General features: G+C 35.2%; 1 protein-coding gene across 1 annotated transcript; it reads right to left on the bottom strand.

Moving 5' to 3' along the window:
* Positions 1–31764: 31764 nt before the first annotated feature.
* On the bottom strand, positions 31765–70196 carry LOC142342752 (RUN domain-containing protein 1-like). Its single transcript, XM_075394288.1, has 7 exons — positions 69219–70196; positions 60334–60450; positions 59690–59885; positions 49621–49843; positions 37089–37164; positions 36478–36742; positions 31765–32642 (listed from the first exon to the last, which is right to left on the bottom strand). Exons 1-7 carry the CDS (start codon positions 69730–69732, stop codon positions 31907–31909), a joined length of 2127 nt encoding a protein of 708 aa, XP_075250403.1. The 5' UTR covers positions 69733–70196; the 3' UTR covers positions 31765–31906.
* Positions 70197–72089: the final 1893 nt, after the last annotated feature.

The raw sequence follows: 72089 nt of genomic DNA, 5'->3' as shown, positions 1-72089 counted from the left end.
TTTAGCGCTAGATGTCAAGAAACCTCCTATAGGGTTCGATAAAGGGTTTTGTGATAGATTACTGCTTAGTTTCTAGTTTTAATGTAATGGTTTTCAACTTTTTGTCATCAAGAACTTTAGCATTTTTTGACAGATTTTACAATTTTTTTCATTTTTTTTACATTTATTGTTCAAGTTGTTTGAGTCCCAGGGGCCAGAAAACCTCATCAGGGGTTAAACAATAAGTTACTGAAAAATTTTTAGTTGCCATGGAATAGGCTTCAACTTTTGAACATCACAAATTTTAGCAATTTTTTTGCAAAAATTGGCATTTTTTCAGGTTTTTGAAATTGTTCGTCAGTTTTTCCGTTTTTACAGCTTCAGGGACCAGGCAATCACCTTTGAGGTTTGTTAATAGTGCACTGCATGGTTGCTAGTAACCATCGAAAGGTATTTAACATATTGATGTCGTGAATTTTAGCTTTTTTTTGAAAAAATCTGCAATTTTTTCAAGGTTTCCTAAAGTTTTTGTCAGTTTTCGACATTCGTCCGTTCTCAAGTGCGAGAAAACATACTCCATGTTCTGATAATAGGTTACTGCATGGTTTTTAGTTTCAATGGATTTGTTTTAAACAAATTAATCTTCGACTTTTAGAAGTTTTTTTGATAAAATTTGCAATTTTTTCAAAACATTGGTTTTATTTATTTTTTCTTGTCTCAGTATCCAGGTAACCTCATCCAGGGTTTGATAGTATGTTTGTAAATAGTTGCTAGGGGGCAATTGAATGGCTTTCAACATTTCAATAGAACGAATTTCTTTTTTGCAGTTTGAAATTTTTTCTAAAATTTTTTGCCTATCGATCTATGAGCCAATGAGTTTTTTAAAGCTTGAAATTGGGTTACTGGATAGCCTCTAGAGACACAGAAATGATTCTGTAGATATTTATATCACAAGTGTCAGCAACATTTCCTTAAAATTTGCAATTGATTTTTTTTCTTAAACTTTTTGGTCACTTTCGAGTTAATCGATCTTCAAGGGCCATTGAATATTTTTCAGGTCTTGCAGATATAAAACTGGACCGATTTCAGAAACAAAAATTGGTTTTTAACTTATTTTTGAAATAGGTATAACTAAAGGAAAAAAAAATTTTGCCTTAGGTTTAAAAGCGTAAAGAGTTTTAGCAATGAGCATATTTTTGTTTAGTTTTGATTCTTCTAGTTTCTCAATTTTTTGATGATTTTGTTTGTGTTCTGGCTGGCATTGTTCAATTGATCTGCTGTCCACGTAGAGTACGTCTGAGTTTTTCATTGAATTCTTTGAACTATTCTTTGACTTGTCCTGCTATGTTTTTTTAATTTTAATAGAAAGCGTATAGGACCCGTCATCAAAAAGACCAAGTTTAGTTTCAACAAAATGGGCAACAATAAGAACGCAAAAATCAGAAGTCTTTGGAAACATTTAAAAGGATCAGCTAAATGTTCGTAGAATTTTATAAGACTAAGTGACAAGACAATGAAAGTTAACAAATAGCTGCAAAAGCCTCAAAATCAAATAGCGTAAATTTCAAAACTGTTTAGCTGTCACTTGATTGACTCAAGCATTGGCATCTCTACCCCCTTTAGTACATTTTTCTTTTTCCGATGCACTGGAGATAATGTGAAGAGAAAAACAGCCGAAGCGGTGCTCACACTACTGCACATAAGAATAAACTCTGTCATAAAATGGAAACTTGTTCGTACACAAACTTCTCACTACACTTAAAAACCCGTAAACAAGTATCGAACACATTAGGTTCACTAATTTATGTTTTTTCTACTCTAGTGCAACTATAGTGGCAACAGAAATTGAGAAAATATTAGCAGGCCAGGTCTTGTAGCACAACCCAAAGGAGACCATGAAAATCCTTGACTTCGAGTAGCACAATAGAACATTATTTTTTTAAATTTGAAACATGTAAATTAAAATAACCACTTGGTTAATGTTACATGTTATAAATTTATTAATCAAATATTATTATTTTCTAATTCATAACAAACTAAGGTTCTGTTTTCTTAAAATAGTTTAATAAAAATATGTTTGAATCCTGAACCCTTCTGTCTATTGGAACTCTTTCGTGTCGTTTAAGCATTTCCGCTGTAATTTTTTGTTTAATTTTGGTCTTCGGCGTTTCTTTTCTATTTGTAATTGGAACTGCGTTCCGTTTTCGAAAAAAATTAGGAACAACTGAACCATTACTCCATTTTGACTTACAATTTTGTTCTAAGAAAAGGTTATGGGTTCGTTTGTTTGCAATAATTGGCACGTTTTCCAAAACTCTGAAATGTTTATTAGAGCGATTTCTAGTTTGTTGGAGAAAATTGAAAGACCTATTTAACGACACCCGTGTTATTTGGAGCTCTGCTGGAAGAATTTCAGTCTCCAGAAGTAGATCTCTGGCAGTATCGTATTTTGTTTTCACAAAACAAACTTTATGCCCCAGTTTATCTGTTTGCTACTTCTGCCAAAAGAGTAAAATGGTAAATTTTGAAAAAAAATCGCACTAAAATCTAAATGAGATAAAATTAAAGATTTAAAAAGATTTATTTTTGCTTGTAACGGTACTGATAACGAACCAAATATAATGAGCTGATTGCTGAAGCCACTTTACTGATAACCTTATCTAATTGATTTTGGTATGTCAGTTCCCTATCAATTATTACACCTAAATATCTACATTTTTCAGATGCTTCCAATCGGTGTCCCTTGAAATCGACAGTTTCAATGATTGGCAATTTTTCATTCATGAAGACCATTAACTCCGTTTTTTCCTCATTCAAGGTTAACCTGCTTTGTTTCATATATTGATCTATCCTGTTTAATGTATCTTTAGCTATTAGCTGCAAATTTGCTTCCTTCTTTGCATGACATAGAATTGCTGTATCATTGGCAAACTGTAATACATCTCAATTCGCTGATACAGCTTCAGTGAAGTCGTTGACATAACATCCAAACATTGAAATCCAAACAATTTAAATCCAAACAATTGAAATTTAAGCATTGAAATCCAAACAATTGAAAAATTCTCTATTCAACTTAGAAGCAAATATCAAAAAACATGCATTTTTAATAATTACCATTTTATATTAGCAAAAAACCGGCAAGATTTCAATTTGAAAAATTGAAATCTTGCCGGTTTCAATTTGTCAAATTTGGCAAGATTTCTCTTTGGAAAAAGAAGTTAAAAAATCCTGATTTGTGTTGGCGAATGTCAGCTATGCTTAGGTCTGTTTATCTAGGAAATGAGGACAAAATGGTCTAAACTAGGCTGATTTGTGACAAACATGATTAAAAAAGACTGCTTTTTGAAAAATTTTAGCCATATTTTAGCCGAAAAGGTCAGATCAAACTATTTAGCAACCCTCTTCCATCTTGAAAAGTAAAACCAAAACACAACTTCGAAAAACAAACATCGATAAATCGTATAAAACAAAATTCGAAAAAAAATCATTAACATGAATTACTTTAGGCTGGAAACGAGCTTTCTAATGATACTCATGTGATTGTACATCAAGTATATTGATCGTGCAAGTTTGACGGAACTAAAAAGTCTTGTTTTAGCATATAGTTCCTCCCACTAGGTGAGTTCGGAAAAAAACAAGGAAGAATATACCAATAGAATAAAAACCCAACGGAAAGAGAAGACCACTTGACTGCGCAATTAGCGTATTTGACAACGCCTCGTGATCCATGACCATGCCTTAGTGGCTCGTGGGACTTGATAAAAAACTATCACAGCCGAACAATTCATCACAATTGGAACTCAATGTTGCATGTGCGTTTGCACAGATTGGTTCGCACATTAAAAGGATGCAATTTAATTTTTTTGTCTTCTTCTTCAGAAAAAAGTACCATTTTCACTGAATACATAACCACTTATTCCGTTTCCGATGATGTTCCAACCCTTCAAATTTATTGGGGTCTTAATTTTTTTTGCCACCCATGTTTTTTGGGGGATTAATATTGGGGGCTCCGCATTTTTTCTTTTAGAGAAACAAAACTGGTGGTATTATTGAAATACTCCCCAGTAACCGAATCGGAACAACACTTCCATCATTGTCGAAACTTTTGTTTGACGAAAAAAGGGGCAGATAAGAAATTTTGTCACAGTTTGGACTTATGCGTCTGAAACATATAGTAGATATATAATCTAATTCAAAATCCGAAATTTGTGATACAAGGTTCTATCGAAAAGAAATAAAGTAAAGAACATAAAGTAAAATTAATAAACATAAGCTGTAGCTCAATTCAGTTCTACTAAAAAATACGCTTTTCCGCTATATCTGCGACTTCTATTTTGTAAATGATATAGCTGTATTTGTCTTTATAAGGTTTTTGCTATATTGTGAACATCAAACGTATACAATTTGATCTTCAATGGATCTTCAATTTGATTTAAATATATGATAGACTATTGTTCCGACCTACTTTAGTGGGGGGGGGGGGGGAGGAACTATATACTCAAAAGGTTTTTTTTGTTCAGTCAATTTTGGATGATAGATATAATCATCCTAGAGTTGTGAGCGGTGTCATTAGAAAGCCCGTCCAAACGTAGAATATAGAACTACTTTTTTGAAAAAAATTGCGTTTTACAGGGAGTAATAAAAGCTTAAAATTTTGTAAAAATTGGACGATATTCCGTTGTTTTTCTTCATACTTTCCGTATTTTTGACTAAATTTTTGTCAATTTTGCTGAAATATGTTAAAATTGTTAAGTGTAGTATTATTGAGTTCATCGTTAAAAAGAGGGTTGCTGTTCTGTTCGAGCCTGGATTTTTGGCCGGAATATGCTAAATTTTTCAAAGATCAGACTTTTTTCGTCAAGCATAGAAAGAAATATGGTTTTTCAGCCCACTTTCATTAAATTTGCTGGAATTAGACACCTTAAATCTGCGGTCACATTCTTCGTAAGCTCGAAAAAGCTGGTTGTACTCCCGTTGGCTTTAATGGTCCTCTGGAAGCAAAATTTTGCCAGTCTCTTGCAAGTATCAACTCCATAATCAAATAAAACGCATTTTCTTCTCGATATAGTGAATCTTTTTTTAAATAAAAACTTGTCAAATTGGCATTTTTCTGAGCAATTGAGTCTTTTATTAGCTAGACAGCAAAATCATGGACTGATTTTGATCTCATTCTGGGTCCTTACTTAAAAAAAAAAGATTTTAATGGGGTACGGCCTTTTTAAAATACTTCCGCATTGATAGTTCTTTATCTGATTTACTGACGAGAATTTCAAATCGGGGCGAAATTATTGAAACAAAAAATAAACGGAAAATGAAGCACAAAAACCAGTATTTTGGTTTCAGAGTTAAGCTCCTGATTTTTATGGCTCTGAACAATTCTTTTCCTAAAAGTCTATGGAGTTCTTATGTTGTGCTTTCATTCGTTATACTTTTTGGAGACCAACATTTTAATCTCACCAATCAAAAATTCTATTGGCTTTTGAGGAAGCAAAAATGAACCTGAAGAATGCTTTTAGTTGCAATCTAATATTTGTTATGATCTTAAACTTAATTTTTGAAAGTGTTTGAATTGTTTGAATTTAAATGTAAGTGAAGATTTGAACTTTGGCAAAATTTTTGATCTTATTTTGCACGATTACATTTTGCACGTAGTCTGAGTAAGAACAGGCAGAAAACTATTTCCTGTGAATCCTAAATTATTGTCTATAACAATTTGTTAATCAACTAATGGTTTCTTGGTTTTGATACCATTTCTTTTCATTTTCTTTTTCATTTTTTTCATTTCTTTTTGTTTTCATTTTTTTGTTTTCCAACAAATATGCATATTTTATGAGTTCAATTTTGTTTCTTGTCGAATCCTTGTCACATCCTTGACAGGTTCATTTGAAAACATGAATGGTTGGGAAATTGTGAGACAAATTTCTCTCGCAAAATTTAGTGTTTTCTTTGTTTTTTGTCAATGTTCGTCTGTCTTTTTGTTGTTGTTGTACGGCACACACCTGTTAATGATAGAACTCATTTGCTTCTCCAGGACTCCTTACAACTGGATCCATATAATGGTTTCAGTTTATAGCTATTTATTTTAATGACTTTCAAAAATAACTTTTTTTAAAGAAAAAAGACATTTTCAACTGTCTCCTTTGTGCTATCACTTTGTCACCATGTATGTCAAGCTCACTAATAATAAGTCACGTTTACTTCTGGTGATTCAACCATTTTTTTCTCACTTGGTTATATGTTTTGACTGATGGCTTCGACCACATAGTTTCAATAAAAAAATGTTTCGAGAATTCGGTACTGATCAATTTTTGGGTTTCTTTGTTGTCAATTCTACGTATTCCTTTTTTAAGGAAGACCCGTTGATATTCAGCTAAGAATCAAGCGACGATTTATCGTTCTTGCAGATAAAATTTGATATCTATAGTGCCTTGAACAACGTGGTGTCGTAAAATTGTTTGTGAAGTTTTGGCTTCTGCCTGTATTCTTGTTATTTTGTAGTCTCGTGACAGAGTCTCATTAATAAAAGACTCAATTGGCTTCCTGAGGTGTTGCAACATATTCCATCTTTTTTGTTGAAATTTGACGTCTGTTGTGACTTTTGAAAATGTTTGATTTCAAAAACATATTTGAATTTTTGAGCTTGGTCTTTTCATTAAATCGTTCTTCGGTCAATTTTTAGCTTAGACTCTGTAAAGGCAGGTCTCAACCCAATTCCAATGAGCTAAAATTTAATCTTTATAACGGTTTTATTTTTCAGATTTTGTTTTTTGGCTTTGTTTCTACAGTTACTACGAGATTTCAAAAATTATTTGAGATTTTTTATTTTAGTTTATTTTTAAAGAATTTTGTTTTCTTTTTAAATTACAACACTAATGATAGGTATAAATGGCTTTGAAATAATGTGCTATTGAAAACTTTTAAAGCTTTTTGCTGCTGTTTTCGCCCGAAGTTTAATTGAACTTCTAATTTTACGGTTTTGTCCTACTTTTTGTAGTCGTATGACATACACTGCATAAAAACAGGTTTCAATCACCTCCTACGGAGAGATGAATGATGAATTTAGAGGTTTCAGTTAACATTTAACCATAATAATCACTTTTAATCTAATTGTTTTAAAAAATAGAAACTTATTTTTGGGCTTTACATCTCTCTTTTGTGACGACCTGTTACCCAGTCGCATTGAGGACAGGTCCCATGTATAATCTAAAGAAGCATAGGTTAAATTGTTTTATTTACTTTTTTTTGGAGGCCAGTTTGTTTTTGCTATGATTTATTTAATATAGGCATCGGGTTTTGGTCGTAATTAATGTTTGTTATTTGATTTTTATTATTGTCTTTTCTAGTAGTCCTATTAACAACAAGATTCATCGGCCCGAGCATCATCATTATCGAGCCATCTTGTTTGATTTTATTGTGTACGTTTGATGTTCAGATATTCATGTAATCCTTATAATTTTTTTTAAGTTTATTATTTAAAAAATAGATTGCGCAAACATAGAGGCAAATGTGATCTGTTACTCCAATCTTCATGTGATCTGTTACTTCATGTGTCTTCATGTGATCTGCTACTTCAGATCTGTTAGTCTTCCTGTGATCTGTTACTCCAAATCTTCATGTGATCTGTTACTCCAAATTATACAAAAAATCTTTAGATTTAGAATCCATTTGAATTTACAGTAGCGTAGAACAGAATAAAGCAGTGAAATGTTGGTCGATTTTTTTGGTTAGAATAAGAAAAATCAGTTTCGGCGCTGCTGTACCCGTCAGAACGACTTCTACAAATGTCCTAACATAACCTTTTCAAATCAAATTTGTCGATTTTTCCTTTTTGTCAGAAACAACCGACAACTTTATTTTTTAACGGCCAAATTTTCAACAATGTTGTTTCATATAAAAAAACAACAGTCCTGTTTTTTTCCACTTAAGTTTTTTGAATTTTGAAGCAATTTGTCAAATTTTTTTGTTAGAATCAATCAACATTTTTCATATTTTATTGTCCAGGTTTTCCACAATGTTTTCAGATTAAAAACAACTGTCCTATTTTTTTTCATTTTCAGTTTGTCGAATTTCGAAGCAGATTTGTCGATTTTTTTAATTAGAATCAATCAAACTTTTTTATAATTTATTGACCAGGTTTTCAAAAATGTCGTTAAAAAACAATCATATTAATATTTTCAAAAATCAGCTTGTTTCATATTTTATTGTCCCGGTTTTCAACAATGTGGTTTTCAGATTGTAAACAACTGTCCTATTTTTTTTCATATAAGTTCTTCGAAGCAAATTTGACGATTCTCTCTTGTTAAAATCAATAATCATTTTTATATTTTAATGTCCAGATTTTCAACAATGTCGTTTTCAGATTAAAAAAAACTGTCCTATTTTTTTCATTTGAGCACTTCGGATTCACTTTTTTGTTTTTTTTTGTCCACTGTTGAGGAGTTTCCAAATAGCATATAGAGATTACAAAAGTTTTAATTGACGTTTAAATGAAGGCACCCGGACCTATCTGTCATAGCATTTCAGAGCTGAACCATGAAAAAAACATGCTGGATTTTTGCGCTGAGCATGAATCTGTACAGGTCACATTTTTCTATTTACTGGGTGTAAAACTATTTATTGGCTGTAAAACTTAAAATGACTCATCCGTCTGGGCAGTCTGCACTTATTTTCTGCCTTTCATCTGAGCAGCTATAATTACCGCATGTCCTCTATATGCGCAGCTTTAATTACCACATGTCCTCTATCTGAGCAGTTTGTTTACAAGCCGCAACTATCTCTCTCTCTCTCTCTCAAAACGCGCGGGGAAATGAAAGATAAAATGAAAGCTAAATTGAAAGTTGAAATGGATGCTCAATAAATACATGAATTTATTTAAAATGGTATTTAATTTAAAATCGTACTAATGGTATTAAAATGGCATCAATTTAAAACGGTTTAATTTAGTTCAAGTTAATTTAGTTTCAAGCTGTCACCCTCCGGAAGTTATAAATACGCTCTCTCATGAACTCTGGCAATGTGGCGCGTTAGAAGATACTTTTCCTTTGAAGAGTAATTGCACGAATCGCAAAAGAATTTTGCCCTCCTGCTACCGGCAACCACTGTGACTCGTCTTCTCTTAAAAAAACTATTCCTCCTCTTTAACTATATCTGAAATTCCATGACAAAACCCAGTCGAGGGGCCTACAAGAGCGAGTAGGAGTGGCGCCCTTTCAACTGCTTGCACAACCGACCCATGAATTAACAATTTTACATTTAGGTTTCCGCTTAATGATTCATTCTCCAAATTCACTGACACATTCAACAACTTCACTGACACATTTTCCGATTTCACTGACACATTTTCCGCCTTCACTGACACATTTTCGGACTTCACTTTCACATCCATGATAAACAACAAACTACTAACTTTCCACGCACACAATTCACAAGAGTAAAAAAAGCAGCTTTCAATCAATCTGAAAAACACAACATATGATAAGCATTGAGTCTACTATTCTGACACTGGAAAAAAATAAACTGAAATAGACTGATAAACAAACACTGGGATTGACACCCCACGGGCGAAGCCCGAAGCTTGTACTACTACTACTACTAATACACCACAACTAATTCTGACTCGCACATCAAACTCCGCCTCCGCCTCCACCTCCGACCCCCGCCTCCGCCTCCGACCCCCGCCTCCGCCTCCGACCCTCCGCCTCCGCCTCCGACCACCGCCTCCGCCTCCGAACCCCCGCCTCCGCCTCCGACCCCCGCCTCCACCTCCGACCCCCGCCTCCGCCTCCGAACCCCGCCTCCGCCTCCGACCCCCGCCTCCGCCTCCGCCTCCGAACCCCGCCTCCACCTCCGACCCCCGCCTCCTCCTCCGACTCCACCTCCGAACTCCGCTTCCACCGCACAGATGTAAATGCACCAATATATGGTTTAATTCGAGCTAGAATAGCTTTTGTGGGTATCGCCATATTAAAAGTTTTAAGCATGATATCAGCTATTCGAAATTTTCAAAACTTGCTATGTTCGTTGTAGGTACAGTCTGATGATGTGAAACGTTCTGTGCAGTGTTCAACAATAATGTAAATTAGACTGCGAAGAAAAGAGACAGACTGGGATGTTTCTTAATCGACTCTGGGCAGACTGGCAGAAGTATTTATACTTCTATTTGACTGGTTCAGTAATGGTTACAATTGAGAGTCAATGGTACGGCGCTGAAACTCACTGTGAGCAAGGTCCGGGCACTGATTAAACTTATGGCTCTTGACAAACAAAATCGAATAAACTTTCTGATTTGTTAAATCTGAAGTCAGTTTCTGCTTGGTTCTGCATTACAAATTTCAATGCATCTGTTGCATATTTGTTGGCTCAGAGGCTTTTGGGATTAGTTTTCAACTGTTACTAATGATTGAATTACTATGGAAAAACATTCTAGAAACATCTTTTGGGACTTTGATTTGTGACTGATGAAAACTCAAGCCTTATCCATTGTAATTTATCACATCGAGGCTATAACGTAGATTGCTAACTCTTGGATTAAGTTGCTTTTCTTTAATTTTTGCTCAAGGGAATATGTGAATATGTTATTTTTTGGAACTTTTTGAGATACTCCAAGTCTGTTTTTTTGCATTCAGTCGTTCAGTATTTTTGCAAACATTTATTGTGAAGACAACTAGTACAAAAATAATGAAAATTTTTGTGTTTTGTGTTTCAAGCCAAACGGACGTATTGTACCTCATTGTTGTCATCTTCTATTCAGCTTTAGACGCAATTGTTAGATTTCTTCATGTCGAAGAGTTTTCAGTGGTATCAACTAAAAAGTTCGTTAAGCGATAGTATAGAATTAAAGCTCTTTTCCTTCAAATTTTGTATTTTTCAAGCGGTTATCGAGGTTCAAAATTTTGTGAACTTTTGACATTTCAGTGGTTTTGTTCATATTTTTTATCCTTTTTGATCAATTTCTGTTAATTTTCCCCCAACTATGCAAATATTTGGACAAACCAACGCCAGCCTCTAAAAGGGTTTTACTTAGGCGCTTTGAATCGGTGCTCTGCCTCTTTTATTGTAAGATATAATCACACAATTTCCGTGACTTTTGTGGTCTAAACACGGGATTAGCAAATTTCAAGGTAAAAATGTTTTTTTTTTAGCTTTTCTAGTCCAAAATTGTTGATTTTTTCAGGTCAAATAAAAAAAAATTTGTTAAATGTTTCTTGAATTGACGGTTGTTACCGTTCATAAAAACATTATGCAAGATCAAATTTCTTTGACGTCTGTTTCTGTGGTGTTCTCATTGATAACGTCAGCTTAAATGAACATAATTTTACAAAAATTTCTGGCAAACTGTTTTAAAACATTTTATTTTTTTGGTAGTTTTTTCAAAGCTTTTTCCTGTTATTAAATTGATTTTAGCTCCTCTTTCTGATGTTTTTCTCTAATGGTTCTCTAGGAAAACGTTTTAAAATAGGCGTTTTAAATAAAAAAGGCGTATTCTAACAACCCATAGTATTTTTTTGAAATTATCAAAGGGCAGTCAATGGTTTATATTACCTGGACATGGTTTGTTTTAGAAAAGTATCAGTGTCTTTTAATATTTAAAACGATAATCCTGTTGTTCTTCTGTTACTTACTTCAATTGATACAAGTCTAATTGGCTGTCTTATAGGGAATAATAGAAACTGTTTAATGATTTCAATTGAATTCTAATATCTAACTTTTTTTCCAAAAATATGTCATTTTTAAAAAAAATGTTACCCATTTTTGTTCTTTTTGTTGACTTGTCCTTTTGTCTTAATAATGGAAGGTTTCACTAGGCTCTCAAACGTGGCCTGGCCTTGTTGGGGTTATTTACTGGCTGAATTTAATATCAAACAACTTACCGATTGACACCCTATTTCCTTCCAAAATTTATACTGTGACTTTTCGGGTGTCGCCCCTTTTCGTTTCTTTTTGTTCAGCTGTTAGCTAGTCAAGTTAGTGAACGTTTTTCTTTGTACTCTAATGAAGTGTAAGGAGAAGCTTTATTAATAGTTTTATTTGGTATTGAAATGTTCTAACCACACTATCAAAAATTGTTTTTAGAAAATATCAGCAGTATTGTACTCCTTATTGTCATGCTGTCACTTAGTCTCATTAATGGTCCTAAATCTATTATCCTTTTCAAATCTAAATTGAAAATTAGAAATCCATTCGAAATTAAATTGCGACCACATAAGTTTGAGAAAAATTAAAGTTATTACTTCAAATGACATTTTTTTGAAAATTAGTTTGAAAAAGATTAGTGACTGATTTCTAGGTTTTTTTTCTTTTAAAATCAATCACTGCTTTGTAATTAATGATAAAATGTCTTTTCTAATTGAAGAGATTCTATTAGGGTTGATTTCACGTCGGTTGTTTGTTTGTACTAATGTTTTCTGTAGGGAAAAAAGTACGATTTCACTTATCTTATGATAAACATTTTTGTATCGACGTTTTTCTTTTTTAAGGATTCTGTGAAAAGTTAAATAAGAAAAATCTAACTACTTTTTTGAAGGTAGTCTATCTCTGCTTCAATTGGTAGAAAGTTACGCCACGAATGTGGATATGCGCGTTCGTAATATGTGCCAGTGCACATGAACAAGCCGCCTTGTTACACCAATACTTAAACACATACTTGAAAAGACAATGAACATTTACTTTATTTTACGAAGTTTCTTTGGGGTTTTCTTGCAATCTACACACATTATCTATTCAAAGTTAAAGGCCAAAAATTGCCGATTTGTAAAAAAAAATTGACAAAAGAAAAAATTCAAAGTTGATTTGCTCACCTTTTTTTGCAAAAGCAGGTTATTCGATTTCTGGTAACCCTGCTCATGTGATTGGCGCATGAACGCTTAACTTAGGATAAGATAACATTGTTACATTTTGATAACTACGGTTACATTTTGTCAACATTTGAATTTTTGCGATAAAAACTAATTAAGAAAGATCGGAAGGTTAGGATAGGGACACAGAGTCGCCAAAGCTGTACTACAAAAATTGCGTTTTAACAGCTTTAAGAAGCAGGATAAGCTGAGAATCAATTAAAAACTCTCAACCTCTACATAAATGCAGCCAATATTGAATAAGTGTAAATGGGAGAGGGTTTGTTGCGCCATTGGATTCATTTGGAAAGTTATAAAGCATATTTATTTTCTGACAGAGAGTTAGAGCAATCTTATTTCTTCACCTGTCTCTGAATCATGGATTCCATTCAATTTGCTCCGTCAAGTCAGTGAATAATTTACTCTCTTAAATAATGTGACAATTATCGTTTTCAATGAGTATCTTTGCACTAAGCAAAATCCTTTGGTTTATTGACGGCTGGCATAAACTTTCCGATAATTGAACATGTGTGATAGAATACAAAACGATAAACAATACAGAATCCACTTTATTTGCGGAGTGCCCAAGATTCTCAGTGCCTCTCCAATCTACTTTCCGTCTATGGAGGAAAGTATATCATTTTGAAACTCACTTCGATTGACGTTCGAACGCCGACGCAGGTCTCAGAGAACTTTGCTTCTGAATCAGTAAAATTTATTCAAACTTTATATTAAAGTAATTGAATATAACATTTGAATAAAAATGTGATATGGCTACCTGTTCACCAGATCAAGTGTAAATCAAGTGTAATCAAAATTGCAACTAGAAAAGAGACGGAAAAAAAAGCCATTTTCACTATTCAAATAATCTGTTTTCTATTTCAACAAACATCAATAACTTCTGAGCAAAGCCAAGAAAAAACCAAACTATATAAGTCAACAAAATGATTATTTTTTTAAAACAATCTAATAACAAAAGTAGATATTCAGAACAGATAGAAACAGATAGAACAGATAGAAAGAGAAAAAATTAATTCAAAAAATATATGTCATTTTTTGCGTTAAAAACGCCTGTCTTTTCTAGCCATAAGCATGAAGATACCGCAAGTGCATTCTTTCTCAACCAAATTCCGGAGCCAACATACTTTTGTTAAGTTGAATAAAAAATTTCAGAAAAATTTTAATAGTAATTAATTACGGTGTTTTAAGGTATCGGATGTCAAGGTTTCCTATCCCAAATGCTAAAAAAGAGAAAGTTTGGCAACTAAGGGATAACTTCGTTAGATGTTTAGGAAAAACAGAAATCAAAAACAATGCAAAACAAAATGATAAAATTGTCTACTTCTTGAACGACTAGCAACTCTAAAAACTAACAGATACAACTTATGACGAATAAAAGACACAAAGTCGAAGTGGTCAAAAGATGTCCTAAATTTTGAAAAGTACCATAGACATAGTAAAAAAATACCATGCAAAATGCTCTTATGACTACGTTTTGCTGTTCAAGAAAAATTCAACTTTCAACATTTCAATTTTCTGATCTTCAAAAAAATTAGAGCATCAATTGCATCTGTATTTCTTAAAAAAAATCAAGTATTAGAAATTATAGTATTTAAATGAACGTAAATGAATAAATATGATCAAATATTCGAGCTCTTAATATACAATTTGTGGTTAAGACTGGGAAACCCTTTATAAATAGTTGTTATAAATATGTAATAAAATGCAATCATAAAACAGTAGGGAAAAGAAATCAATTATTACACGGCTTTATGTTACGTAAACTGATTGATTTGTTCAAGGAAATTGATGTTAATAGGAATAGGAAAGATACAGGGACTTGATTCTTTTACACTCTCGCGCAATAGTTGACATGAAGGTATTGAGCAACATTAGAAATTGCTGTTTCAAAAATTCTTTTGCCCTTTGATCACTCTACGCAGCTTGGTTTTGCTACTGTTTTCCTCAATGAAAGAAATTCATGAATCCTTCGCAGGGTAAGAGGAAGCATGTGGAACCATCTGAATGACGTTGACAGCTGCTCTTTGAAATATACTGCTCGCTATTTGGACATCAAATTTCCTGGCTATATTTCCTGACCCTCTATGTGCATCTCTGGAAGTGGCGATATTTCTCATTGAGTGAAATGATCCAGCGCCCAAACAATGGTCAATGTTGTCTGAAAGTTCTTAACCTGACGGCTGCCATTTGCATTTTCGATTGAGTTCAGGTACATATTCCTTCAGCGCTCTGGTCTAGTAGCAGTCAAGTGGGAGTAGCGTTAACATGACGTATTGGAGTCGAACTGCTGACTCCAGTTCACAAGAGGTTTCAAAAAAATCTATGGTTGTCTCAGCTGATAGCGATTTAGTGTGAGGGCTCCCCGTCTAAGACATTGCAGCCTATAAGTGTCAGTGACCTCGATTTCAAGATTGTTTCTGCATCAATCACCCCTGTCCGGAACAACTAAAGAGTAAGCTTCATGCTCACGGGGACAAACAACGCGGATTATGTTGATAACTGGATCAATCTCTCCCGGACTCCTGAAAATGTGGCACTAGAGATATCTTTGTTAAGACATTGGTAGTCCGATGTACTCATTTTCGGGTTTATAATTTTTTGAAACCTCATTTTCATTGACTGGTTGGTTCCAATGAAGTTCTTTCCATTGTAAATCACAGTGACTTCAGGGCAATTGCATCTTGCCAAAAAAATCTGCGGATAGCTATTAGGAGAGCATCTGTTCAGAAACTACCACATATCTACGTGACTTGCTTGGGTTACAAGACACATAAATACTCGAACATAATAGATACAAAATCAGTTTCTTGTCTGTTGCTTTCCGTATGAAATGGACCGAAATTGTTCATTCCCGTGATTGTGAACGGATACTTTTCGGACATATCTGGAAATACGTTTTTGGGAAAGTCCGCTAAATTTGGTCAGGGCCCCTCAGTACTTCCTGGGGCTCCTCAGTGATTTTCGCACACCAATAATCAGCTACGTTTCTTGCGGGTGAGCAACCGTATGTTCCAACCCTTAATGTCTGCTGTCGTGATGAGCTTTTTCGTTCAGCAGTTTTGGGGGTTTAATTCGGCAGTGTAGAACTAAGTGGTGCTCCATTTTGTATGATATGAGAGCTTTTCCAAGTCAACCGCCAACTTGATTTTCCTCTGTCGTTATCTAGATAAGGAAAGAAAGGCCTGAGTTCGTCTTCTCCAGTTATTTGCCCTTCAACAAGTCTGAAAATGTTTCTGGGAAGCAAGCTTCTTGAGAACATCCGAAAAATCTTCTTTGCGAATATCAGTCAATCTGATTTCGGGTACAATGTCTGTCTAAGCATTCATTGTGTTTTCATTTTTGCTTTCTCATTGTTACGTTTAGTTAAAAGTGCAGATATCGCTCAATTAAAACGCAACTTGACATGCTTGCCTGGTTGAAATCTCACTTGCTTGAAAATAGCTTCAGTGACTGCTACTTGGCACTATCCGAAGTAAAAAGGTCGCCGAGCAAACCTGAACCAGTTATCAAGGTGGCATAGAAACCCTTGTATTTTGAAGCTGCATTGGTGAAACTTGAATGTTTTTCTGATTTTCATTTACTGACGACTGCATGACGAAGAAGGCAACGAAGTGGTCGTGATTGGTGAAGATCAGCTTAAGCAATGTAATTTTTTTCCAGCACAGAGCATACTGTCTCGGCATTGAGCTCTTTCAATTTGTAGTCTGCGTGTAATCTGTCTTGACACGCATTAATTCTTGCCAAAAAGTATTCATTTGCAAGATTGATGTCCTTCTTCCATGGTAGGCCAATCCGATATCTGTTGCTTCTATTAGTTGTTGTCCTCTCAAGGATCGAAACTGCTTCTCTGTCTGTGGCATCTCCCCTATTTAAGTGGATTTCGCTATGGAGTTATTATCTTTCTAGTACGGTTTTTTTCAGTATTTTTGCTAAGTTTTTCCAAGTGCAGGGTACAAGGTAAAACGTTCTGACTTCTGCTGAGTTAATTTCTAAGTTAGTAAGGGTGCTTAGTACAAGCGACTGAATGGAGGTGTGGTAGTGGTAAGAACTGAAATTATACATATTACTGCGCGTGTAATATTTTTGCATTTTCTATTTTTATTAACCAATCAAAAGCTAAAGCGTGATACTGTCTTTTCGACTTTTGACCCTTGGAGGCACCTTGGCTGTTAACTCATTCAGGTGTCCGAAATAGCTGGAGAAGGTTCTCATCGGGAGCAATTGTTTCTTGTACGCTATGGTTGAAGAGAGTCATATTCGCATTTGCAGTACAGTGGTCTTTTGTTTGCAAGTATTTGCATGGAATGAGAATTGGCAGAGTCCAAACAAGTAGTGTTATCACCACACATAAAATCCCAAATGCAGCCGATGCGAAAAGTCTCGGGAACTGTTGCAACGAATGCATCAGTGCCCATTGGGAATAATAGTCTATTGCCTCCGATTGTTGGAGAGCAGTTGGGAGTTACACTTGCAAACTTTATTCATTAAGTTAACGACTACGATTGTGAAATGGAGTTCTTCTGTCGAAGTTGCATAGAGAAGAATTCTGACAGCAGGGCAATTTCTAGCCAAGGATCTAATGCCAATCATGAAATCTCCTGTCTTCATTTTTGGTTCAATTTGGTGTGAACGTATTGGCGGAATTATTTTCATTGGTTTCTTCATTGGCAGTGCATCAGCAAACCCCTTGTGATTTGTGTGTGGACGGCTCCTCTACCCAACTTGAAAGTTTTCTTGATGCTATATCCTCGTTGATTAATATCACTGCCAAGCCATGCATTTGCATTCGTGGTCTAAGTCAAGATAACTCTTGTTGGCTACGTCAAGTTTGTTCCTGCCGTTTCATTGACTGTTGAGGGCTTACATTCTGTTTAGTGCTTCGCCTCAGTAGTCGTCGTTTATTCATAGGATGAGCTCTGATGCAAAGCAGTCTAATGCAAGTTTCATCTGTTTAAAAAATTCTGGTTTTTGTTTTATCGATGCCGCTTCGCAGTTCTTGCCATATTTGGTGTTTCGTTCTCTTTGGTTTTGGTTTTATATTTCCGGCCAAAAAACTTGAGGTAAATTTGACTTTCAGCGCTTCTGCGAATTATCCTTTCGGGTCTGTAGGACCAAGTCTACTGCTGCTCTGATCAACATTCACCCCTGTCATGAACTCAAAGCAATTAAGGCAGAGGTTGAGCCTCCTCACATATTTTCGTCTCATGGACTAACTTCTCTAAGTAGCTTGCACAACTTCTCTAAGTAGCTTGCAGACATAGTTGGCAGGGAAGATCGGACCTCTTCGTTGTGCTGTTTCCTTTATCAGCCCCCTGAATGCGTATTGGTGTGATATGCTCACAGGCTACAGCGTGTTCATCAATCTAATCTGCAAAATTGATTTGGGTTTTCCCAAAAAAAAGATTTGGGTTTTCCAAAACCTGGCTGCTTGTGTGTTGGTTCTATCTGATAATTATATTAACGTTAAGCGTTTCATGAGTCAGACGCACGACCTCCGCTGATTTCAATGTTTCAAAAATCGCATTAAAAAATTGAGCCAAACTTCTCCTGAAGATGCATTGCTGATGGAGGTAGACGGCTCGCCACTTCGAGGTCTAGGCGTATGCTGATCTAATGTTTAGGTTTCTCAAATTTCCTTTTCAGTTCTCTACTGACTCCTATGCAGTCGCTTGTCTTGTCAGTCAAAACAGTTTGTAGTTCACTTTCTGGGCTTCTCAGAGCATACGGTTGATTTGTATTGCTGCAATTAGGAAACTGAACCACTGGTGCCATTTCTCCTCGGAAAGAATTAATCGGCTTTTTGACAGACTCATTTCCTTTTGTTACTTGATTGCTCATATTTATGTTTAAAGTGCTGGTGCAGACAGATGGAGATTCTTAATGTTGGAACTGCGATAGAATGGATCTTGCGAGATTTCTCTGCTCTGTCTGTATTGTTAATTTTCTTCAGAAATTGTTTTTTGTAGTTCTACTTGTGATAAGTCATCGATCTCATATGCTGATGCCAATTCCGTTGCACATGGAAGTATATGGTTCTGTTGGCGGAAGCATTGTCGTCAAGCACTGAAATGGGCTTAGATGTCTGAAAACTTTTGTTTTGCGGGTATATATCTACAATCTGTCTCTTTGATATAGATGCGCACGAAATCTGACTGTTTGCCCTGCAAAATTTTTGTTGCATTAGGACACAAGACTGTTACGAAATCTCTGTGTTGTCCTCTTTTGTAGTTTACAGATTGTGTACTTTTGTCTTGCTTTGACGTGATGCTTGCTCAAAGTCATTGGAGTCCGAAAAATGTGTCCTTAAAAATGCGTTGATGTGTCTGCCTCGTTGGTGCATTATTGTTTGCTGCAGCCTCAGAAATTACAACAAGCTGCACTGTTTCTTATTCCCATTTGACGATGTGCCTAAAGATGTCAATTCGAAGTCACTTCGAATTGACATCTTTAGGACTTGGTTTTTTTATTGCAGTATGTTAAAACTTTTGTGCATAATCTTCAGCTCTTGGCTACTTAGTTGCATTGTCAATTTTGTTTCAGACATTGTTAAAATCATCATTTTGCGATCATAGCGACCATGAGGTTCGTCTTCGTTAGAACATTGTTGTTCGCAAAGGTTCCTAGTTAGGGCCATTTAATTGCTTTCATTTGGAGACTTTTGTAGTTACAGTGGACACTGTTTTGTTTGACATTCTGCGGTCTTTGCATTTTAAGTGACTTTTCACAAATTATTTTATTTTTCATTTATTTTTATTTATTTTTTATTATTTCATTTTTATGTTTGCATGAGGCTGTTATTTATTGTTTTTGCTTAAGGCTTGCTTTAATAGTTTGTTTTATATACATTTAATGCTGTCACCAATCAGTGGATGTTTTCAGGCAAGCTGAGGAAAGGGGTTTATTGTGCAACGCGTCCAGAAAGACCCTAACCAGTGTAGGTTGATTAATGAGGTAACGGAGGCCAGTGCACACCATCCACCAGGGGAGATAGTTTCATGTTACTATGTCGCCAAGCTTTTCTTTCAAGTTAAATATATGTGACAAAAAAAATCTCGGGTTTATCATTTCCGCCTACCAAAGTTATCGTCCTTTTGACATAGGATTTGCCAGAAATGTTTATGTTCTAGTGAACACGCCTTGCTTACTGAGGAAAGCAAGAACATCTCTATTGAACATTTCGGTTTTCTAATCTTCCCAAATTGGATTATCAATTGCATCAGCATATAGGACAAGGTATTGGAGTCGTAGTATGGAAAGAGGCATAAATTAATACATAGGGTCACATTCGCGGCATTAATTTACGAATTGTGGTTAAAATGGGAAACCGTTATCGATAAATAATTACTGAAATGAGATCAAACACTAGAAATAAGAAATATAAATAAACTTGGTTCCTTCACAGACCCAATAACACATTATTTGTAGTGTTTAAAATAATTTATCAGCCACTCTAGTTAATGAACACCTCAAACAGTTTCAAGTACACAATTAAAAAGTTATAAACAGCTTCCTACGAAAACCAAAAATTCATTTTTTTGTCTTGAAATTGTGAATTTTTATTACCACGAAAACGTTTGATTCTCATTTTGGCAAAACGTTCTCATCTGGCAAAAATTTTATTCTAATTTTAGTCCGCAAAAACGCACACCAGAAACCTGACGCTTTTCATTTCTACAGCACGATTCTACAGCACTCCTCAAATTTGACCGATTATAGACAAGAAATTGTTACACAAAGGTTAGCAGATATTAGAAGCGATCTGAAACAATTGCGTTTTAGTTATCCTAAACTTAGAAACAATTAAGTTTTTAGTTATCCCAAAAATACAGAATAACAGTTCAACATTAATTACGCTCAGCTTAGAGCTTCGCAGCACCAAAAATTTTTTGCTCCAAAGTAACTTTTCCAATTTTTAGCACTGCATTGTTCTGCCAAAACCCCTGAGAGCTCAAAATCAAACTTCAGGCAATTGGGAATGGAAAGCCTCCAGGATTCATTCTAAGTAACCTTGGCATTGGCGAAAACTGCTAGTTTCGTTTTAGACTCATGAAAGTACCATCTTCGACAAAAAATGACTTTCATAAGAAGACCGTGCTCCACCGAAATGGGCTAAGTTTCAATGAACGGTCACTTCACGGTAAAAAAGTTATCCTCCAAACTCGGAGGATCGTTCATAGATTTCCGTAGCTCAGTAAACGAGTTTCGGATTCAAACGGTACGGATTTCTGTTCAAATAGAATTCAGATCACAGTTTTTGGATCACTGAAATGTTGCCCACATTTCAATGACTTAATCGCTTTTAATTGATCCGACCCCTCTTGAGGGGGGGAGGAACTATATGCTCAAATGGTGTTTTTTTTGTTCAGTCAATTTTGGCCGATCGATATATTCATCGTAGAGAGTTGAGACTGGTATCATTAGAAAGCTTGTCCAGCGTAGAATATGGAATTAAAAAGATTTTTTTGATTTTCGTTTTTGACAGGGAGATATCGAGGTTTAAAATTTCGAGAAAATAGAGTGAATTCCGTTGATTTCATTCACTTTTTTCGGAATTTCTCAATAAAATTTCGCCAATTTTGATAAAATTTAATGAAATTTTTCAAAAAAATGTTGTTGATTTCACGTTTAAAGACAAAATATATTGTCGGATATTTTCAAAGAATTTTTTGTCACAAATTCCGGCCAAATATTTCACAAAATTCAGACTTTTTCATCAAAAACAGCACGAAATAAGTTTCTTTAGTCCACTCTGATTAAATTTGCAGGAAGTCACACCCACACACAACTAACACAATCTTTGTAGACTGAAAAAGTGGCTAATTTCCCTTCAACTTCCGTAGAGAGTGCTCTGTAAATAAAACTTTGCCGTTTTTTGCTAAATTTATTCGTTGATTATCAAAAACGCAGCATTTATTTTCGAATTTTTAACTAACAAAATATCTAAATCAATGACATTCCCAAAAATTAAATATTTCTAATGGACAATCAGCATTCTTAAGACTAGTTCTGTACCAATCTTGGACCCTTACAATCCAAAAATAATTCGGATTGTCATCAGTCGGTTTTTTTTATAATAAAAATTCGATGTTTTTTATATTAATTAAATACCGAACATTTGAAATCAAAGCCCACTTGTGATAGGTCCTATTGGCTTCCTAATTAGCTCAAAAATAAATTATATAGTTGATTGCTCGAAAGCTTAGTGTCGTTTCGACTTTTAAAATGTTTGAGTTTTAATTAAAAAAATGGATTATTGAACTTTGCCTCCATTTTTCTCTTAATTTGGTCAACTTGTAGCTTAGTGTCAGCAATCAAAAAGTGCTCCTTCATTCTGATGAATTCATATTTAGTCTTTAATGCGGTTTTACGCCTTAAGTTATTGTGTTCTGACTTTGATACTACTAGATTTCACAATTTTTTTTAAATTTTTAGGTATTTGCCCATTTTTCATGTTTTCTAGTATTGTCAAATTATCACATTTTTGTCATTTCATATATCACATTTTTTGCGTTCAAAATAACGCACAATTGATAGTATTTAATTCCTTGAAGATATAGATTGTGGTTCTTTACCGCTTCGACACTACTTTCTCGAAGAATTTAATTGAATTTTTTAAATTTGTCTTTAACTGTCGATTTTACTTGGTCGTTTTAGTCGTATTTAATTTCCTGTACAATAACCCAGTTTGATTGGTTTTTTCCTGGAAGACTTGATGTGCCGATTTTCTGATATTAGAAGATAGATATTGGCTTTCATGACTTTGAAAACAATTGTTTTCCTAATTAAAAAAAAATCATTGCAACCTCGCAATTTTGTTCCTTTTATTGTCTGTTTGTTACCTGGTCTCGTCAATTAAAGGTTAAAGATGACTATATGTTTGTCAAATGAAGGTGTCTAAAGGGATTGGTGTCACAAAATCTAATGTTTTAAGGGAATTCGTAATGATTTTACTGGCTTCCACACTGGTTTTTCACAAAAAAAGTAAATGAATTTTTGATTTTTGTCAAATTGGACGTTCTTTTTGTAGACGTAAGACATATTGTGGATAATTGCAGGTCTCAACCTTTGGAAGAATGGACGAACCTATTCAAATTTTTCATTTTGTAATTAATGGCTTTCACGTCTTTGGAAATAAATTTTTTTCGAAAAAAACAACTATTAAATAATTTTGCATTTTTTTCTCTAATTGTTGCTTATCTTCAATATTGAGCGGCCACACAATACCTTAACGGTGTTCGATGAAGATGCAATCAAACATATTTTGGGGGCCAAAGTATGGCTTTACGGCTTCCAAAGCATTTTCTTGGCAAGTTTAAATTGATTTTTAGTTTGTTGTCTATTTTTTGTTCTTTTTGCAATTGCAAAAAAAATGAATACCAGGAGTTCTTAATTCCATATAGAAGCATCGGTAATTGTAAACCTAAGGGATATTTTAGTTGATTCCTAATGGTTTTCATTACTTTGAAATTATTTGTTTTTTTTAAAAAAAATCAGCGAATTTTCTAACTTTAAAGTTTCTGTTCTTTTTTGTCTAATCGTTACCAAGCTTTATTATAAACTGGTGAATAACCACTTTTTTCTGGTGAATTCTAAGTTTTTTGTTTTTTTTTTTCAGTTTCATCTGACGCTATTTTGACTTTGTTATTAAGTTTTGTTTTTTAAAAAGGACATAAATTTTTTGATGTAATTAATGTTTGTTGTTTTTGTTTGTTTTTGCCGTTCGTCTTCGCTCGCTTTCTTAGTATCGGCTTTTTTCATCAATCTAAGGCATCATTTTTTATTCCATTGAGTTTTTTGCTTTGGAGGCTGTCTTTTCAATCATACACCAGTTTTTTTTTTTGAAAAATACTTGAATTTTTTGTGTTTTTCTATCTGTTCCTCATTTGGTAGATAGTTATGCCAAAATTGTGGATGAGCGGGGTCGGAACCTTATGTGCGATCGCACATTACCGAGCCGCCTTGTTTTCTTATATAGATATTAAAATAATGAAACTTAAATTCGTGCATATAGTTTAAGTACTAACGTCGCTAGAGCGGTTGGTGGCCGCCGTACACTTCGGTCACGGAATTTCACACTGGGTTTGAAGAGAACAAGTAACAGGTATCACCAATACAAAGAAATCCAGTTTAAAAATTAAACGAACGTTTTTTTTTCATTTCTGTCACATACCCTCTTTCTGTTTTCGCACAGTTTCATCTCCTATCTCTTCATATTTCGAAATTTCTTCCGTTTTTAATTCCAGATCTGGAGGCTTATGTTACAATTGGTTCTGCCCCCCGCTCATCAGGCAAAACCAAAGATTTATGGTATTCGTGGAGACAGCTTCTCCGTTCTATGGGTGTCCTCCCTTATGAATAACACTCCAATCTCATTGGGTGAGCTTGTAATCTGATTTGATTGAGCCTCTGCAGGCCGTCACAATCGGTCCTTCAATTTTTAAGGGCATCGCGTGGATTGCTTGCAGCAACAGTGGATTGATTGTTTTAATTGTTGCAGTACCTCCGATAAAGGTCACTGAGACTGCTTAGGTCAACCGACTATACGCTGATAAAAACCCAGCTCGTTGAAAATCTCTGTTATCAGAAGGGAAAGCAACATGTTTCAAGGTCTTCCATACTGATTATAAAAAGCCTCTTAAAAATTCAAAAGCTATGTATACAAATTGAACGCATATTTCATATTCCCTTAGGTATAAATGCCCTCATCAAAAAGTTTTGTATTCTGTGTTGAGTAGAATGGCTAATTTGCAAGTTATCTAGGCATTCTACACTCTCCTTTAAAAGTGCTCCCCATGAGTTTTTCTCCAATTAAATGCTCCACTAGAGCACCTAATTGAGTAACTAAGCCGATGTGTACCGCCGTTAATTGATCGTTAGCGAGTCCAATTCAATTGCCATGCTCATTTTGCTTACTGGCACACATGTCTGATTCCTAACCTGCCCTAGATTATAAGTGTTTTCCAAGCATTTCTGTGCAGTTTATCAAAATTGCTCAAGACATCTCTAGATTCTTTAAGAAATTTACGGCGCACGGAATACAATTTATATGGGAAACCGAGACAGCTTCGAAGAATTCCAGGTGGACAACGAGGGTCATCAAGATGATCAAGGCTGTCCATCAGTTATGGGATGCTGCTGACAACACGCTGATACAAAACAAGGAGTACCAATTGCAGCACCCAAAACATCAAACCCAAGGCTGACCCTGATGCCCACTGCTTCCAATTCTTTGGAAGAACGTAGCTCAAAACTCCCCTAAATGTGACTAGAAATAGTCAATGTACTTAAGTCGAATTGCTCTTGAGGGTGTCCCATTTTTTCACCCGTATTCATTTAACCCCCTATCATTTAACCCCGATTTATTCACCCCTGTATCATTTAACCCCTCTATCTTTTAACCCCACTATCATTTCACCCCAATTTTAATCCCTATAAAATAAGGATTATTAAATTAGCAATAAAATCATTTGGCCATGCCTCGCGGGCCATGGCCATGCCTCAGCGGCCCGTGGGACTTGATATGAAACTATCACAACCGAACGAGGGATTAATCTATCCACTTAATTATGACAAAACATGCCTTTAATGTCGACTGCTAATTAGTGGGATGAAATGATAGAGGGTTGAAGTGATAGCGGGGTTAAATGATAGAGGGGTGAATAAATCGGGGTTAAATGACAGGGGGTTAAATGAATAGGGGTGAAATGAAGTAGAACCCTCTTGAGTCACGAGCTTTTGCCTAGATAGCTGGAGCTAAAGAAAACTAGCTTTAAAAGTCAAGACCTATGAGAATATCTCAAGCAACGCTACCCGAACTGAACATGCACCGTGACTTCACGCCTCCTGAGCACCTCATGTGAAAAGTGCTAGCAGTGACTACTAATCCAGAAAAATTAATTAGATCTCTTGAAAAGCGGAGTTTCTTTACTTTTTTGAAAATAACAATTGCATAATATCAATGAAAAAAGTTGCTAGTGCCCAATGAATACATTGAGAAACTTCAACAATAGGGAAAAGCTGAATTGCAATTATACTAACACAATTTCTACAAACTTCGTTTGAGATCAATTAATTGCAAACATAAAACAAGGATGCTCGTTAATGTGCGTTCGCACATGATGTTCCGACCCGAGCTCATGTTTTGACTTAATTGTCAACCTAATGATGAGATAATTAAAGATAGATGTTTGAGTTTAAAAAATCGTTACAAAACCGAACTACTGATTGAAATGGATAATACCAAGCCTCATTACACCGCTCACAAGATCTGCCAAAAGAAAGACTACGAGAAAAAAACAAACACCAAAATAAGCAAAAGCAAAAATTTTTCTGCGAATGTTCTGAAAGAAGAGAAAAAAAACACAAAAGATGACCACCCACAAAAATTTATAAAAACGCATATTGTTCAACAAAAAAACATGAGTTACGACATGACATCAGTGAAAAAATAGCTTTTGAATTGCAAGAAATTGGATGGAACCTCTCAATGATGAGAATAAAATACAAGTTTACGAAAAAAACAAAAACTGAAAAGTAAAAAGAAAATCTTTGAGAACTAACAATATCGCAAACTTTATTACTATTCGCCATAAATTGAGTGAATTGAGCAACATCATTCATTCATTCTTCATTTAGAAGCCTATGAGACCAGTCAACAATTTACGACATGAAGAATTTAAAAAAGGAAAAAAAAGCAAATTCAAAAAAATTTGAGCGAGAAAAGAGTCGAAGTTGGAAAAAAAATTTCTAACCTTATATCAATTTTTAGCAGCAATGGGTTTCTTCTAATGTTAAAAATATGATTTCAAAAAATCAACAAGTATGAACCACTATAATAAAACCACGTAAGTTCTGAGAAAACCCCTTATATCAAAAACGTTAAATTCAATAGCTTTCAACGGCAGACAAAAATTACGCTAAATTATACCTCAATGAGAAGGCAAGGATGTTTGTCAATCATAAGTCATTAAAAGAACATCACAATAAGTATTATGATTATGAAAACAACAACAAACACATGCAACAAAACCCACAAATTCAGAAGAAAAGTGCGCGCAGAAAGTGTCAAAGCCATTTAAACCAGAAGAGTTTCTCTGAAAACTTTATCTATGATCCATTTGGACGTCTTCTATAAGCCAGTGGGAGCTGTCAATCTTAGGATAAGGAGATAAGAATTCAAAAGGAACCAAAATTACAAAAGCAACCCCATTTTTTTGAAATTATGAAAACTCATGGCATCGAAGTCATAAAACCATTACTTAGCTGATGAACCGCTTACCAGAATAGTTTAATTACAGTTAAAAGGAACGGGGTCCTGTCATTACTGAGACTGACTTACAGGTCATGAAAATAAGTCTGATAAAGGTAATTGTCCAAAAAAGATTTTTTTAAGAGTTAACAGCCATTAAATTCAATGGCTCTCAACGGAAGTCAATAAACAAGCAGAGTTATGCCTCGATAAGGATGTTTGTCATTTTTGTGTCATCAATAGGACATCACAATAAGTCTTATGATTATGAAAACCACAACAAAAGCAGGCATAAACCAGCAAAAGCAGGCAAAATTCAGTAGAAAAGTCCAAGAAAGTGTCGAAGCCAATAAAACCAAACACTTTTCTCTGAGAACGTTATCTATGACCCACTGAACACCTTCTCTAAGCCACTGAGAACTATCAATATTAGTATAATGTGATAAAATTTCAAAGTGACCCAAAATTACAAAAAATATCCAACATTTTTTTTTTAAAAATTGAAAACTCGCTGCGTCGAAGACATAAAACAAATAAGTAGAAGATAAAACAACTATCAAGATTCATTTAGAGTTGCGGTAAAAAAAATGGAGGCCCTGCATTACTGAGACTGACTTACAGTTCACGAAGGATTTTAGAGATTGATTAATGTCCGAAAAAAAATACTTTTAAAGTTTCAACAGCCGTTAAATGCAAGAGCTTTCAACTTAACTAAAAAAATACAATACACTACCTTATGCCTCGATTCGAAGACATGGATGTTTTTTGTCAATATTTCATCAATAAGAGATTGCAATAAGTCCTATGATTATAAAAAACAACGACAAAAAATGCAGCAGTGAAGTGCCGAAGCCAATAAAACCAAATTTTTTTTCTCCGGAAACCTTATCTATGATCCATCGGATGTCTTTTTTAAGCAAATGGGAACTGCCAATACGACGATAAAGAGATAAGATTTCAAAAAGAAACCAAATTACAAAAAAAATCAAATTCTTTTTTGAAATTACGAAAATTCGTGTTATCGAAGTCATAAAACCAATAGTTAGCAGATAAAACCGCTTTCCAGATTAATTTTGGTTGCTGTAAAAAAGAAGGGGGTCCTGTCATTACTGACACTGACTTACTTTTCATGAAAATTAGTCTAATAGCGGTTAATTTTCAAAAAACAAATTTTGAAAAATTATTTTTTGAAGTCTTGACAGCCCTTAGCTGTCCAATCAAAGCGCTATATAGGTTTACCTGTAGACATGCACATTAGAAAACCAATTGCAGTTTTGGTTGGCAAGTCTATGCAATGCAACTCCCAAAATTTAGTAAAATCTCAAAAAAAATTAAAATTTCATTAAAAATTTCGAAAACAACTTGGGTCGAAGAAAAAAAAACATGAGCGATGCCTTTGAAACGAATTTTTTGTTCATTGGGTATCACTTGACTGTGAATGAAGTTTCTCATTAACGGATCCTCGATATGAAAATGACAACTCCCTAAGTGACTAGAAAACAAATAGGAAATTTTCTAAAAAAAAACAGCTCTCAAATTGAACTCGAGTTTATTTTATAGTAAACTTTCTCGAGACCAGAACTAGCCTTTTTTATCGTTCTACTGGTAACACAAAATTGTTTCCTTTTGAAGCATGAAATGTAATTCTGAAATAGTTTTATAGAAAAGCCGTAATTTGAACAAAAATTACGCTAAATTGAACAAAATCGTGCTAAAAGTGAACAAATATCGCATGTACACACAAAACTTTAAACCTCGATAACTCCTCGAAAAATACGAAATTCAAAAGAATCTTTCTAATTTCGAATTCTACGCTGGACGAGCTTTTTAATGATAACACTCACGTTTCTCTACGATGAATATATCGATCGGCCAAAATTGTCTGAACAAAAAAACCCATTTGAGTATATAGTCCCCCCCCCCCAAGTGGGGTCGGAACAATAACTGTTATTATCACCAACTCATAGTTAATGTAGAGTTATTGTAGAGACTTGGTTTTCTTTATATTTTTTGTTGCTGCAGTGTGATCTTCAATATCAGGGTAGACATGAGAATGGAGTTAGTAGAGGTAGGTGATGTCAAGCAGTAAAGTGGTATTCAGGGTCGGTAAGATTTAGATGATTCAGAAAAACGGGAATTCAAGGTTAGAAGAATTGAATAACGGAATCCAAAATAGAATAAAGATTTCTCAACCTTGCATCTTTACCTTGAATAGTTTCTTACGTTGAAATTTCGTCCCAAATTCAATTAGAATTATTGAGTGAGTCTTTTTCTGGCTCAGATAAGGTAAATTATTATTTTAAGTCAAATGCTTGAACTACTACTATGTAGAAAAACAAAAAAGTCTGCGGAGAGGTATCGAAGATTTCTACTAATTTAAAATTTGCGCCAAAGCATGAAAAATCACTAATTTTAATTCGTATAGAATATGACGAATCGACAAGTAACTAATTGAAAAGACGACTGTCCATTTCATAATCCTGAAAATAGGGCGGAAAAGTTTGACCCTCAATAAGAGCTCATTGTCAATCGTCGTTGAGCTGGTGGGTCTAAAGCTTTTATTTAGACGCAGGCATGTTAGGGGGCTAATATGTTTAGATGGAGGGAGTACATATGGTGTGCTTGAGAAAACTCCCTCTGTTAAAAGACTGACGAAAACCAATGCACCTAATCTGGGTTCGTGCAGAAATCCAATAGAAAACCAGCATTCACCTTCGGTTCGCAAAAAAAAAGATTAACAGTTTTCTACCCTTACCCTTACAGTTTTCTACCCTTACCCTTACAGTTTTCTACCCTTACCCTTACAGTTTTCTACCCTTACCCTTACAGTTTTCTACCCTTACCCTTACAGTTTTTTACCCTTACAGTTTTCTAAAACTTTGAGAGCAATGAACATAAAACGAACAACGTCTGACCTTTCTCTCGAACAGCGGCCGGGGTAATATAATTCAGAGAGGGCCTAGATACTGTTCTTTATGGTAGCAAAAATTTTAATTCAGGTGGAACTCGGACCCGCGACCTCCGGTGTGCTAGACCAATGCAATTAACCACACGGCTATCAGGACCATTTGATATCCTATCTTATTATCGCTCTTGTTTCAGCAGCAGACTTAATTTTTGAAAGTGATCTAGATCAAACAAACAGAAGTCAAGCACGAAAAAGTTTTAAGAGTGAAATCGAAAGAATGTTCTCGAAGAAAACGGTGAGGCAAGATTTTTGTGTCAAAAAGATACTCTTGCTTAAGAAACCTGCTTCAAATTTCTAGCGAGAGCAAATGAACAAAAAATATTTCAATATTAATTCGAACAATTGAAAGCCAATTCAATTATGAAACTAGTTTAATTTGTATGTAAGTCTAATTAATTATAGGTTAAAGTCACTGAGAACTTCAGGTGATAACTGAGAAGAGAGCATTCAGAGGCTGCGCCGGAATTTTCAAGACTTTGCAGAGCAACCTACTCTTGCTTAAAACGCACCTTGCAAGTTTGAAAACGCCAAAAGTTCATGGACGTCATTCCCGCTATGTATATATAAAAATCTGGCATTTTAACTTCGTGCACGGCCGTATTTTGGCATTTTATGAATTGTACACGAAAGAATTATGGCAATTAAAAATTTGCACATGCGTACTTTCAAAAACACAATCAAATTTGTGTGCATGTTTTCGAGTAACAAGACAATACTTGAATTTCTACCTGAGCTATAAACAAACACTTCCGCATTTTTGCTATTTTCATTCTGTCACTACTACAGTTCAGTTATTAAAAAAATTTAAACAGATTTATTGAATCAAACGATCATTAACTCAGAAATAAGATCAGCATCAAATTTACAAACAAAAATTATGAGAAATTTTAACCGCTTCCAAATTAAACAACATTTACAGTATTTATATTTTAAATGATAATTGCACAAATACTGGCGAGCACTCCCTAAATATATGTACCCATTAAACATCTAAGCAAAATATACAACACCGAAAAATTACATTATTGTAACCATTTATTGTAACGAGAAAAGTTTAATGCCACACTAGCTATTCATAAAATCTATAATCTCTTTTAGGCCTTACATACAATCAGCAGCTTTTAGATTGGTAAATAACTACCAACAATCTAAACTCACACGCATGCATCCACACGCATAAACTCACACGCATAATTTTTATCAAAAATCAACTCTGAACGGAAATATTTTGATCTGAACAACTGCCCCCCCACCCCAATATTGATCACGGCGTGGCAGATAGCTTAAATAGGACGCCCGAAAAAGCGTGTCAGGAACCTGAAATTGTAGGTATTATCGCGTGCGAGAAATATAAGAAAGTGATATTAAACTTTATTCGGTTCGGTGCTAGAACTGATTTGAACTCAAAATTTCGTATTTGAGGTCTGTGGATTTTTTTTAAATTTGTTAGGTGTACGTAGCTTTTTGGCACTATAGTGTACTTCTATTTTCGGCTATTTGAGCCTATTTTCGGCAATTTGCGCACGCCGACACTATTTGAGAGTTCTTTATCGTAGTGAATCAATATTCTCGCAAAAATAGTGAAAGAGTTGAAACGAAGAGATTAACTTCAAATGCAAATGAACATATTCTCCATCATTGAACACCTACAGGAAGTAATGTGTTCTTCATTTGTATTGGAAGTTAATCTCTTCGTTTCAACTCTTTTCAATTTAACCCATAAAGCATGGAAATTTCCGTGAGAACATATATATTCACTTCGATAACGAAAACCAAAGTACTTGGCGGGGGGAGAGCGACAGTTGTGAAACTTTTTTTCTGAACAAATTTTTTGGTTCTTGCAACAGTTCCGTAAGTTTAAAATGCATCCTTTATATTCCGTATCGGTTTTACAGCCATGTTTACAGGCAGTGAGAAATTATGCTGCGAGAATCTTTCAAGCAACTTTGTAATATCGTCAAAATAAGCTTTGCTCATAAACGTCCAGCTTGTATAAAAACGATCCACAATTTCTTGGGTGCGCAACACTAGCCGAAACCATAACGCTAATCGCTTTTCATTGAGTCCCCGACATACAAATGCTTTGAATTGCGAATCGTAATTTCGTCGGAGAGGTTCGTGTGTTGACACAATGTCGTGTATTGCAGCTAATATTGTCTGTTTAGCCGTGACGGCAGGACGACTTACGTTTGAAGCACTGCTTGTCGATGACAAATGTGGGGTCACCGAACTCGGATGCGCAAATGTGTCCAGGCGGAACGCGTCGTTCAACTTCCGAGCTGGCGTGTGAACATAGTCGTTTCCGTTTTTGATCTCGTAGTAACTGAGGAACAGTTGCCATATATGGGCAGCAGCGAGAGCTGAGCTCGTCTTTCGTAGTTTTGCCGACCGACCACTGAAGCAGTTGAAGGGCGAGACAATCCCGCTGTTCCTGCCCAAAATTTCTTTGTCGTTCGTTGGGATGACTGAGAATTGTAGAAGCTCTTTGAGACAGTGAACCAGATTTCTCCGAACAGCCTTGACAAGATCAGCGTTCACCAGGACCGAGGGAGTGTCGGATGAATCCGAAAAGTAGTCGGTATCAATGCAGGACCTAAATACTCGACTCCAGAGTCATGAAGAAAAAATAGCTTGTCAGATAAAAAATCACGTAGCGAAAGACTAACATCGCTACACAAACATTTCTGCTATCCGAAAAACTGAGAAGGAAAATTTTCGGAATTCCTTCAAAAAAGGTTTAGATACAAAACACAGCCAGGCAAATTGGCGCAAAATAGCCACCGGTGAACTGCTTGACGTACATCGGGGTTGAAACAGAAAAAGAAAACTTACCCGGCTTATTGTCGGAAAACAGCCGTCATTGATTTTCATAACCCAGATTGAGATAAGAGAAAAAGGGATTAGACAAAGATTGTTTGAGATAGTTTGTAAGACAAGACTTCGTTTGAGAGGAACTAACAATGATTTCCTAAAAAGTGCTAGTTAATACATTTATGATAAAACGTTTCTACTATAATTCCGCGTCAATGAGGGTAATAGATGACGACATCACGCCACAACAGCAGTTGAAGTGCGGCATCAACAAACAGAGTTAAGGAGAGAGAGAGAGAGAGAGAGAGAGAGAGATAGTGTCAGGGAGATAAAAATTGAACGAGAAAGAGAAGAAAAGAAAACCCGACCAACAGGGATAGAGAGAGATAGCTGGGAACAATTTCCGTGATGAGATTCGACTCTGCAACTTCTAGTTTTCTAGCTTTGTTAGTATTTAAATCATATGGAAAAAAACTTAAAAGCGCAAAATTTAAACAAAAAGTCTCCAGATTTTGCAGTGAAAAAGGTTCAAAGCCATCTTTTGTCTCTGGAGTTTAGTCATGTAACCCATCTGCAAGACATAAAAATGGTCGTTGGCCAGTAATGATTGTTAAACTCAGAAAACAAAAATTCGAAAATTTTAAAAACAATTGCAAATGTTACCTCAATCTTGCTAAAAATCGTTATATTAATATCTTCAGAACCATTTCACTGTCTCAAGAGGCTATTCAGTCTTCCTAATTCAAGCCATAAACAGTTTCACTGGCTCATAAAGATCCATAAACTTGGAACAATAACTTTCCAAAAATTGGAAAATTTAAATTTTATCAAAAAATTGCTAAAACTGGAGTCACTAAAATACTGATCACCATTCCGTTAACTCTAGAAACTACGCAGCAGCTTATTATCCAACCTTGGAGGAGGTGCCTGGGCCCCTGGTGAAAGAAAATAAAAATCAAAATTCAAAAAAACAATTTAAAAAATTGCTTGAACTCGTGATATTTAAATCTTGCAAAACATTTCATTTCAAGTAGAAACTATGCATTGACCCCTAAGACTGACAAAACCTGAATAATGACAACAAATTGCAAGTGTTGCCAAAAAAGCTAAAATTCGTGATGTTAAAATCTTAGAAAACATTCCATTACATCAAGAAACTATACAGTACCCTATTATCAAACCCTAGAGGAGGTTCCTTCGCTCTAGAGGCTGGAGAAACTAAATAATTAAAATTTTCAAAAAACTTAAAAAAAGCAAGTTTTATAAAAAAGAATTGCTAAAATTTGTAATATTAAAAAGTTGAAAACTATTCCATGGCCAATAAAAAATTTTCACTAACTTATCAAACCCTTAAGGAGGTTTTCTGGCCCATAGGTCTGGAAAAACTTGAATAATAATAATAAATTGTCAAAAATGCTAAAATTCGTCATGTTTAAATGTTGAAAACCATTCCATTACCACTAGAAATATGAAAATTGGCATAAATTTATGTGCTTTGTTTAGATTACCAAAATATTTAGCTCTTAAAATGGTCATAAAACATACTTATGTCTTGCAAAAGATCTAATCGATTTTAAGCAGCCGCAATGTTAGACTCCTCCAACAAAAAATTCAAAAAATCACGCAAATACGAAAAATTGCAACATTTTGGGCTCAAAAAGTACTTAAAATGACCTTTCAACCTTAAACTACGGCCTTCCCAATAACTTCACCACATTAAACACTTGAGGGACTACTAAACGCGGCTAGGGGCTTCTAAAGAAACATAATAACCACTCGGCGCTACCTGTTTATCCCGTTTCTAAGGACGAAAAATCGGTCAAGCGAAAAATCGCATCAAAAAAAGACCAACAGGACTCATATAATTGCTACAAACTTGTTTGGGAGCGATTAATAAACATACCCGGCAGATTGCCGGAAAATAGCCGCCGTTGATTCCAATAAGCATGATTGGGATTGAACGAATAGAATATATTGAAAAAGAAAGATTTTTGTACAAAAATATTTTTTAAGTCCGATTTATTTTGATGGCATTTCGTAGTTGAACATACTTCTGTTTCTTAGAGAGAGGCTACAGGGGCTACTATCAACACCAATAAGCATTAGAGGTGGTAACTAAGACTTATAGGAACGACGTTCAAATAGCGGGCATCTAAAATTGGGCTTTATGGGTTTATCCCGTTTCTATTTCTGACCTCAATTTTTTATACCGACTCTGTTCATTTTGAATTGCTTTGCTTAGCAACTGATGTTCAAATTCACTTTTAGCAGAATGAGAGAAGAGAGAAACTAGCCTAGAGAAGTCAAAAAGATTTCACGCTAAATGTCGAAAAAGCGGCAAAATGGTAAAGCGAAAAAAATTTTGACGAAGTAAAAAAAAAATACGAGCGCAATAATAGCCGGCTGAGAAGATGAGGGCGGCTATTAACAATAAACGTTAAAGTCATAGAAATCATTAGAATTGAACTCAAACGATTAATTGGATTCGCTTATGACTCATTAGCAGGCGAAGAGACCTGTCAATAATGAGACTAAGAAAAAATACAGCAGTGTGTTCAAAAAACGGGCGAAATCGCTAATAAATTACGACAAAGAAAAGTTTCATGAAAAGCATTAGCTGCTCATTATCGCAATTGAAATTAGAACATGTGCTACAATTTTCGGAGCACTCAAGAGCCAAAACATTCAAAACAGAAGTCAATCTGTCGCATTGAAAAAAAATTATTCTCAAAACTGAAAAACTGTTCAAGCATCAATTTCTCACCCCACTTTTAAAACGTTTTTTTAAAATGACGCTTCAAACCTTCACTCCCTTTCCTACTACAGCGTGACTAAAATGTCCACTCCAATTTGAACTTAAACTAATAGTTTTAAAGTGCAAAAGTCATTTTATTGATTGAAGTTAGTCACGTATGATCAAAATCTAATCACGCAAATGAGCTAAAAACGTTGGCTGAAGAAAGTCAGAAATGACGTCACGCGGGCAAATGCTGTTAGTGACCGGCGAGTCAATTAAATTCAGTGAGCGTAGCCTAAATAAAATTTTCTCCATGCGTGCAAAAAGATTTGAACACGCCGGGATTCGAACCATTGACCTCCCGATCCCTCACCAGAAGCACTGCCCCTTTGGCTATCAGGGCTTTTCTGTTAACTTTGCTGCAATCGATTTCATTTTAACATGCTTTACTTCGGAGTGAGAGCAATAGAGATCACTCAAAAATGAAGAACGAAAGCGTGAAAAAGTCACTTGCAAAGTCAAAGAATGTTCTAGAAGAAAAGCGAAAAACGATCAAGCAAAAAATTTGCATAAAAAAGACCCCCTCATTTACAATAATTGCTACGAACCTCGTTCGAGAGCAATTAATAGCCGTTGAGAGGCTGACGGTTGCTATTAATTACATGGTTTTCAGCAAAAACATTCAGTAAAAAAGTTTTTTAAAAGAGATGGAAATCGATGCATCTTTGTGTACTAAAGGCGTCTAAATACGTACTCTATATTTATTACTAACTCAATATTCGTTACTATTTGAGCTACAACTGGTCATACTAATATGATCTTGCAAGTAACTCAGGGTAATATAGTCTCGATTAGAGCAATGACGATACTGAGAACTCACTCGGTGTTTTTCTCAATGATGAAGTCCACCGTCCGTGACATTTTGTTAAGTCTCATTTTAAACATGAGGTCAAACTCTTCTTTCTCACTCCGCATCTCCTGTTCCTTTGCTCTGGTGTTTGCTCCACCTTTCAAGTGTTTTCCACCAACACAGCCCATATTGGCCAATAGATACATCTGGATTAAGTACATTGTCTTCTTCACTGTAGTATATGACTCCTGTTTCTGTTGTTCGCTTGCAGCATTGCTTTGTTGAGCTCGCGCCTCTGAAAACAGCCATAATAATCAGCACCTATTTATTTCCTATCAGCTTCAAGGTGGGGGTATTTTTCATGGGGTCATAATTCCTGGACACCATTTGCTTTCCACTCACAGCAAGACGCTGTCAACTAGGCGAAGTCAACGGCGTTTTCAAAAGAGCTCAGAATTTTTGAGTGCTGAGTAAACTATCAATAACAAAAAGTCCGGAAATCTAAGACCGGAAAAAAAATTGAGATAATAACTAGGATAAAATTGATCAAGGCCAAAATAATCGTTTCATGGTATTTCGGTCAGGCCGTAAAACTTGATGCGTTGTAAGTAAAGTTAGTAGAAAAGAGGCCCGAAGCTTACTGTTTCGTGTGAAGAACTTTGCTTTGGCACTGTTTGCAGATTCGGAGCCTGCTGTTGAGCCGGGCGCACTGTGAACCTGAAAAGACAATGAAATTGAGTAAGATTTAAATTGTGACAATCCATTGTCAACACGGCAGGTACTTATTTCGTAAGTGTGGCTATCAAATTCAATCGGTAAAAAACTAAGTATTATTGCATCATAAAGACTGCAAAGTATTTAATAATGCAAAAAAAAAACGTCCAAGGTCTCACCTTTATCAGAATAACTTGAACTCGATCCAAAAACACAACTTAAAAAGACCCAACTTTCCCACCAAGCAGCGATGGACGCCTAGTTTCAGACTCACCCAGAGAAATTAAACATAACCAATTAACGTCTTGCGAATTGGTCTCAAACATCCGGCGAGCGGTTAGCTTCGTCAGTAGTTAACCACGGTTTAATAAAGCAAGTTTTAGCTTAATTGAAGGGGCGTGAGGTGAGGAAAACATAACAGCAGCTGAATTGCATCAACAAAAGAGCTAAGGAGAGAGAGAGAGAGAGAGAGTTTGCGCGAGATAAAACGTGAAAGACAAAGAGAAGAAAAGACACCTCGACCAACAGAGAGAGCTAGGAATATTTTCCATGATTAGATTCGACTCTGCAACTTCTAGTTTTCTACACTTGTTAGTAATTAAATCATACAGAAAAAGCTGAAAGTGCAAAAATCAAAGTATCTACGTTTCACAGTAAAAATTTTTCAAAACCATTTTTAGTCTCTAGAGTTCTGTCATATAACCCAACTGCAAGACCTAAAAACTGTCGTTGACCAGTAGAGATCGTTAAACTCAGAAAAGGACAAAAATGTTCAAAAAATTTGAAAACAATTGCAAATTTTAACAAAAATCTTGCCAAACTTTGTAATATTGATATCTTCAGAACCATTTCATTATCTCAAGATATTATCCAGTATCCCTATTTTAAGCCTCAAATAGTTTCACTGGCTCATTAAGATCCTTAAACTTGGAACATAATTTTTGGAAAATTTCAAAACAATTTAAATTTTATCAACAATTTGCTAAAATTCGGGTCATTAAAACATTGATAACAATTCCAATAACTCTATAAACTGTGCAGCACCTTATTATCAAAACCCGGAAGAGGTTCCTGAGACCATGGAGCCGGAAAAAAGAAAAAATCAGAACATTAAAAAAAACTTGAAAAAAGAACAATTTTTTTAAAAAATTGCTTGAAATGATGATATTTAAATATTGGAAAATATCTTACTACATCTAGAAACTATGCAGCGACATATTATCAAACCCTAGAGGAGGTTCTTTGGTTCTTGAGGCAGGAGAAATCTGAAAAATGACAAACAATTTAAAAAAAACTTGAAAAAAATTGCAAGTTTTTTTTTAAAATGCAAAAATTTGTGATATTAAAAAGTTGAAAAATATTTCATGCCCAATAAAAAAAATTCCGTGAATTATTATCAAAACTATTGCGTTTTCTGGCCCCTGAGACAAAAAAAATTGAATATTGAAAAAAATGTCAAAAAATTGCGAAAAATACTAAAAATTTGCGTGATTTTTTTGGATTAACAAAACATTTAGCTCTTAAAATGGTCATAAAACATACTTATGTCTTTTAAAAGATCTTCGTCAGAATTAAGCAGTCACAATGTTAGATTGGTCCAAAAAATTTTAGAAATGACAAAAAAAAACGAAAAATTGCAGCGACTCAAAAATTACTAAAATTGACTTTTCAACCTTAAACTACGGCCTTCCAAATAGCTTCACCATGCTTAGCACTTGAAGGACTACTAAACGCTGTTAAGGGACTCTAATGAAACTTAATGCCCCCTGGACGCTACCTGTTTATCCCGTTTTTGAGGACGAAAAGTCAAATGGCTCAGACGAAAAATCGGTCAAGCGAAAAAAAGCATAAAAAAGACAAGCAGGACTAATAACATAACCGACTCACGTCGGGCAAATTTCTCTCAAACAACTGGCGAGTGGTTAGCTTTAGGAGGCTAGCTTTAGATTAATTGAAGGGGCGTAAGGTGAAGCGTGGGTGCAAAAGTGGATTGCGGAACGGATGTGGGGGCAGTGGGTGGGTGGGGTGTGGGATCAATTTTTTAAAACCGCCCTGTCACAAAAAGTCTTCAAATAGGTTCGGTTAATCGCATACTTGACATAATTGAAGACTGGTGGGCTGCACGGCTCTTAATGCAAACTGTGCGCTACCTCTTTATCCCGTTTCTGAGGACAAGAAGTCCAATGGGTCAGACGAAAAATCGGCCAAGCGAACATAAGAGACAACCAAGATTATTATAATTGCTACAAATAGCTTTTGAGAGCAATTAACAATGATTTCCTAAAAAGTGCCTGTTAAGTCATTTATGATAAAACATTACTACAACTCATTGTTAATGAGGATCAGAGATGATGTCATTACGCCACATAACAGCAGAAGTGCGTTATCAGCAAAGAGGGAGAGAGAGAGAGAGAAATCGTGAATGAAAAAAGGAAAGAAACCTTAACTGACACAGAGAGAAAAGAAATAGGAATATTGTCCACGATGGGTTTCGACTCCGCAACTTCCAGTTTTCTAGCCCTGTTAGCAAATAGATCACATGTAAAAAAAAAACAGAAAAAAGGCAAAACTAAAAAAACTTTTCAACTTCGCAGTAAAAAAGTTAACACTATTTTTTGTCTCGAAAGTTCAAGTAACCCATCTCCGAAAGTTTTTTTTGGCCAGTAATGGTCGTTAAACTGAGAAATTTGCCATTGTGTTGGAAACAATGGCAAATTTTAAAATCTTGCTAAAATTCAAGATATTATATCTTAAGAACCATTTCACTATCTCAAATGACTATCCAGTATCCCTTTTTAGAGCCTGAAATAGTTTCACTGGCTCAAAAAGATCCATACACTTGGAAAATGAAAATTTTCCAAAAAATTGAATAAAAGTAAGTTTTATCAATGAACTGCTATAACTGGATTCCTAAAAATATTGATAACCATTCCATTATCTCCAGAAACTATGCAGCAGCTTATCAAATCTTGGAGGAGGTCCCAGGCCCCCTGGTGCTGGATAAAAATTTAAAAAAATGAAAAATAGCAAATATTTTAAGAAATTGCTTAAATTCGTGATATTAAAGTCTTGAAACATAACCAACAAAACGTCGGAAGAATTGCTTTCGATCAACTAGTGGGAGCTCTAATCAATTGCAGCCTGCTTCAATCGGGGGAGGGAGGGAGGGAAGCCTAAATGGGACTAAGAAGTTTAAAAGTGGGCTTCAAATAACCACATTAGAGGTTAACATATACCACTATTAAGATTTAAAATAAAAAATGGCACCAGTTTCGGCGCACTTTTCATTTGACTTTTAGTATTAAGATGCCGCCAATTGAAATCAGCTGATTGAAATTGTGATTGAGAGAGAATTTCAGATTACGCGAAACGCAAAAAGTCAAAATTGTCAAGCGAAAATTTTGCATAAAAAAAGACACGTTTACTAGAGGAAATTCCGTGGCTCTTGGGGCTAGAGAAATCTAATAAATTACAAAACAATTGTCGGGTAACAGCGAGCGGGGGGTAATAGTGGGAGGGGGGTCAACATAGGAGGGGTCTTCAACCTCTAAGAACCGCCCTTTACACCATAAGTATAAGTCTCCAAAACAGTTTGAGCTGAAACAGCGCTAAACGGCTCTAAGAGCAATTAATGCCCGCCGGGCGCTACCTGTTCATCCCGTTTTTGAGGATGTAATGTGGGAGAGGGCGTGAACGAGGGGGAGTGTTTGGGTATGTCTCTCCTCAACAGGTGAGTTGCTATTTAGGAGACTAAAAAGGCGAAGGGCTCTAACAGAACTGCTCAACGACTTAATGCCCACCGGGCTTTACATGTTGATCCAGTTTTTGTGGGCGAAAAGTTAAATGGTCAAACGAAAAAAAACTAATCGACGAAAAGTCGGTGGTACATAAAATCGTATAAAACGACCAGCACGACCAACATTATTGCTGCTAATTTCTTTTGAGGGCAACAACAAAAAAACGGCGCTGGAAAGCAGGAATCAATAAAAAGAAAAATATAATACACTGCACTTCTTTCAGACCGAGAAAAAGAAACGAAGTTGTTGCGCACTAACTTTTAAGAGTGTTCCTCGATGTGTTATTGAAGTTAATTTTAAGAGTAATTAGCTTGAATAATTGTCATTGTACAAGGGCTTATTATGGATGTTTGATAGTGCGATTTTTAACAGATGTAATTTGAATAAAATTAGCTAGTAATAGCCTTTTATTGAGCGGTTCGAACGCGTGATATATCCACTAGTTGCCTGGTATTCCAGTAGCTTTTCCTGGAGTTATTTAGCTCTGTGGAAGCTGGTTATAATTTAGCGTTTTATAAAGATTTTTCAGTTCTATCTTAAATTATTTTAACGAAATTAATAAACAATATTCAACGATAAGTTTTAGAAGTTTCAGTGAAGTTTTCAGAGATTGTTATCAACTGATCGCCAGGCTGGTTCTCCGGTGTTCTGGAGATCGTGGGTTCCACAGGGCTGTACCTTGAGTTGTATTGGTCCTTCGCAAATATTTACTGATCTACAAGTTGAGCAATTTCCGACTTTTGTACGTCTCTTGATGTTTGTTAAGTACATATACAATTTTCGTATTAGCACCTACTTTATCAGAATAATTACTTCACCAAGTACATAGTTTCTCACGAAGTTATTTACCAAATATGCGAATTCATCGTCAGTGAACAAAAAAAAGGTAATTATAGTCTTTTAGGTACTAAATATGTTTATTAGTAAACTGTCAATCTGCGGTTGTTTTTAGAAAACATAAACAAATAAGGGGTTACAGGCCTAGGAGAAAATTCTGTCTAGATATGGCCTTGAGATCTCTGAATATGAACTAAATTATAGCATTATTTATTGATATTTAAAGGGAAAACATCACGTAACTATGAGGCACGAAATAGGGGCGTGACAGAGGTTCAATGGAACCTTGTCTGTTCAAGATATTTGTGAAGCGAAAACCCATTTTCAAGCTACTCGGGTGGGAAATTGCAAAAACCTAGCACCATAAAGCTGGAGACGTTAATTGCCTTCATTGTAATTCTTACACCGTACATCTTATCAAATAACTGGTTAATAAAATCGGAACGAGTTTGGAGGCGGAAAATAACGCCAGAGAGATTCGATTTAAAGTTCATGAAGCTCCACGGTACGGAGATGTTTAATTTGCTGCCCCAAATTAGTACATGATCACATGCCCTACAGTTAACCGGCAGATAAAAATTCTAGCTGATTTAACTCCGAGCGGCCCATTGATAATGTCAGTTTACTCTATCAATCTTAACATACTATTAACTTTCTATTGTAGTCTATAATAGTCCGAAATAACATTAAGCAAACGGACTATTCCAGTTAAATATTGTACATTGACAAACAATGCAGGCACTGTTTAGTGACTTATCGTAACTTATGAAAATGGGCCAATCGGAATATATGCTTCCTGATTTTTTTATTTCTCCTATACGAGTTCAGTCACCTCCCACTAGTTTCGCACCAGGAAATTACTTCTCAGACATATGCGCACTGAACAAATTTTGTACTGTGGTTGAATTTTTAGATATATAAAATGACGTGTAGAGAGAAGAGCTAACTTTTGCGGTCCATATTAGAAACCAATTGAACAAAATATCACGTTAATGAAATTAATGATAAAGTTAATCAAAGTTAATGATAAAGTTAATCAAATTATTTTAATTGCCGCAAAAGAAAATTAGGTGGTTCTTAGGTGGTTCAGGAAATTTCCTTTTGAAAATCGAGACAAAAAATAGTTGTCATGAGATAAGGTTACTCTACTCCGTCTTTCAAACTAAGAGATTTCATTCTTTGCTGGGGCAAACATCTGCAAAAAAATAGCAGTCTATCTTTCATCCAGAGAAAGCAGGATCATCTCTATTTGTTAGATTTTTCATAGCAGTGCTTTTTTGCATGTTGATCAGACAACAGATAAAAAAATATGGCCCACAGAAAAAAAAATTTAAGAACTTTGACGTCAATTTAATAACCATAAGAAAACTCAAAAAATGATGAAAAACGTAAATAGTTGAACGAATTTGAGCTTAAAACATCAAAAACTGACCTGTTCGCCTTCAACTTAGACCTGCATAGCAGTTTCAGCCTATGCACTTGATAGATTGCTAAATACAGCTGAGGGTCTCTGATGAAACTCATTATCCGCTGGGCGTTACCTGTTAATCCGGTTTTCAAAGCTCAAAGTCATGGAAAAATATGTGAAAATGTCATGCAAAAACCAATGCAGGACAGGTCCTGAATTAAAATCGAAAGCATTGCCATAAGTAAGAAACTAACAATCAGTTTCAATCCCGGAACATCGAACTATGACAGTAAACAAAGCACATGATCCTATATTTGCAAAAAAATAAAAAAAACATAGCCGGCAGATTGCCGGAAAATAACCGCCGTTGATTCCAATAAACATGATTGGGATTGTAAGAATAGAAGATATTGAAAAAAAAATTTGTACAAGAACATTTTTTAAGTCCGATTTATTTTGATGGAATTTCGTAGTTGAACAAAACGTACTTTTGTTTCTTAGAGAGAGGCTACAGGGGCTACTATCAATACCAATAAGCATTAGAGATGGTAACTAAGACTTATAGGAACGACGTTCAAATAGCAGGCATCTAAAATTGGGCTTTATGGGTTTATCCCGTTTCTATCTCTGACATCCATTTTTGTACTAACTCTGTTCATTTTGAATTGCTTTGCTGAGCAACTGATGTTCAAAATCACTTTTAGCAGAATGAGAGAAGAGAGAAACTAGCCTAGAGAAGTCAAAAATATATCACGCAAAATGTTGAAAAAGCGGCAAAATGAGGTACAGCGAAACATTTTTTAATTCGACGCAACAGCAGGACAAGTCCTGACGTACAATTCAAAGAATTTTCATTGACTAAACAGCAAACTAGACCTAGAAAGGACTATGAATGGATTGCGAAAACCATTTAGAAAAAAATCCGATCCAAAAAATCGAAAAAACATTAAAAATCAAAGTGAAATTGTCGCATGTGAACAAAAACAACAGGCGAGAAAGCGAATTTTTGTTCAAACACCGTTTTCTAACTCTACTTTAAATTTAGAGCGAAAAAATTTCACGCCGCAAAACCACTCGCTTTTTCGCTCCACTTCCTGTTTCGGCGTGACCAAAATCACTTCTCCAATTTGACTTCAAAAATCATGAAAGTGTGAAAAGACAGCGCCCCAATACAATTCAAATTCTTTGAATTGTAAAAAATAGGAGCGCTATAATAGCCGGCTGAGAAGATGAGGGCGGCTATTAATAACTATTTAAGAAATCCTCTTCAAAAAACTAGTTTATTTTTGAAACTCAATAAAAACAACCCTTCAAGCAAAATGGGAAGAGAAACCTGGTAAACATCAGATTAATTTTAAAAATGAGTGCCTTCAAAGTAAGAGAAAACAAAACTACGCACTAAATTCATTAATCACATCATAAAGTACAAATTTAGAAGTCGTACATCAACCATTCGCAGTTGTGTAGGGTGCAAAAAGGACAAAACGCACTCGCAACGATGGCAGTTTCAAAACTCACCAGAAATCTTATTAAAACAAATGATACCTAAGTCAATGCAAAGAGATAGCTGAAAGTCGAAGCCGATAAATTGGCAAATATTGATTAGAAGGCCAATGAGAACAGTTATTTTTGACACTAAACGACAAAACCATGAGAAAACCAAGTAAAAACTACTATTACTTTTTGAAAGGAAATAGTTAAGTGATAAAAACCATTGCCATGAACTCAAATCATTAATTAGATTCTTTTAAGCCTTATTTGCAACCGATGACAAATGTCATTGGGACCAAAAGTGTTTCAGACAGACGAAAGACAAAAAAGGACACAATATGACAAGAGTGATACGACAACAAAAATAAACAACAAATAACGCAAAAGGCCAGAATTCAAACATAGTTTTTCAAAACAAATAGTGTCAAAGTCCTTAAAGACATAAATAAAGAACAAACAAAGTATTGATTCATTAGCAAACGGCGAGAACTGTCATTAATGAGACAAAGTTATGACACTTCAACACTGTAAAAACTAAAAAAAACCACAAGTAGTGAAAATACAATTAAAGCCCTTCAGATCTGAATTGAAACTTAAAGATAGATCCTATTATGGCTCATTCGCAAAATCAATGAGACCAGTCATTAAGGATACTAAGAAACAGTACAAAAAGAACAACAAGAACGGACAAAACAAAAATCACTGATATTTTATTACAAAAAAACAGTGTATACTTTACAAACGATTCATTGCCCTTTAATGATTTCAAAAACCATGCATAATGACATAAAATGCAGGGCTTTTTAAAACTATAAGTTAAAAAACCTCTAGAAAAAACAGCAAAAACAGATTGTGCAAATACTAATTTCTTGCACCACTTTGAAGGTAAATCAGAAAACCATTCTTTAAACCTACTCAATTTTTGGCTCTCTTTACTACTCCGGCAAAATTGAAATCACCGCATTAAGTTGGCCTCTCATTGGTGTGAAAAAAAAAGAAAAATGTGAACAGATCTTAAGACAGCGCGCCAATAAAATCTAAAATCTTTGGATTTTTAAAATATGCAGGCTATAATCGCTGGCTGATAATATGTGGGTGGCTATTAAAAAGTAATAAATTCAAATTCAACAATGCTTCAAAAACCTAAGCAAAGTTCCTAAGGAAATCTGGTTCAAAAACATTTCACAAAACTTAAAATGAAATTTTCTCTTGAATGAAACTTGACAGAACATTGTATTCGACCCAAAAAACACAAAACAAAGAAATTGCCTTTCCATTTTCTTTGCAGAAAACGCCCGAACAGTTTTCTGCTAGTAAAAGATGCCCTTGAGGCTCTCGGTAGTCATTTCAATTATCAGCTTTTGCTTAAGGGGTGTTGCAGCTCTCATCAAAGAGGCGACAATTTGGTTAAACTTTTTTTAACTGAAAAATTTACTAACAATTTCATAGTTTTAGAGCTATAAAAACAGATTTATTAATTTACGGGGGACTGCAAAATTTGAAACTATACGCATTTAGAATACTTGAATCACATTTTATTAGCATTTAAGAGGAAAAACAGTGAAAATAAACGTCGAATTGTCGAACATGAAAAAAGTCTTGCTCGAAAACCAGAGATCTGAAAAATTTACTCCTTCAACTAATCGCCTTTCGCTCCATTTACACTCGTTGACAAACGTAAACGCACAAAATGATAATTTACATGGTGAACTGCCTGTTTTTAAGCCAATTTTAGTAAAAACAATATTGGTGGTTTCTTTTATCATTTCAATGACGCATATTCAACAGAAGTTTAGTAAATCTTAATTCAAAAAAAAAAACGAACAGACATACTTACAGAAAAAACCCAGATAGAGTTCGGCCAGTTTTCTGTAAGCAGCAGTGAGTTGAAACCAACGAGATATCTGTTCAACGCTATCATTAAATTATTGATTTCACAAAGCAATTTTGTGTTTGAACTGATGGAGGCATGATCACGTAGAACAGATTTCAGTGTTATCTGCATGTGTAGTATGTCTGTTCGTTTTTCTGAATTAATATGCACTAAACTTCTGATGAACATGCGTCGATTGATATAAAAATCAAGAGAAACCACCAATATTATGTTGACCAAAATTGGCTTAAAAACATGCAGTTTACTATGTAAAATTGCTCTTTCACTTTTCATTGACATCAAAAATCAAAAAAGTTAACAGACCTTAAAAAACAACGCCAAAATATGATCCATTTCCTCTGGATTGCAAAACATACCCGGCAGATTGCCGGAAAATAGCCGCCGTTGATTCCAATAAGCATGATAAAGCAATAATAAAGATTTTTGTACAAAAATATTTTTCAAGTCCGATTTATTTTGATGGCATTTCGTAGTTGAACATACTTCTGTTTCTTAGAGGGAGGCTACAGGGGCTACTATCAACACCAATAAGCATTAGAGGTGGTAACTAAGACTTATAGGAACGACGTTCAAATAGCGGGCATCTAAAATTGGGCTTTATGGGTTTATCCCGTTTCTATCTCTGACATCCATTTTTGTACTAACTCTGTTCATTTTGAATTGCTTTGCTGAGCAACTGATGTTCACATTCACTTTTAGCAGAATGAGAGAAGAGAGAAACTAGCCTAAAGAAGTCAAAAAGATTTCACGCAAAATGTCGAAAAAGCGGCAAAATGGTAAAGCGAAAAAAGTTCGACAAAGTAAAAAACATAGCAGGACAATTCCTGACGTACAATTCAAAGAATTCTCATTGACTAAACAATAAACGACTAATAACGGACTATGAGTAAAAGGGGAAAACCATTTCTAAAAAAACTCAAATAAAAAATTAGAAAAAACCAAAAAAATCGGTGTCAAAATGCCGCATGTGAACAAAAAACAAATAGCGAGAAATGGAAGTTTGTTTCAAACAAAAAACTGGGCCTAGAATGAGCTATTAATGAATTGGGAAAACCATTTAGAAAAAAAAACCCGATCAAAAAATCGAAAAACAGTAAAAATCAAAGTGAAGTTGCCACAAGTGAACAAAAAACCACTAGAGAGAAAGCGAATTTTTGTTCAAACACCGATTTCTCACTCTACTTTAAAATTAGAGCGAAAAAATATCACGCCGCAAAACCACTCGCTTTTTCGCTCCATTTCCTGTTTCGGCGTGAACAAAATTACTACTCCAATTTGACTTCAAAAATCATGAAAATGTGTGAACAGATCTTAAAAAAAAACATAGCCGGAAGATTTCCGGAAACGACTCGAAGTGAAAATCCATTTAAACGCCATCCAACTACTCATCAAACACAACATGCCTTCACTAATTTGTGATTATCTTGAAACAAAGTCACGAAACAAAATAGTAAAAACAATAAAATCAAATCTGTTAAAATATGATAAAAAATCTGATCAAATTTTGTTATAAATTGAGATCCCGAAAAACTATCTCTGCCAAAATAACTTCATAAAAACAACTAGTACTTATGTGAATTTTGAAAAAAATACTTTAGGCTAAAATTATGAGAAAAAATAGCTCTTAAAAACAGCTTTCACTGAAAAACTGGAAAAAGTTAGTAAATTTTTTTAATATTTCAAAAACATATAAATCCAAAGAAAAATTCCCTTCAGCCAATAGGGTATCAAGATGCTCGCAAAAGAATAGGCAAGTCATAATACGCAAAGAAACTTAGCTAAAAACAGAAAAAAAACGAAAAAACTGCAAAAAATTAAGAAAAATAGTTCCAATTTTCGCCATTTTTTTTGTCATATTTCTCAACAAAAAAATGATTCTTACCCACAAAACTGTAACCAATTGTTATCATAAAATTGCTCAAGTAGAGGGGGTTTCTTCAATACCCATTTGAGCCAGTAAAACAAAATAATCGTCGAAAAAAACGCACAAAAATTAGCCCGAAAATCAGCAAAATACATTAAAAACCTCCGAATTATCATAAAATTCATATGAATTTCCAGAAACCTTTAAACCACTACCGAAACCAGCCTAAAATTAAAACAAAATCATAACCAAACCTCTTAACCAAAATAAATGAAAAAAACTGCTTTAAAATGCCGCACGTGAACAAAAAAAATTTCGCTCGCTTAGAGAAAAATTTTTCACACATCAATTTCTCGCTCTCTCAAAAACAGCGGTATGAACAAAAACCACTCTCTTTTCGCTCCGCTTTTCACTTTTGTTCAGCGCGAAAATCACTCCAAATTTTTTCACGCGTTTCATTTCCCGCTTCAAAAATCACTCCAATGAAATTGATTTAAAAAAAGGACTTCTCCAATACTCTTCGAGTCGTAAAAAAAAACAGCGCCCCAATACAATTCAAATTCTTTGAATTGTAAAAAAAATAGAAGCGCTATAATATCCGGCTGAGAAGATGAGGGCAGCTATTAAAAAGACCAATTCCAGCTCCTTTAGCTATCGCTATCGCCGTTATTACTAAAAACCATATGGAAAAAGGAGAAAGCCGATAAATTTTCATCATTGCTGTAAACCTCCCAAAATATATAGCTGACAATTTTGCACCATCCAAAAATTGATTAAAAAACAGGAGCAAGTTGGTTTTCACCACTACCCGATCGATCGAGTACGTTGAAAGCGCATCTACAATGTCCGAATTAACTTGTCACAGCAAGTTCATTTGCATTGCGTTCTCAAATGTTATTTTTATAAAGCTTGCGTACCTTTTGAGCACAACAAACTTTTTCGCGTGAAATGGTTGCTCAACATCTGAGCAGGGATTATAAGAGCACAATAATTAAGCGTATTTGAAATTTTAACACCACTCAATACGACTCAAACAAAAAAACTAAAAAAAAAACAAAAAAACAAAAAATGGGAAAATTGATTTCCTGGTTGTTGAAAATTGAAACAACCGACAGATAACACCAGTTTATTTTCTATCGAAGAGTTAATTAAGGTTAGTTTTTTTAACCTGACAATGATGATCTGTACCCGAGCAGCGGGCTCCAACTGTGCCGTTAGATTGACTGCTAATGTGGACAGGACACTTCTTCTGGCAGGAGCAGAGTGCCTGGTTGCCCACAGGGGCCACATTCCCCTCCACCATCAGGAAGTCTATGAATCTCTCCAGGTCGCTGATCTGAGACTGCAGTTGGAATAGAAGGTCCTCCTTTGCTTTGGCTGGGTTGATTATTCTAAACAGCAATTCACTCAATTTATTAATGTACAAATACACAAACTGTCAAGCGTCTTAATAAATTACAGCGCCTTTTTTACTATCTAGCCACGGTATTTCATAATTCGGACCTATTCTGCTTCGCAACTCCAGTGTTTTTTATGACCCCCCGTTACAAATTATATGTTGTTACATAGCACGTTACTGTGTACGAAAATAGCACGTGCGCCTGTGGGTCAGAAAATATTTATGCTCACTACTTTGGGGGAGGGGAGGGGGGGGGGGGGGGGGGCAAAAAAAACCTGCAATTGATATAGATTCGAGTCTTCACACTGCAAACTTACAATGAAAATTACCCTCCGAGACTGCAGCTGAACAATTTCTCCCGAAAACAAAATTTTATCTGAATTTAACCTCTCAGAACAATCATCTATGATTTGGTTTATTAACCGATAATTTTTTTCCTTTTCTCTTACAGTCTGAAAACTTTACGGACCGACGAGGATTTCGAGCTGCCCAATAATTTACTTAACAAGCTACACAATGATTCTCGGCAAGACTACGCAAAAAAAGGAAAAATTGGGGATATTTCATAAAAAACAATTTCTAAAATTTTTTGAACACAAGTGAGATCCTTTTACAGATTTAAATGGTATGGATTAGCGGTACTTACCTAAGTGCTGATGCACAAATATTAAAAAGTAAGCTACAATAATGCCACAGCTTGTCGGAAAAACCAACTGTTTGCTGTCAAAATAACTCTTCCGTAAGAACACTCCCAAAATCAAGAGTGGAAGAAATCAATCCACAAAGTTAAAATTTCAATAAAAATTTAAAGCTTGCCACTATGCATTGGTTCCGTTAGTTTACATAACCGGCTAATTCCGAAAGAACTGATCTCAAACTACAGCTGACGTCGTCTAAGACAAAAATGGCTAAAAACGATACACTGTGGTAATAAAGATTGTTGGGACATATGATCGCTCAAAAACGTTTATCAAACGTATTTGGATTGTTGGATATTTGACAGAAATAAAAGAGCACAAAAGAATTATCACAACCGAAGATGGAATGAGCTTAACCAAGGTAATTAAGTTTGCTAATATGTCATGCGAACTGCAATGTCATGCAACTGTTAAATTGTAATTGGGCTATTGAGCATAAAGATCAAATCAATGCGCATTATGGCAACGAGTACTTTGGCGCACATGGTACTCTGGCGCACAGATAGTGACTTGTAAGAGAACCGACACTAAAAAGAGCCAAAATTTGTTGAAAATGTTTTTGTCAATAAATTAAGACAAGCTTTTACAGTCAATAATAAAACTTACTTATGAAATAAGTTGCAACATTTTCAACCAGTCGTAACTGCGTATTTCAGTTGTGGATTCAGCTACAGAGGAATTGTTTCAATGTGTACCGCTTTCCTCAAAACAACCACTTCGTTCTCAGTGGAATTGACTCAAAGAAAGCACTTTGAAAATCAGCACTTTGAAAATAAAATCCTACCGGCAGATTGCCGTAAAACAGCAGCCATTGATTCTCAAAGCTTGATTGGATTTGATGAAGAGAAAAAAATTGATGGCCGTACAAAAACATTTTTAAACTGCGAACTATTTTGATTTAATTTCGTAGTTAGACACTCTTGTTTCTATTGAGACGATACAGGGATTAGTATTAATATCAATAAGCATCACAGATGGTAACTTACTCTTTTCAGAACAAATTTCAAGAATGGGTCACTCAAAGTCAAAGGCCACTAAAGTCAGCTCAGGTCCTCTATTGAAAGCAAAAGTCAGTTTAGAGGAAGCAAAATTTATCAGGTTTACCATGTCACGACAAAACTTTTTTCTTATTTCCCGTTGACACTAAGGAAATATTTAACATAAAAAGTTCATTAGAAAACCACAACTCAGCGGGTCAAGATGGGATTAGAAACAAACTTTTAAAACTTGTAGCTTCAGTAGTCAGCTATCATGTGGCTAAGCTGATTAATAGGAGCATTCAAGAAGGATTTTTCCGGTTTGTCATAAAACAGCTAAGGTAATTCCTCTACATAAAGATGGAATATTTGAAAACCTTCAAAATATCGACCAATTAGTCTATTGTCATCCCTAAGCAAAGTGTTTGAAAAAGTCTTGAATACAAGGATGGTTGAATTCCTCGAAAAACATCACCTTTTCTCAAATGAACAGTTCGGATTTCGGCCAAAACGCTCATGCGCGCACGCTATCGCATAAGTTACAGAACAGATGTGAAATAATATTGAATCACAAAATGCGTTTCGCTTGCTTCGTTGACTTTCAAAAGACATTTGACACAATTGATCATTCACTTCTTATGAAAAAAATTACAAAATCTAGGCTTTCGAGGAAAAATTAATACACTCATTCCTGTCAGATATAAAAAAATCTGCAGTCCACGGATCAAAAGAGTCCAAACAAATGGAAAATAAAGCAGGTGTTCCACAAGGATCAATTTTGGGCCCGTTGCCGTTTCTTTTGTTTATCTGTAATCTGCCTCAAAATGTTCAAGACAGTTCAAAAAAGCACTTTCTGCAAACGACACAACAATTTTAACATCAGGCATAAACTCGGAAATTGAGGAAAAGCTCAATAATGACTTGAAAAAGATTGAAAATTCGAGTTCAAGAAAAAAACTTGTCATTAGCAGTAGGAAAGTTACGGGTTTTGGTTGGAATTTACCAAAATCAAAAAACCTGATATTAAGCGAAGTGCTTGAAGAAGTAGTTTCGTTCAAATATCTAGGAGTGTTCATAGATAAGCATCTTAATTTTGATCTACACATTGAACATGTTGGCAAAAATTAGCAAAATTCAACGGAATGCTGTTCCGAGCAAGAAACTTATTCTCGAAAACTTGTCTATTACAAATGTATAAAAGCTATGCCAAACCAATGATATCGTGTGGCATGTTAGCTTACGGTTCGGCAAAAAAAAATTCAGCTGTATTTTTGTTTACAAAAACGCATTTAAAATTTTTCAAGAAGAGAGGAGACCATGTATTCTATCTTTTCAAGAGTTACAACGTACTGTCAATTTTTGATTTCTATTTTGACGCTCTTGGATCCTGGATCAGATTGCCAAAGTTTCTCCCTAATTTTCTTGATGTTGACAGTAACAGGCCGAACACGCGGGCATCCATTATGTCGCTCATCCCTTTGCCAAAAGTCAAAACACACTCAGAAAAAATCCTTGAGAATTTCAATCATAAAATTGTTCAATTACCTTTCTAAAGAAAGTCTATTACCCAAACAAATATCTAAAAAGGAAATTTTTTTGATTCGAACTAAACTAACTTAGGGCATATTATTTGGATAATAAAGATGTTTTTGATATGTTTTATTAGTTATTGCACGTTTTTTTCTCTGGGCACCTCTTGTAGAGTCAGTTGACTCTTATGGTGTCCAAGGTGGTAAAGTGGTTAAACTTAAAATTCTGTGTAAAATTCTCTGTATCGTCTACCATCTGAATTTAAATCTATCTATCTGTCAATAAAAGTGTGATCAAATCTTGCAAACAAAAATCCGGAGGAATTTCGAAACTACCCGAAGATGCGTCTTCACAAGAACTTTAGCCTTAAGCATAATTATAATCTATTACACAAACTGAGGAAAACAATAAAAAATTATCTAATATCATTTAAAAACAGAAAAAAATAGCCAACAACTAAAATAAAATTGACATTAGAAAAAAGTTGTGCAATTCATATAAAACAACTATAAATTACATGGAAACATTTTCTCTATTGCAATTGAACCATGAATAATTGCAGACAATACTTTTTTAGGCTTAAGAGGCTCGAACTTCCAGACTTACCTAAACTAAAAGAAAATGAGATAAAATTCATTTTCTCATTGTTTAATCATATATCTCACCAAGCGACTGCTTTATACCAACCAATCTGCAATCAATTGGCGCATAAAAAAGACAGTGAGTTATAATCGTCTATTCAATTCCTATAAAAACAAAACAAAACTTCAAAATTTGATAAAATAGCCTAATAATCCTCAAAAAATTTAAGCCTCCAAATGAACCTCATTCTCGTTATAAATATCAAACAAATTAAAAAGCATTCAAAACAACCTTAACATTTTATAAAGGCTATTAACCTATTACAAAGCCTGTTGAATCAATTCAACAAAAAACCTTCAGTTAAAAGGAAGAAAACTTCGAAAACGCAAATGAACGCAAAATTTTGCTTCCCTCTAAAATCTTGGCACAACTCAATTTCTCTGTCTCGAAAACAGCGGTAAGTTTAAAAAATCACTCATTTCAATCAACTATAAAATTCTTTATTTATGAAATCAATGCAAATTTACGAACGTGTGCCATTTCCTGTTTCAAATTCACTCCAAAATTATTGATTAAAGAAGACACGCCTCCAATACCTTTGAGTCGAAAAGAACAGCACCAATACAATCCAAATTCTTCAGATTGTGATAAGAGGCTTTCATTAAACAAACCGGAAAGATGAGGGCAGCTATCAAAAACCTACAAATGTATACGTTATTTGAACGCTTTTTTACAATATCAAAACGTTGAATAACGGAAAGAAACGGCTCTATTATCTACAGTATTATCTACAATAGAAATGAATAAAAATTCTCAAAATTTGAAAACTTTATCTATTCATCGGGACAACTGGTCAGAACCAAAATAGGTCAGATCTCTAATGACAATTAGTCAAAATTTGTCTAATTCTAAACGATAATAATGAAGCAAAGTAGCAATTGGTAAAAAGATCCCACAGAAAAGCAAAATATTCATAAAAAAAGTATACAAACTTTTACAAAAAAAATGTATTAATCAGATATGAATGTCGTCAAATCATCAAAAACTAAAAACCTTGACAACTCCTAAATACAAAAAAAAAACTGAGAAAACTCAAAATAGCTTGTAAATTATCAAAAAATTGCCGCGACAGCTTCCTAGATCTGCAGTCTCAAAAATTAAAAACACACCCAAACATAGAAATTTCTTATTAATTTCTGAATTGTAAAATTTTGATTAATAATCTGCAAACAAATTGCTTATTTTTCACTTGCTGATCTCAAATAACCTTAAATAATATACACTAATTGACCTGATCCCTTGAATTAAAATGAAAAAACATTTTGAAAATTAGGAGTCATTTTTGAGAGTTACGTAAGTCGTGTGACCTTATGATGACGCGAATGAACAAAAAATTTTCTCTGCTATGAGTGAAAAATGATGTTACCCGCGCAATTCAGTCGAAATAGCATGCATAAAGGAACAAAAAGCAGATTCAAGTGATGGCGACGTCACACGGTTGTAACAAAAACCATGCCAAATAAAAAAGCAGGACAGGTCCTGAACTAAGATTCGAAGAACTTTCAATTAGTGAACGAAAAAACTAGACCTCGAAATGACCAGAAATTGACGCGGAAAAGCATTTAAAAAAACCGGAAAAGAATAAAATAGAAATAAATTATCAAGAAATCGAATTTTTGTTCAAACACCGCTTTCTAACTGTATCTGAAAATTAGAGTGGAAAACTTCACGTCGCAAAGCCACTCGTTTTTTGTTGCTCCACTTCATGTTTAGGCGCGACCAAATTAACTAGTTCAGTTTGATTTCAAAAAATCATTAAATGTGTGAACAGATAATAAAAATACAGCGCCCCAATACAACTGACATTCTTTGAATTTTAACCAGGCTCAAAACAGCCCCAGCTATAGCTTTGACGCTATTATTGAGGATATTCTCTATTCTGCAGTCCTTCTGATGATGTCAGGCCCAAAACAGCCCCAACTATAGCTTTGAGGCTATTATTGAGGATATTCCCTACTCGGCAGTCTCTTATGATGCCATCAACTCATAGCTTTAATGCTTAAAATAATGGAACAAAAACCCTTGCATTAGACGGACCTTTTCCGTTTGTTTCTCCACCTATAGTTCGTCACGCCCATAAGAACGGGTGGGAACAAAAATTGTGCCTCCGTTTTTAGTAGAATGTGACGTTCCTTTTCTGGAGGGTCAATTTAGTACAACATCACCGCACAAACGGCCGAAAATCACTAACTGAAAAAAATCCCAGATATCAGCAAAATTGCTGAAAAACAGCCACCATTGATTCCCATAACCCCAAGTGGGATTGAAGGAACAGAAACAATTGATTTAAAAAAAAAACAGTTTTAAAATGCAAACAATTTTGATGTCATTTCACAATTGGATATACTCCTGTTTCTTAATGACAGGATACATGGGCTAGTATTTACACCAACAAAAATAAGGGGTGAAACCTAAAACAGTAAAGAAAAAAGTTCAAGTAACCGGAATCTTAAATTGGGCTTTATGGGTTTATTTCGTTAGTTTTTGATTTCGTTATTCAACTCCCTGATTCTATATTATTTTGCTGATCCACAGCTACTTAAGAGCTGCAGAGATGCGTTAAAATAGCCTAGAGAATTCAAAAAGATTTCACGCAAAATTTTGAACAAGCTGTTAACTAAGGTACGGTCAAACAAAATATTGTTCCACTACGAATAAAACATAACAGGACCAGACATAAACTACAATTCACTGAATAATCATTAACTTAACAAATTAGAAACACAAAATCGTCACTTCAGCTTGACTCTTGAAAATCAATGGAATATGAGAACCGATCTCAAAGAAAAAATAGCTGAAAAATTCCGGAAACAAGTGGAAGAGTCGTATCTGCCAAAAAAACAACTGAACTAAAAATAATTCGAAAAAAATTTCCTCGTAAAATAGAAGTAAACATAACAACGAACGACTCTATTTAATCAAATTTATGTTATAATGCTCATACAAAAATAAGTAGGCCACAATAGTCACACGCCTAATCTTGAACAAAATCTAAAAACTGAAGGATATTAACAAAAATTAAATTACTCTATTTTTCGTCAAACTTCTGAACAAAAAGTTTTGTTCAGATCGTTGAAACTGCAAGAATACAATAACTGAAAACAATTCAAGCATTGGACGTCTATTCAATGCCCAATGAATGTTGTAATGAGAAAACAATGCACAAAAAATGCGATAGTAGCCTAAAAACAACCAAATGACTAAAAATCTCCAAATAAATAAAACTCAGCTTAACAACCAAAAACTTGTAAAAAAATCTATCAGAAAAAATTAAGCTGTACATATAGCAAATTGAACTGGTTACGAAAAAAATGATCAAAACAGAAAAGTCGCACATTAACAAAATTTCGCTCGTTTACAGAATATTTTTCACAACTCAAATTCTCGCCCTATCAAAAGCAGAGGCAAGAACAAAAACTCTCTTTTCGCTCTATTCCTAAGTTCACCACTCAAACCACTCCACCACAAATTTTTTCACGCGTAAGATGAAAATAGACGAAGACTCCGAAACCGACTTGAAGTAGATATTCACTTAGGCCCGAACAAACAACAAAAAACTCTCTTTGCGCTTTATTCCTAAGTTCAGCACCCAAACCACTCCAATTTTTTTCACGCAAGATAAAAATAGCCGAAGACTCCCAAACCGACTGGAAGTAGATATTCACTTAGGCCCGAACAAACTGCTCAGTAAAAAACTTCTCCATAACGCTACCGCAGTACATCTGATTGGTTCTGGAAAAGCCCTCTGAAAACTGTTTGGATCGATCAGTGATTCGCCAAATTTTCCGGAGACATACTAAACAATAGCTCAAAAAAAGAAACCACAAAAAAACAAAAAACTACATATGTGATAATTTATTTGTTAAAACCGGTCTGTAAAATATGTAAACGTTCTTGGTAGTTACATTACGAATAGCACTAGATTACATAGTGAACAAGAAAAAAATTTCGAAAACTTGAATTTAGAGGAACAATTTAGAGAGGAACAAGAAATGAAAATGTGCCAAAACTCGATTAAGTTTTCTCCACTTTCTTTAACATACCTCCAAACAACGACAAACCTCCAAACTACGGCGCCCAACAGGACAAAATGGCAAAAACAGCTCAAATTGCATCTAGTCTAAAATCTGCTTCAAATTTCCAAATGATCCCCAAACGTGGTATAACTATCTTAGATCTTAGATAATTGAGTTAAATAATAAACACCTTTGGCTTAAAAAGTTAGAGATAAAAATAGGTTAGAACGGTTTCAAAATCTAATTGATCAAAAATACCGCTCAATTAGCCCAAAACTTCACAACTACTTATTCTCACAGCTCCTATCCTACCTTCGTTCAGTTTCTTTCTCTCTCTCGCTCTCAGAATGATGCTTGAACAAAAACCAATCAAAATTATTTATCGGATTTTGACTTTTGCTCAGCAGATTGACCTAAAGCACCTCCTCTAAAAAAAGAAGTAATCGATTTTTTAAAAAAAAACAATATAGTTGGCAGATTGCCAGAAAATAGCCGCAATAGATTCGTAGATCGGCAGTCTAAACAAAAAAACAGTAAAAAAGATAGACCAAGAAAAATCGCCTTTTCATTGAAGGCTGATCTGTTATATTTTGATTAAAAATCTGTATAAGTTATTGCTGCCTCTATTAGCTGATCTCAAATAACCTGCATTTAGAGTGACACACACCCATTTGACCTTATCTCTTTGAATTAAAGTAATAAAAGTCAATTTCAAGGTGAGGAAGTCATTTTTGAGAGTGAGGTAAGTCAAGTGTGACCAAAAATTTAATCACGCGCATGAACAAAAAAACTCGCTCCACTAAGAGCGAAAAATGACGTCACACATGCAATTCAGTTGAAATTGCATGAACGAATGAACAAAAAGTGGCTGTGACGTCATATGTTCGTAACAAAAATCATGACGACGAAATAAAAAAAAACATAGCAGGACAAGTCCTGAAGTACAATTCAAAGAATTTTCATTGACTTAAAAAAACTAGACCTAAAACGGACTATGAATGGATTGGAAAAACCATTTAGAAAAAATCCGATCCAAAAAATCGAAAAAACAGTAAAAATCAAAGTGAAATTGCCGCATGTGAACAAAAAACCACTAGCGAGAAAGCGAATTTTTGTTCAAACACCGTTTTCTCACTACTTTAAATTTAGAGCGAAAAAAATTCACGCCGCAAAACCACTCGCTTTTTCGCTCCATTTCCTGTTTCGGCGTGACCAAAATCACTACTCCAATTTGACTTCAAAAATCATGAAAATGTGTGAACAGATCTTAAAAAAAAAGACAGCGCCCCAATACAATTCAAATTCTTTGAATTGTAAAAAACTAGAGAAGGCCAATAATAGCCCCGGCTATCGCTGTGCGGCTATTAATAACCGGCTAAACTTCTGAAGAATTGCTCTTGGACTAGTGGGAGCTCTAATCAATTGCAGCCTGCTTCAGTCGGGGGGGGGGGAGGGGGAGCCTAAATGGGACTAAGAAGTTCTATAGTGGGCTTCAAATAACCACATTAGAGGTTATCATATACCACTATTAAGATTTAAAGTAAAAAAATGACACCAGTTTCGGTGCACTTTTCATTTGACTTTTAGTATTAAATTGCCGCCAATTGAGTTCAGCTGCTTGAAATTGCGATTGAGAGAGAATTTTAGATCACGCGAAATGCAAAAAGTCAAGGGCGTAAAAGTCACTCGAAAAGTCAAAATTTTCAAGCGAAAATTTTTGCATAAAAAAACGACACACACGTTTACAATAATTGCTATGAACTACGTTCAAGAGCAATTAAAAAAATAGATCATCATTACTCCTCATCGAGTAAAGAGACACTTCACCAACACTCCTCTTCGAGTCATAAAAAAAACAGTGCTCCAACGCAATTTTTTTTGTTTAAAAAAATAGGTCCGATATAATAGCCGGATGAGATGAGGGCGGCTATTAATGAGAGTAGCGGTAAAGTTCAACAGGACCACGCGCTCGAACCTTTGGAGAGATGAATCCACTATGGTCTTTAGCTCCTCAGTTGACAAGTGATTGAAGTCATCCAAATTGATGTTGAGTCTACTTCTGAGCTGGTCAATCATTGCCTTCTGTTTCTCCACTAACACGGACTGAGGCAGCTCTCCCTGTCCACTCTCATAGGCGAATGTCTCCAGTTCCATCAACTGATCTTTCAACTCTGAAAACCAGCCAGCTTCAACTATTTTAGATCATCTATAATCCAGATTTTCATTTGAATCATTTCAAAAAAAATGTACCCTTCTGTTTTGCTTAGGATACAGTAAGACTATTGAAATTGAATTGTCACTTTAATAAGACTTTCAAGCTTAGAGATATTATTGATTCATAATTATATTGTTAACACGGCAATCGGTCTTGTGGTACCATCAACCATACCAGCCCAATCACTTATTGTTTGAGAATAGTTCCTTTTCATGTTTCTTTTTTAAATTACTTGGGACCATCCGGAGACTCATCACCAATTGCCATTCATTACCAACCGTTAGAATTTACCTGTTTTTATATAGCGCGGGGGGGGGGGGCGTAATTATTGCGACTAAGCTAGGGATCGATACAGAATAGATGAAACATGTGGCCTGGGTTAACTTTCGTTATTCAATGTCAACCTGTAATGAGCTCCTGTTGCTTCCTCTTCTGTTCAGCCAGCTTAGCTTCGTGCTCCTGGGTGGAAATATCATCTCGACTCTTCACAGAACCAGCTAGGCTCTCCTTACTTTTCATCACTGAAACGCGAGTATAGCCATAGAAACGATAGAAGTACATAATGAGATGAAAAACTATTAAGAACTTATTAAATGTTTCCCCGGGAGTCTGATTTGTTAAAACATAAGGCTCGCGTGAGTCTGAGCGTAGCACTGAAGTTCCAAAATAGTCCATAAAAGAAAAAACAAGGGATGAATTAAACTGTTGCTCCAAAAGTTGCTGTCAGGAAAGACGGTGGAATAAATAAAGTTATTGGCAATAAAGGCATGTTATGTACTTGTGGTGTGCTGTTTAATTAACCAACATTGATCCTTTGAAATCAAAACGTTTTACTTGTACATGTTTTAACTTCGGTATTAATGCTTTGATGAGTGAAATAAATCTCTTGTTGAAACGTTTTCCTATCTCTATGTGCTCTTAATCATTCAACGCGAAGTGGTCTGGCCACCAAAGTTTTATCGGAGCAATCAACGGGGGTTCGTTGCCTAATTTGTAAAAGATTTAAGTAAGGCTTCAAAACTGTCTTGTGGAGATAGAACCTATGCTAAAGAAAAACCTGTACTTCATTAGAAAAAAATATGGTACTTATCTTCAGTGCGACGCGATAACAAGTCGACAAGAAAAGAGCAAAAGCGCGAAGTTTTAAAACGTTGCCTTTTTTGAGAAGAATTGAAGCCAAACCAATTAAAAACCTAATGTATCAACTGAAATCACTGAGAGATTCATATACACCACCACAGAACGTGGTTGAGAACTTTCATTGCCCAGTATATGTCATACGACTGAAAAAAAAGAAACAAAGGCAAAAAAAATATCAAAATTTGCACAAAAACGGTGTCCCAGTCATTTAAACATAAAGCTCTTCACTAAAAACAATAAAAAAATGTAATTGCATTTTTTCAAATGGCAACAAAACCACATAATATTGTGATACTGAAAAAAGAAAACAAAAATCTAAAAAAGGGGCAAATATGCAAGAATCACGAAAATTTTATGAAAACTCGTAGTACCAAGAACAAAGACAATTCGAGGAAAAAAAACATATATGAAGAGCAAAATGAAAATCACAAGAGAAGGATGTGACTTCATTTCTATAGAGGAAACTAAGCAACAATAAGCACCAAATTAACACAAATAAGATTGTCAAAGCTCAAAAATCCATTCTTTTTAAAAAAGAAATATTTTATAAATTTATAACAAATATAAGCATTTCATTCAAAAAATAGACAGTTTATCTTGCAATGTCTTAGAAACCTATTTACACCTGTTATTATTGAGACTAAGTTATAAGATTACAATATAACAATATATACAGCCAGAACTTAAAAATTTAAACAACTGTACGAAACCACAGTGTTGAAGCCATTCAAAAATTCGAAGACATTAACCGCGAGAAATTAAATCTAAACTTGCGTCTCCATTGAACATCATAAAGTATTTTTTTGTAGAAGTACTATCTTAAAATGACAACAAAAAGAACCAAACATTGAAAAGTTTCTAAAACTCACAAAATTCAAAAAAAATATATTGATTAATCCCTAAAGACATCAGTCAAAAACTTTAACGAACAGAGAAATTATTGTTTGCTTCAACAAAAAGTTATCAAGACCTCTCAAAAATGAGGCTTAGTTAGAAAAACGATACAAAATTGAAAAAAAAACGAAAAAGTGACGAAAACCAGAACAAAAAGGGAAAAGTTGATAAAACTGTCTTGTGGAGATAGAGTAAAGTTGAAACCAATTTGAGTAAATTTGAAAAGAAAATGAAAGTTATTTTGATAGAGTAAATTTCACAGTTTTCCAATGAAATCAGTTTGCTGTCCTTTCTTCTTGGTTAGAACATAAATTGAAACCTTTCATAGATCAAGGAGTCTCGGTAATGTGCGTTTGCACATGATGTTCCGACCCCGCTCACCTACATTTTTCACGAAATTGTCTACTAGGGCGAAGAGAAAAAAATATATTATATCGTTCAACAAACCACTACATGAATAAAAAATATACCTTCGAACGCCGATTAGACCTGACATTAATGTGACGACCAGAAACAAAGGCGATAAAAATTAAATAATTAAAAAAAATTAATTACAACCAAAACTCGCAGTCCATTTTTTTAAAACAAATATTTACAAATCAAAAAGGCATCAGATGAAACCTATACTAAAGAAAAACCTGTAAAAACTTAAAGAAAAACCTATACTAAAGAAAAACACAAAAAAATATGGGCAAATATGCAAAAATCACAAAAATTTTATGAAAACTGTTGGTACCAAGAGCAAAGACCATTCGAGGAAAATAAAAAATATGAAGAGCAAATTGAAATTCACTATATAATGGATGTGACTTGATTTCTATAGAGAAACTAAGCAACAAATTAGCAGAAATAAGATTGTCAAAGCTCAAAAATTAATTGCCTTTTAAAAACTTTTTAAAACAATATCAAAATTCATAACATAAGCTTTGAATTAAAATAATAGACAGTTTGTCTTGCAACGTCTTAGAAAACTACTTGCGCCTCTTATTATTGCGACTAGGTTATAGGACTACAAAATAACAATATATACAGCCAAAACTAAAAAAATTCGAAACAATTTTACAAAACCACAGTGTTGGAGAGAGAGAGAGAGAGAAAGAGAGAAAGACTTAATTCCCGATTAAGGGCCAATTACTAAAAAGAAATAAATAAATTCATTTCTACTATTTAACATTTGCACAGCTCGTACAAGTGGGGCAATTGCAACAAACAAACCATGAGCATCAAAAACAGGGATTGAAACATGGGATGATGGAATCAAAATTTTCAACAACCTTGTTGATTTTGAAGTAGTCATAATCGATTATCCCATGACGATAGAAAAAGTTGATCATGTCGATGGACGGTTCGTAGAAAGATCCAGGGGCTACTTTACGTTTGAGTTTGAACTTCGTTTCTCCGTCTTCTCGTCACACCAAGAGATAAAACTTCAACATTATCACAGAAGTCCCTCAATAGCCTCCTTTGGGCCAAGAGAATGAACAGTCGGCAGCCATCAACTTGGATTCGAAAGGCCATCGGTAGGATTTTAATGCGTGAGAAGAGTGTCCAAGTAGTTCCTGGAACTCCCGTAAACCCATCTCAAGCATTTTTCTTGGATATTCTCGAAAGCCCTGAGTTCTGCAAGTGAAAAGCAACAGATTTGAGAACCAAAGAGGAGTATTGGAACAAAATAGGCGACGTAGAGCTTGTACCTTATGTGATAGAGTGCACCAAGGTATTGTATTTTTAAGCTTGTAGAAAGCTCAGAGGCTGTTGGTGACTTTAAATTGAGTGTGCGTGTTCCACTTTAACTTTCTGTTGATATAAACTCCGAGATCCTTCACGCACTGTTGTTGTGGAATTGTGATGTTGGCGTACTCTAACAGGGGATCGACAGTCCCAAACGAAATACATAGGCTCTTTTTTGCGTTGACTAACATCCCGTTTGCTTGATTCCAATTGCAGAAACGTACAAGATCATCATTGAAATCCAAGGAGTTGAAAACTAGTTTCGCGTCATCAGCCAATAACCACATAATACTGTCCAGAAGAATACACGGCAGGTCGTTGATAAAAATCAAGAACAGCAGTGGCCCCAGTACTGAACCCTAGGGTACGGCACTCGAAACTCTTGTGTGCATCGAAGAAAACCCGTTGATTCGTACTGCTTGAAATCTTCCGAGAAGGTAACTTTCAAAGAAGGAACCAAAAATTCGAGTCCAGACCAATTTTTCGAAGTTTCACTAGTAGAACGGAATGTGGCACACGATCGAAGGTTTTCGCGTAATCGAAGTATATTGAGAATAGTATGTCTCCTTTGTTGAGATAGAGGTAGTTGACGTATTCTAGAAGCTGAACAATCGTAGATTTCTGACTCATAAATTTTATTCTTGAGTAGATCAATAAAAAACTTGTGGAGTAACTTTTCAGAAATCAATGAGATCTTCGGCAGCAGACTAATTGGACGGTAATTGGTGATGTCGTTCCGGCAAGCTCCTTTGTGAATAGGTTCAATAAATGAAGACTTTCATATTTCGGGGAATTGGCAGTTCAGGATTACGCAATTGAAGACGATCCGGAGCAACGTTGCAAAAAGACCAGAGCATTTCTTCAATAGTCCATTCAGGACGTCATCATGGGTCTCATAAGTGCAAGCGGTGCTGTTAAGAATTACTTGAAGAATATCGGAGTCGCTAAATGAACCACAGAAATCATTGAAGAAAAAAAAACTTTGTCTGTCATCTGGTATCCTTGTTTCGTACGAGTTTGTGTGGAAATTCGAAGCAATTAAATCATTGAAAGCATTTGCAACGTCAATCCAAGAACCGAGTTTCGATGTGCCGGAAAAAAATTGGATGGGGAAGACTTTTATCCTTGAAGCTTTCCATTAGTTTGAAGCAAGAATCCAGGTTGGAAGTAACTTTCCCAGATATGTAGAGCACCTTGTCCAATTCCAAAGATTTCTCAAGGGTGTTCTCAAGGTTCCGCACGACAATGACCAGAATGATACTTTCTCTTACTAGTTGCCAGTTTTCAAAGTACGCACAGTATGGGATGAGTAGTAGGTTGGCAGGGACGCCCTTTCTCTGGTTACGCTCCGAAAAGACTGTTTGACACTAACATGCAGATGGTGATAGAAATTGGCGACCGTGTCCGCAGAAGGATAGTTGAAGAAGGTGTAACTTTGCCTTGGTGATCAAAAAGTGACAATGCCGGGCTCAGTAAAAGCATAATTTCGGATTCTTATAGAGGAGGTGAGACGTTGTGTATATCTCTGCTGATATGAGAGCATGATCTGAGAACCGAGTGAGTGAAGGACGTGGCAGTCAAAACAGCCGGTGATAGATGAGGGGACGAGAATGTTGTCGAAAGAGTTGCCACGGTTGTGCAAGGAGCTGAGAATAGTAGGGCACATTTCATAGTCATCTAAGATGTTTAAAAAGCTAGTTTCTCTCGCAGATGAAGAGCTGAAAGTCGACCAATCAGTTTTCGGAAAATTGAAATCACCAAGAAGGCATATATGGCGGTATTCAAATGCATTGTATTCATTAAAACTCAGCAGAAATGTCGAGCCATGATGTAGAACGCTAGCCAAGGATGTAGTTGTGACCTCATATTAACTACCTTGTGCGGGCAGGTAGACCAAAATGAAGAGGACGAGACGATCGTCAACTTTGTTCAAGGCTTAAGTACAAAAGTCGACGTTGCATATGACAGGATTGCCAAGCAACTCCACACATGATGGGTTGGAGGTGTTCTGCAAAATCAGAGTCCCGCCATGTCAACCTTGTATGCGGTCTTGTCTTCCAACAACTGAAAACGATCCCCCAGCTGACAAGTCACTATTTTCAAGCGTCGTATCTAGCCATGTCTCGGTGAGAAAAGCAAAGTGTGGTTGGTGTTTATGCAGGAGGGCTGCGAGGTCAGCTCGTTTTTCTAGTGGTAGCATTCCTCGACAGTTCAGAAGAAAACAAACGTAAACGTCATTAGCCAGTCAATTGTCTTTAATTTGCTTTGCTAGAACATCTGGGGCTTTGGCGTGGTCCAAAACCTTGTTCCAATGATAAAGTTTCAAGTTCAAAATTTTCATCTCGTGTTTGGGGATGCTTAGATTTGATAGCTTGAAACGCAAATTGAGTAGTTGTTTCTCCAGGGCTCGTTTTTCCGGAGTTAGCAATGGTTTTAGAAAGAACTTGGTGTTCTTCAGCATATAAGACATTGACAGGGCCATCCGTTTGTCCCGTTGACTTTGGAAAGTTACTACTATTGGTCTGGGCTTATGATCGTGAGTGAAATTGCCGATTCGGTGGAGGTCTTCGATGGAGCAAATGGACGGATCTACTTTTTCAATCAAATTTTTAGCTGTAGAAAGGTCTTTTTCTAGTCTTTCGGAAGACTTCAACGTTGGCTCATGTTCGTCGATCCCAAATACTAGTATTGAGCGGTCGGAAATGGAGTTTTCAAGAAGTTTTGGTGTCACCGCAGGCGTTCAGGTGGGTGAGGCTTGGGTTTCGACAGTTCAACTTTGATGTTGTTGACCTCTGTTGAAGACGAATTGACCAAGGACTTTATCTCCGTCAATTCACGTTTGATCTCGTTAACGGATACGAAATTCTTCAGCTCGTCAACGCTTTCACGAAGTTTCCGGGCTTCGTCAACTTTGGGAGATGACGTGGAGAGTGCTTCTTTAGCTGTAGATTCACAAGACTCACAAAGCCAACCCAATCCTTCAACTTTTTCAAGTGAGTTAACAGGGCTGCTGGAACAAAAGTACATTTTAGGTGGAACCAGAAGTCACACCTATGGCATTGTAGAGCTCCATGTCCATCATCTTTGACCTGCAGTGCGCAATGACCGCATGCGTCCCTAATGGAGTAGGATCTCGGAGGCATTTCAAAGTCAAGTCCCGAAGTCGAGATCTCGTTGCCTTCGATTGCAAACACTTAAGGATAAAATATTTACAAATTTATAAGATATTAAATTTATAAGATTAATCTTATAAGATATAAACCGCGAGAAAGTTAAATCTTAACCTGCGTCTTCATTGAACATCATAAAGTCTTTTTGTAAAAAGACTATCTGAAAATGACAACAAAAAGACCCAAAAACATTGAGAAGCATCTAAAACTCACAAAATTTGTCTGAAAAATATTGATTAAGCCCTAAAGACATCAGTCAAAACGTTTACCCAACAGAGAAATTATTGTTTAATTCAACAAAAACTAACGGGACCTCACAATAATGAGGTTAAGTAACAACAATGATTCAAAATTATAAAACACGAAAAAGTGACGAAAGCCAGAACAAAAAGGGAAAAGTTGACGAACTTTCACTTTTTTTAAGACTTTTAATTTTTTTCGAAAATTAATTTAAAAGTCAAAAAATCATTAGTTATATATCGGTATCAGTTATTAAGTTCATTTATATATCTACAGTTGGCCACTGCGACTTTTTTATCACCCAGTATAGGGCATACAAAAAATAACACTTCACCTCCTGAGGAAGCCATTTGGATCTTTGATCAGTTAGAAATAAAAATCAGACTGCAAAAATAATAACAATCAGCTGAAACACAAATTCTTGTTTTTACCTGCAATCATAAAAGAATGACTGCAGGTAAAACACAAGAATTGAGTAAAAGTTTACTAAAATACTTCGTCAAGGCATAAAAATAATTAGTTTTTCACTGACAACACTATATGATTTCGGCCTCACTTTTCTTTCTTTTTGGGATCTGTCATTACCTGAGTTTTTCAGTAATTAACATTACCGTGAATTGAGAAATTTGTCAGTAAATAACATTAAATAACAATAAAGGCAAACCATTTTGAAAAATAAAGGCAGCTCCCAAATGAATTTCTAATTGTACAAAAACCATATGAGATCAAACCTGTCCCTGATTTTGCCGCGCGCCCAAAAAACTATCCAATTGTTTCAAATGATTGTGATTTAGATCACGTGTTAAAGGTTTGAAAATTAAAAAAAAATGATGCATTCTGTATAATTATTGAGTTAAATTTGCAAAAAACAGCAAAATTTTAATTCTAGAAGAATTTAATAGGGCGCCGAAATTCAACTAGCTCTCTTTTGGAGTTTACTTAGATTGTATCAGCGGTTTCTAGGTCTCTTATTCGGACAAATTTACATAAAGTGGACCAGAAAAGGCTAATTTTGTGCCATTTGTGATAAGAAATAGAAAATTTTATCAAAAATTTTAGCCAAAAAAACTCCGATCAAACAATTCAGCAACGCTCTTCCATATTTATTGAAAACAATAACACTCTATCATTAAAAATTTTAACAAATTTTAATGACATTAGCAAAGCTGTGCCAAATTTTCAAATTTTAGCGAAAATTACAGAAAATGTGAATAAAAACTGTCACATATTCACAAAACTTTAAACCGCGATAACTCCCTGTTTAAAAAACCAAATTCGAAAAAATCTTTCTGGTTCCATATTCTAGAATGTACGTGCTTTCTAATTATGCCGCTCACAACTCTCTACGATGAATATATCGATCGGCCAAAATTGACTGAACAGAAAAACTCAGTTGAGTATATAGTTCCTCCCTCTCTACTAAAGTGGGGCCGGCACAATTAGAAAGACAGTGATTTGGGACAGCGAGTGAATTTGGCATTCTATTCTCGGTTACGATAAAACTCATTCTATATTGATTAACCAAATCAACTTCCACACAAACGCAAATTCAATATAATTTTTAAAAAATGAAGTCAAATGATCCGGCGCATAATGACGGAAGAAACGAATTAAACAACCAACTAGTGTCTGGCGAATTGCTGTCAAACGACTGGCAACCAGTTGGCTTCATTAGTAGCCAGCTGTGACTTAGGTAGGCCAACCCAAATTTAATTATTGAGTGTGGGGGGGGGGGGGGTGAGTGGGGGGATTCAAACGTTGAAAACATCAGCAGGACTAATACAATTGCTACAAACTTAACTTCGTTTGAGAGCAATTAATCGCCATCTTTGGAAGAATACTGGACACAATGAACGAGAATAATTATTATCCAAATGAAGTAGGCCACAAAATTTAACCAAATTGTACAATTACATTGTTTCACTCTACATTAGAAAAAGAATGTAACTTTCACTCTTCTAACCTCTTGCTTCAAAGCACCTCAACTCCAGCGTGCAAAAAATATATCAAAATCCCTCCTGGAGGCCAATAATTACTCCCTTCCTGATAAAAAAATGCATATAGGCATTTTACAATGTAAAATTGTCGTCTGACCGTTTACTTTATCAACTTACTTTGTCTGGTGTCGACACATCCTTTACTCGCAAACTCCTCCAATTCTCCTAATAAATCTTGTTTCAAATGCGGAGGCGCATTAATAATCTGTTTCAGTCTGAACTGCACCTGCGCAAAATGGGACGTTAGATTCAACAGACTTGAATTTAAGTCTTCCTGCTTCTCTTCCAACATCTTCAACCTCCCCAATTTGATCTCGATCGATTCGGAGCCACCTGCACCTGTTCCAGGGTCCGAAACACCTGGAAGCGAATCAATCATGCTAATTGATTCATCGGCAGGTGCACCGATTGGAGCCAGTCGAGGTCCGAATCGGGAGGGTGGTCCATTACATGAACTTAATCCTCCGACGGAAGCCGAGTCGTCAAGGTCATCGCTCTCGTCACCCGACACAGACGAATGAGTACTTTCTAGCTCACCTTGCGAGTTGTGCCGAGGAAGCTCGTTACTTGGTTGACTCGGCGCAAAAGGATCGAAAGTCGAGGCCGTACTCAATGATGGTCCTCCTTCCATGTTATTTTTTGGGTAACGCAGAGTTTGAATAACCCAATAAAAGAGGAAACCAATTTCTAATTAACCAGGCAGCAGTATATCCTTTAAGATCAATTCGGCTATTGAACGAAGGGCGTTCAGCAGAGCCTCATTGTGCAAACTGAAAAATATAAACAGTAAAATCTTCTAATTTTCTTCCGATAACGTATTTGATGGCGGAGAGATTATAACCATTTAGACCAACAAATGTTGTACACTGGCGCTATTTTATGAAAATATAACAATATGCACAATTCATATTCCCGGTAACAAAATGATGTTTTTATTAAGTATACATAAAAGCTTCTAAAGCAATCGTAGGCGGGATCTCATTCAGCAGAGTGGAAAGACATTATTTATGGCTAATTAAAATAGAGGAAACATCTTTATCTTATCAGAGGAAAAGAAGTAAAAGGAAAAATAGTGAAGAGCCACCACCCAATGACGCACAACAGTAACAAAAATAGAAAATTTTTGAAGCAAATTTACGTCATACCACACATCAAAAGGATTCCGAATAGGATACTGTCAAATTTCACGTGCTACTCAACAACAGAAAGGTTTATATTTCAAGCAATGTTTAATTTCAATTTTTATACTGCGACCGTTAGCACAGGCCTGAATTCAAATCAACTGCTGAAGTGTTAGTAATTTGCAACATACTGAAAATTTGGTTCAAAAAAGATTTCTAACTTATCTGAGCATTACCCGCAGATTTCCCGAAAACAAATTGATAGCTTTGTAGCCCCCCCCCCCCCCAAAAAAAAAACCCCAAAAAAAAACCAATGATAAAAGCCTTAAGTTCTTAAAAGAAGGAAATTTTCACGATTCTCCGTCCATATTTCTGCGCTGATCTGCTCTTTCACACCATATTAGTTTCAACCGCTTTCACTTAACATAAAAATCCAGCACTCGTACCAAATAAAGTGGACTATTTGGTCCAATTTACATCCTAAATTCAACGACAAAAATTAATGCAATAAAGAGACTTACAGTGTGGGCTATGGCGACAAGGGAACGATTATACTAATTGGCAGTTATATTTCTTTGCAGTAGTATTGTAGTAGTTAGTATAATTTCTTTGTTCTTTGTCGCAATATTTCACAAATTAGCGTAATATTAATTAAAGGCGTGGACGTTGTCTCGCAATGAAACTGATTATTTAAGCACTCAACCATTTTACACCGACTTCAATTCCCTATTTAATTGGTACATTTAATATTCAAAATTAGCGATACGCAGGGTCGTCTGCATAAAGAGTTGACGCGCTCGTAGCACATTAGGATTGAAACAGAAAAAAAAGATAGAAATTGACCAATTTTTTTCGTTTTTTAATGTCAAAAAGTGTTCTACTTTGGGGTGCACTTTAGTTAGATTCTTAAACTATACTTAATTCAGCTTTTAAACTGAGAGCTATTAAGCTTAATACTGATGTCAGCTAGCAATCACTCTAATGAACTTTGATAACCTAATGAACTATGACTTAATGACTGGGCTTTATCGGTTTATCCCGTTTCTCTTGCTTTTGCTCGTTTGATTTGACCGCATTCACTACATTGTGTAACTCAATGCGTGAAAGAATTTAAAATCCATTCAGTTGAAAAACGCAAAACGTGATCACAAAGAGCGAATTAAAAAACATAACAGGACAAGTCCTGGCGTAAAATTCAAAGAATTTTCATTGAGAAAACAAAAACTAGACCTAGAACGGACTATGAGCGAATTGGGAAAACCATTTCTCAAAAATCAGACAAAAATTTAAAAAAAAAACAGAAAATCAATGTCAAAATGCCGCATGTGAACAAAAAAACACTAGCGAGAATTGAAAAATTGATTCAAACAAAAAAGCAGGCCTATAATGAACTATTGATGGTCTGGGAAAACCATTCAGAAAAAAAATCCAATTGTAAAAACCGAAAAAACAGTAAAATTCCAAGTGAAATAGCCGCATGTGAACAAAAACCACAAGCGAGAAAGCGAATTTTTGTTCGAACATGGTTTTTGCACTCTACTTTAAAATAAGAGCTACGAAATGTCACGCCGCAAAATCACTCGCTTTTTCGCTCCATTTCCTGTTTCGGCGTGACCAAAATCACTACACAATTTTGCCTCCAAAAATCATGAAAATGTGTGAACAGATCTGAAAAAAAAGACAACGCCCCAATACAACTCAAATTCTTTGAATTGTAAAAACATAGCAAGACAAGTCCAGATTTTCATTTCAAAGAATTATCATTGAATAAACAAAAAGACTAGAACTAGAACCGACTATGAGTGAATTGGGAAGCGCATTTACAAACAAAATCAGAGCAAAAAAAAAGAAAATCAATGTCAAAATC

The sequence above is a fragment of the Convolutriloba macropyga genome, chromosome 7 (genome assembly GCF_964194025.1).
Source record: "Convolutriloba macropyga chromosome 7, txConMacr16.3, whole genome shotgun sequence".
NCBI classification, from domain to species: Eukaryota; Metazoa; Xenacoelomorpha; order Acoela; family Convolutidae; genus Convolutriloba; species Convolutriloba macropyga.
Note: the sequence above shows the minus strand (reverse complement) of the source record. Positions and strands in the feature narration are given on the sequence as shown.

Coding starts and splice junctions, on each gene's coding strand:
- LOC142342752 (XM_075394288.1), bottom strand. CDS start 69,732: ATGGAAGGAGGACCATCATTGAGTACGGCCTCGACTTTCGATCCTTTT. Junction 59,886..60,333: donor GCAACAGGAGCTCATTACAG/GTTGACATTGAA, acceptor GCTGGTTTTCAG/AGTTGAAAGATCAGTTGATG. Junction 36,743..37,088: donor AAAGTTCTTCACACGAAACA/GTAAGCTTCGGG, acceptor GGCTGTTTTCAG/AGGCGCGAGCTCAACAAAGC.